Raw genomic sequence first — 72,089 nt, 5'->3', positions numbered from 1 at the left:
TGACAGCCAGCATGGGTTTACTAAGAATAGAAGTTGTCAAACTAACCTGATGTGCTTCTATGAAGAGGTGAGCAGATGCCTGGATGGAGGAGCTGCTGTGGATATTGTGCTCTTGGACTTTGTAAAGGCATTTGACACTGTCCCTCATAGACGCCCGATGGGTAAAATAAGGTCTATTGGTTTGTCAGAAATAATTTGCAATTGGATTGAGAACTGGCTGAAGGATCGTATCCAGAAAGTTGTGGTCAATGATTCTTACTCGGAATGGTCACCAGTTAGAAGTGGTGTACCCCAGGGTTCTGTGCTTGGCCCACTACTATTTGATATATTTATTAATGGTATAGTGCTGTATCTATTTTTGCAGATGACACCAAACTGTGTAGTGTAATACTGTCTATGGAGGATGTTCATGGGCTGCAGGGTGACTTGGACAAACTGAGTGTTTGGTCGTCCACTTGGCAAATGAGGTTCAATGTGGATAAATGCAAGGTTATGCACCTGGGGGCTAATAATCCACAGGCAACATATGTCCTTGGGGGAGTAAATCTGGGAGAGTCCCTTGTTGAGAAGGACCTGGGGGTACTAGTTGATTATAAATTGAATAACAGCCTGCAATGTCAATCAGTTGCCTCTAAAACTAGTAGGATCTTGTCATGTATCAAAAGTGGTATGGACTCTCATGATAGGGATGTAATATTACCACTGTACAAGGCACTGGTTCGGCCTCACCTGGAATATGCTGTCCAGTTCTGGGCACCGGTCCATAAAAAGGATGCCCTGGAGCTGGAGAGGGTTCAACGTAGAGCCATAAAAATGATAAGGGGTATGGAGGGTTTTAGTTATGAGGAAAGATTAAAACAACTAAATTTATTTATATGAATAGTCCATATAAAAAATATGGGAGTAAATTGTTTCAGATTAAATCAAATCGAAAAACAACTGTTACTGTCTGGAGAAATCAAGGTTTAATCACCAGCAACGGCAGGGCTTTTTTACTATGAGAACTGTCAATCTGTGGAATAGCCTGCCTCAGGCGCTGGTCACAGCCGGGACAGCGGAGAGCTTCAAGAAGGGTCTAGATGCCTTTTTACACCTAAATAACATTGATGGTTATGTTATATAGAATTATTTCCCCTAAATCCCTTCCTCGTGCAATCCCTTCCCTTCCTTGGTTGAACTTGATGGACAAGTGTCTTTTTTCAACCGTATAAACTATGATACTATGATGACAGAATAACTCATCTTTACCATGTAGTCCCACAGTTGAAAGGAACATTAGACATTTGTGCACATTTGAATATTTTCCCTATATGAAGACAGCACTTCTTACTTTTTTTACATAAAGGGTTAACTTTCAGTAATCAATAGTGTTTTGTTCTATGCATTCAGATACTAGTACTGTATCTGTATAGACATGTACAAAGGGTTTATCAACACAAAGACATCTCTATCTATGGATCTCTAACTAAAGGGAAGCTAGTAATTTTCCACAGCTATAGAAAAACAGACTTATTCACCAAAAAGCAGACAGTCTGACCTTTAGTATGACAAACCACTTTAGAAACTTTTTGCAATGGACTATTATGGAATCAATGGGACAGATTTATCAAGCTTTCTGAAAGTCAGAATATTTCAAGTTGCCCACGGCAACCAATCACATCTCCCCTTTAAAATATTCATGAGCACTGGTAAAATGATAGCTGAGCTGTGATTGGTTGCCATGGGCAACTAGGAAAATTCTGACTTTCAGACAGCTTGATAAATCTGCCCCAATGTATGTTAATTGGAAAATGCTTTATCATTGTTTGTGCTGAAAGTGTCTTGCAGTGAGAAATCCGAGTTTGTCAGTCAACCAGTGGAACCACCTGAGATGTCTACTCTTTCTTAGACTCTGGGCTCCTAACCTTTGGCCAGAGTACTAGCCTTCTGAGAAATAGGGACAGCTAGCCCAGGCCTTTCCTCAGTGTAGAGAGTCTCCTGTCAGGGAGGAGATTGGAGAAGTCAGCACTATGCTTTACTTGTATTGCTTTGTACCTGAATTTCTTCAGTAAAAAAGCCAACTGTTAACTGCAGACCCTGACTTTCTGGACTTATTTTCCATTGGGGTGCACCACTAGTACAGCGACAGCAAAGCAATTTATCACGGATCCAGCACCAGGGATTACAAAGGGAGGCAACAACAGGAACAACCCTGCTTGTACCGTGAACCCATCAGAGCATCATCAACTGTTAATGTTGCCCACATGCGGTTTTCCACAAGCAAGTGACTGAGGGTGCATTCGCAGTTTTTCGGAGTTTTTGAGGCCAATAGCAGGTGTGGATGATAAGGAGCACAAACTAATCATTGAGAAGGGTTACTCCTCCTCCTTTTTTAACTCCACTCTTGGTTTGGACAGCAAAAACTGCATCTGAAAAACCCTATACCAGTGATGGCGAACATTTAGGACACAGAGTGCCCAAACTACAACCAAAATCCACTTATTTACCATGAAGTGCTAACATGGCATTTTAAGTAGTAACTTATTGCTACCTGTTTTTCCACATCTTTCAATCATATCGGCCCCAGGAGGCCACCAATACAGTTGAAATAAGGAGGGCAAATTCAGACTCGTTGTAGCTGCTCTTCAGGGTCTCTCTGTTGAAGAAGAATGGTGGGTCCAGAATGAGAACCTCTAAAGATATTGCAGTTCTGTCCACACCTTTTCACTTTTCCGGCAGTTCCAAACAGTCAATGAAGTGACGCTTTAAAATAGGGCTGAGAGAGCAGCATCTCTTAAGTTGCCTGGGACTGCAGGAAGATTTGGTGGATTTGGTCCTATCTGGTGAACTCTATCCTGTAGTGATGGTCTGAGTGCCCACAGAAATGGCTCTGAGTGCCACCTCTGGCACCCGTGCCATAGGTTCACCAACACTGCAGTATATTATACTTTTTCGGTGGAGCATGGTTACCAAAATATGCAGGAGAGCATGCAGGCCTCAAAGACTTCAGAGATCAAATGGCGCCAAATGTTGATGGATCAATTGGAGGATGCAGCCCATAAGTGAGTTCAAGTCACAGCCTAATCCAGAGAAACGTTATGTATGACTATGTTTATCTTGCTAATGAAGCAATCTTGGGATGCTATCAGGGTCAAACTGGGGGCCTAGAGCCTATCAGTGAAATTGATTCTAGGGACCCACCTAATGCTATTTGTATATATTACCTGTATATTCTAAGGCCACATTTACATCAGAATTAATGATAGTAAAAACATGAATGTATTTTGAGGTGCGTTTTTCCCAATTAGTTTCCAATGAGTTTTAAAAAGCAATGCAAACACATAGGGGCAGATTTACTTACCCGGTGCATTCGCGATCCAGCGCCGCGTTCTCTGCAGTGGATTCGGGTCTGGCCGGGATGCACTAAGGTAGTTCCTCCGACGTCCACCAGGTGTCGCTGCTGCGCTGAAGACCATCGGAATGCACTGTTCACCGCCCTATCGTGGGTGAAGGTACACGTGTGTCGAGCGACACTTTTTTAAAAAAATGCGGCAGTTTTTCCTAATCTGTCGTGTTTTTTTAATGGCCACGCCCCCCACCCCAATTTCCATCACGTGCATGCCTGTGCCGATGCGCCACAATCCGATCGTGTGCGCCAAAATCCCGGGGCAATTCAGGGAAAATCGGCGCAAATTGGAAATATTCAGGTGACACGTCGGGAAAACGCGAATTGGGCCCTTAGTAAATGACCCCTGTATGTGAATTTAGCTTAAAATCATGTGCACAAGATGTGATTGAATTGTGCTTCAAATGCATTTTGGTGCATCTGGAGAATTTCCTCCAGGCACGCAGATTTGTTAAGGCCTAAATGTTTGTGTTCAGTAAGTAGTAAAGTGTTTTGTCGCTACTTACACCTAAAGGTCTATACACATCTGTATTCTCTAGATGCACCTAAAATGTAATTCTATCTAGTCAACATAGATGTAAGGTCCAGACCTATTAAACGCAATCAGTGTCTCTGCCATCTCCTGTTGTGGCCCCTCATATAATAATATAATAATCTTTATTTATATAGCGCCATAAAATTCTGTGGCGCTTTACAGATTGTGGGGAACATAGTAAAAAACAAGTAAAAATCATGTGAAACCATAGGAGTGAGGGCCATGGTCACAAGAGCTTACGGTCTATGAGGATGAGGGATTGACAAAAGAGGTATAAGAGCTTGTATAATAGTCCAGCCATTTTTATAAGGGGATGGAACAAAAATAATTTAATAAACAAAAAAATGCTGCTGCTTGAACCAGCCATCAGCCGTCATCTTATGCACAAAGTCCATAGTCAGGGAGACTACAGAGAAGCATTTTCTGGATAATAGACAGATGGCGTACCCAGAATTGGTTAATAAAGAGTTGTAGTTGCATGTAGTTAGCGAGTGTGATGGACCTGCCTAAATATATGAGTTTTAAGAGGACATTTTAAGCATTGGGGTTGGGTATTAGTCTGATAGCCTGCGATAGGGCATCTCCCCCTCATATTGTGGCTTCTCATTTCCTCCTCATATTATGTCCCCTCTCATCTCCCCACATATTGCGGGCCCCTCTTATATCCCCCTCATATTGTGGTCCCTCTCATCTCCCCCTCATATTTTGGGCCCCCTCTCATGCCCCCCATACTATGGGCCCCCAATTGTCCTCTTTTCTTTGTTTCAAATGAATTAAAAAAAAATAAACACCACACACTCGCCAGCAGCTCTCCTCTTCCTCTGTGCTGTGATGCCGGCAGATGATGACTTCATCAGCTAATAGCTCTCTGCTCTCTGTCCACTCCAGACACAGAGAGAGTTGAAGTCCCAACAAGGATGTCAGGGGTCAGTGGAGGCACCAGCTCCTGGCAAGAGGCATGGCTAAACAGTGCTGGGGCCCACCGATGGGCTAGTCTGACCCTGGATGCTATCCATTCTTGCCGATGCTAAAGACTTTTATTTTGCTAACACCTATGCCGAAGGTTATGTACTTGCCAAATTAAGAATGTTTATATTGCCAGATGGTAAAAAAAGGAAAAATGTTATGGCCAGATGAAATGCTATGTGATGTAATGACCACTGTGAGACGGAGCGTATTCTGATGTACTTTGTGTATATTGTACGGGATGACAATTTTGGAGTCTCTGTCTAGTAATTGGTTCGGTCCAGTGACTATGTGCTTTGGCGTCTTTTTGCAGCAGAGGCTGGCAAGAGGGCCACAGAAAAAGTGGAGGAGCCTTAAGCCCTTCAAGTCTTGGATATGCAAACTGACCACAGCACCTGATATTCAGTTCTTCCTCTGTGATAACCATTACTCTTCTATTGCTACCGTCTAAAAATTTCCAGCTTGATGACCACAGCAGTGATCATTGTTTATCAGTTTGAAAGCATTTTCAGTCACTGTAACCACTATTACCACATCAAGAGCCCACCAATCCGAAATTGACTAAAACTAAGCCTTTCTTCATTCCATTGGAAACATTTAAGAGCTTGCCCCATAGAGCTGGAACATATCTAACTCCATGTACATAATTGTTGCCTGTTGCACAAATCTTCTTACCAAGTCCTGACTGTGTAGGAGACGCCACAGTTGAAGCAGAGGAGAATAAAATACCATTGATCAGAGGAGAATTAAACTTACGAAATTTGTGGACAATTGAATATTTTCCTCGATATGAAGTCATCACTTTTTACTTTATTTTACATCAAAGATTAACTTGCATTAATCTATAGTGTCTTGTTATAAACATTCTGTTTATTAGTAATCTATCTGTACAGATCTGTAGAAAGATTTAATGAACATAGAGACATTTTAGACTATATCTCTGACTAAAGTGAAGCTAGTCTGACCATTAGACAGTTGACCTTCAGATATGTGTTGCTTACCACTTTAGAAACTTTCTGTTATAGAATATTATGGGGACACAATGTACAGTAGATACAGAAAGTATTCAGACCCCTTTTAATTTTTCAATCTTTGTTTCATTGCAGGCAATTGGTAAGATTTAAAAAAAAAAGTTTTTTTTGCCCTTTTAAGAAAAAAATCAGAAATGTAAATATTTTTGCAATTTCTTTTTTAACAAGGTAGGAATATAGAGAGAATTTTTTTTAAAAAAAACAGATAAAGGCAGCAAAAACAAAACAAGAAATATTAACAAAGAGAGTAAAAATAATCCAAAATAATTTCTCAAGTAAATAATTATAAGAAACTAAAAACAGAGAGTGTGGGCCCACTGAAGAATAACTTACCCCATAATGAAAGGAGATGAGGAAAGGGCCAATCTATTGAATGTTGCCTCCTCGACTGTCTTTACCCAGGAAATTCCCATGGTGGAAGACATGATGAGGAATAATGTAAATTCTCTTTTGAATGTCAACAGTTTAAGCCAGAAAGAGGTACTTACTGTGATAAACAGACCATTATTTTTAGTATTTTTAGTATTTGAAGATTCCTTGAGGACTCGTTTTGTTCCAAAGGACTGGTGCATGGCAAATGTGGTGCCAATATACAAAAAAGATCACAAAGCAATCCTAGAAACTACTGACCTGTGAGACTAACTTCTGTTGTTGGCAAAATATTTGAGAGATTTGTTAGAGATGCTATCCTGGAATATCTTGCTGTACATAACATTGTAACGCAGCTAATGCATGGGTTTGTGAGAGATCGGTCCTATCAGACCAATCTGATTGGCTTCTTTGAGGAGGTAAGTTCCAGACTGAACCTAGGGGAGGCTGTGGATGTTGTACATCTGGACTTTTCCAAGGCATTTGATACAATGCCGCATAAAGGGTTGGTACATAAAAGTAGACTGCTGAGACTAGGGGAAAATCTGTGCATTTAATTAACCCCTTCAGGCGCTGCGACGGATATATCCGCTGCAGAGCTATGATGGGTGTATGAAGAGGACTCACAGGCTGAGCCCTCTTCATACAGAGATGGGCTTTGCTGCATATTGCAGCAAAGACAAATCGCTATCTACGGTCAGTGCTTGCACTGATCGCGGGTGTTAACCTCTTCTTTGCTGCCGGCAAAGTCACCAGCGACACTTAAAACGTGGCGGCGGATGGGCGCCGCCATGTTTCCTCTGATCATCGCTCCGCTGAACGTCATCGGGGGGCGGCGATCGGTTGCCATGACAGCCTCGGGTGTTCGTCAGACCCGAGGCTGCATGGTTTATGCAGATTCATCACAATGAGCCGAGCGTGGGTATATGTCATATCTGCGGGCAGAAAGTGAAGCATGGCCAGGGAGCTAACCTTGGCACCACGGCCCTGCGCCAACACATGCAGCGTCACCATCCTGGGAGAAACGGGTGTCAGATGCGGTCCATCCTGCAGGCGCAGCAACAGCAGCAGCACCTAGTGGCACACATGCTGTTTCAGCAAGTCAAGGCTCCGGCAACTCTGTCGAAGGCAGCAGTTTTTCTTTGACATCATCTCCTGGTCCAGATGCTCCTGCTCCTCGCTATGCATGGCACCAGCAGTCGTTGAGCGAGGCGATTACAAAAAGACAACTTTATGCGTCCAGCCTTCACCAATATGTACAACAGAAGGTGGGCCAGTCCTTGACCTTATCAGTTTCTCCCAAGGTGCACGGTAGCGCGGACGTGTGGAGCTGTAATTATGGTCAGGGCCAGTATATGTCCTTTACGGCCCACTGGGTGAATATGCTTCCCGCCCAGCCACACCAACAACTTCCACAAGAGACGGCGCTTTCTCCTCCATGTTGTCAAGCTGCTGCTCCTGCGCCAGTGTCCGCCTCCTCCTCCTCCACCACCACCTCAGCCTCCACAAGTGCTGCTCCAGCATACCACATGTGCAGGGAACAGCGGTGTCACGCAGTTCTACACTTGGTTTGCCTGGGCGAACAAAGTCACGCAGGGGAGGAACTGCTCCGCGTCATGCAAGAAGAAATCAATCTGTGGCTTTCTCCGCGACAACTAAAAATCGGAACCATGGTGACAGACAATGGGAGGAACATGTTGTCCGCGCTGCACCGAGGAGGGATGGTCCATGCGCCCTGCATGGCAGACGGGTTCAATCTGGTAGTCAACAAGTTCCTGAAGTCTTACACCCATCTCTAAGACATTCTAAAAATGGCCAGGACACTGTGCACGCACTTCAGCCATTCTTACAAAGCCAAGCACACCCTCCTCGAGTTGCAGCGCCAGAACTGCCTACCCCAACATAGTCTGATATGCAATGTTTCCACCCGTTGGAATTCCAGCCCCCATATGTTAGACCGCCTGTATGAACAGAGAAAAGCCATTAATGATTTTTTGATGATGTAAGCAGACCGTGGTACTCCCCTGTGTAACTTTGATGTCAGCCACTGGCAGCTCATGCGTGACACCTGCCGTTTGTCAGGCCTTTTGAAGAGGCCACGCTATTTGTCAGTCGCCAGGACTGTGAGATGAATAACGTCATTACACTGCTTCATGTTCTAGAACTCATGCTGCAAAATCTGTCTGGTCAGGGCACTGGAGAAGTGGAGACTACATCTCATGGCCACATGAGTCCAGTGGGGGCTGAACTGGAGGAGGAGGAGGAGGACGACATTGGAGCACAAGCAGAGTCTGGTGCAATTTGTGGTTTTTCTACTCAGGTGACAGGAGAGGAGGAGCAGGAGCATCCAGAGGATGTAGAAGATGAGGCAGATGACCCAGAAGCACCGTGGCAGTATACTGTGGATATGGAGACCGGGAGTTCCTCAGAGTCACTTAGGCAAAGCAGCATGCTGCGGGCCATCTGCACAACTAGTGACAGCCGAATAGTCAACATCCGGCAGAGGGATAACTTTTGGCTCTCCACCCTCTTGGACCCTCGCTACCGATCCAAAATGGGTGACTTTTTTCCTGCTGAGAGCAAAGAACAACTGGCATACAATAGAGAAATACTGAGCACTTAGTTGGCCGCTGCCTATGTGCGCCATGGTCTGACCGGGGGATTCCTGGCAGTCGATGCTCACGTATTACTACCACGGCTGCTGTGGGGAGCTGGGGGGGGGGGGGTAGGAGCAGTAGCAGTTCCATCAGTCGCTTAAGTCTGGATTCCTTAATGAGCAATTTCCTTCACCCGCCTAGTGAGGAGGGTAGTCGCCACCAGCAGCAGCAGGACAGTAAGCAGACCCTGCACCAGGTGGTGGCCTACTTGGACAGCACTTTACCACCTGAGGTAGAGAATCCCGTGGACTACTGGGCAGCCAAACTTGATGCGTGGCCGAAACTTGCGGAGTTTGCAGTAGAGAAGATGTCCTGCCCGGCCAGTAGTGTGGCATCAGAGCGGGTGTTCAGTGCGGCGGGGGCCATCGTTACCCCCAGGAGAACCCGCTTGTCCACCCGTAATTTGGAGAGACTTACCTTTGTCAAGATGAATCAGGCTTGGATCGGCCAGGATTTCAACTCACCAATGCCTAATGCATCAGATTAGATCAGCCATGACGCCTCCTCCAAACGTTGAGAAATGAGTCGGGGTTCTAACTACCTGCTTCAGCTACTATTCTGATGCTGCCACCTGCTTGATGCCACACATCTGCTGCTAGTTGCATGATCTGCCTCCTACCATCTTTACCAGGGACTGGAATTGTCCGCCACCTCCACACTATATCATGGTGCCACTCTGCAGGCGCCTGCTGCTTCTGATGCCACCTTCACACTATATCATTGTGCCACTCTGCGGGCTCCTGCTGCTGCTGCTTCTGATGCCGCCTTCACACTATATCATTGTGCCACTCTGCGGGCTCCTGCACTGCTTCTGATGCCACCAACACACTATATCATTGTGCCACTCTGTTGCTCTTGCTGCTTCTGATGCCACCTTCACACTATATCATTGTGCCACTCTGTGGGCTCCTCCTGCTGCTACTGATGCCACCTTCACATAATATCATTGTGCCACTCTGCAGGCTCCTGCTGATTCTGATGCCACCTTCACACAATATCATTGTGCCACTCTGCAGGCTCCTGCTGCTTCTGATGCCACCTTCACAATATATAATTGTGGCACTCTGTGGGCTCCTGCTGCTACTGATGCCACCTTCACACTATATCATTGTGCCACTCTGCGGGCTCCTGGTGCTTTTGCTGCCACTAACACGCTATATCATTGTGCCACTCTGCCGCTCTTGCTGCTTCTGATGCCACCTTCACACTATATCATTGTGCCACTCAAAAGAGTGCACTCTTTGATGTTATAGTGGAATCTTGGCCTTCAGCTCAGTCCTTTCGAGCTGGCACAGACGTTAGCTTGTCAGGCTGCGTTCCCGCTTCGCTTATTTGGGGAAGTTGGCGTATGTAAGTGCACATGGAAGTGAAGAGTGAAGCGATTCTAAGAGCCGCGGCTGTCATGTGCGTATCATACTAAAACACAGCATTGTTTGAAAACCAAACCACTCTCCATATGCATATTTAAGCATGGCACAACGTTCTACAACACCCTACAGGCTCTCTTCAGCCAGGAAATTATGAATTAGATTACTCACCGGTAATTCTATTTCCGTTAGTCCACCATGACAGCCCACCTGGAGGATGCCCCTTGACCTCTGCAGGGACAGGAAGAAGAGAGGTTAAAGGTTCCCTCCCCGCATCCTCCTGCCAGTGATAACAAAATAACCATGCTTGAGGAAGATACAACCAGATTTATTAGTATGTTTAAGTCACATACACTTTCATCTGCAATACAAAAACAGAAAAGAAAATTTTCGGAAGAAATGGGTGGGAATATCTATGCCGTCATGGTGGACTAACGGAAATAGAATTACCGGTGAGTAATCTAATTCATAATTTCCGCTTCGTCCCCCATGCTGGCCCACCTGGAGATTTACCAAACAAGAAGTCTTTAGGGAGGGATTACTGCTTGTAACACCTTGCGCCCAAAAGATAAGTCCTTTGATAGATGCCAGTCTAGCCTATAATGTTTGGAAAACGTGGAGGAGGAAGACCAAGTTGCTGCCCTACAGATTTGGTCCAATGGGGCTCCTCTTCTCTCTGCCCAGGATGTGGACATGGCTCTGGTCGAGTGCGCTCTTATTCCTGGGGGAACTGGTATTCCCTGTATCTCATAGCATGACGAGATTGCCAACTTCAGCCATCTTGCAATGGTTGCCTTAGACGCCTTCCTCCCCTTGTTTTTTTCCTGGAATTGAATAAAAAGATTAGTATCAATACGCCAGGATTCAGTGGCCTGTAAATATTTTATAACAGAACGTCTTACATCCAGAGTGTTCCATTCTAGTTCTCTCGCAGAAGAAGGGTTCCCACAGAAGGAGGGCAGGATAATCTCCTGATTCCTGTGGAAGTCAGAAACCACCTTAGGGACAAAAGTTGGGTCCAGCATAATTACAATTCTATCCTCTAGAATCTTCATGTAAGGTTCCCTAATTGAAATAGCCTGTAGTTCACCTAGCCGTCTGGAGGTGGTGATAGCTATCAGGAATACAGTTTTGAATGTTAGGTTTCTAATACTAGAGGAATCAACAGGTTCAAATGGTTCTTTTACTAATGCGTTCAAAGCTAACTTTAGATCCCATGTAGATATTTTCTTAACAGTCTGGGGTCTCAGTCTAGAAGATGCTTTAATAAATCTTTTGACCCACCTGTGTTCGATGAGAGGATGGTCAAAAAAGGCACTGAGCGCTGACACCTGGACCTTCAGGGTACTAGTGGACAGCCCCAACTCCAGACCCCTTTGAAGAAACTCGAGCACCTGCAAAACATTTGGGTTAGACTGGCAAGGTGGAGTGTCTTTACAGAAAGAAGAAAATTTTTTCCATATTTTATGGTAAATTGCGAATGTGACAGGCTTCCTACTTGCCTTCAAAGTTTCAACAACCTTGGAGGAAAGTCCTTGGGATCTCAGGTAGCTGGATTCAGGATCCAGGCTGCCAGATGTAGTCTTCCTGGGTTCGGATGGTGGATTGGACCCTGGTAAAGCAAGTCCCTTGACAGAGGAAGAATGACTGGATCCTGCGCTGACATCCTTCTCAGGAGAGGATACCAGCTTTTCTTCGGCCAGTTTGGACAGATGAATATTGTCCTGGTGTTTTCCAGAAATATCTTTCTCAGGTCTCTGGCAATCAGGGGAATGGGGGGGGGGGGAGGCGTAGGCTAGTGGAATGTCCCAGGAGTGAGAGAACGCATCCAGCTGTTCCTTGCTCTCTTTTTCTAGAGAAAAATAGTGATGGCATTTGGTATTCTCCTTGGTCGCGAAAAGATCCACCTGAGGGTGACCCCATATAGAAGTTAGCTTTTGGAATACTTCTTCCTTTAAGCTCCACTCGTTCTGGAGAACTTTCTTCCTGCTGAGGAAGTCCGCTTTTAGGTTCTCCGTACCTTTCAGGTGTGTTGCCGAAATTGACAGGGCGTGGTCTTCTGCCCACGAAAATATTTGTTGGGTTAATGCACTCAGAAGTGGAGACCTGGTACCCCCTTGTCTTTTTATGTAGGAGACTGTTGTCATATTGTCCGATAGAATGAGGAGGTGGTGCTGGGACAAGAGAGGGGTATTTCTGCTGAGGGTTTCTCAAACCGCTCTTAACTCCCGATAATTTGAGGACATCCTTGCGACTTCTTTGGTCCAGACACCCTGAGAGAAGTGGTGAGGCATAACTGCTCCCCAACCTGTCTGACTTGCATCTGTTTGGATGGAGATATGAGGACTGTTTGTCCAAAAAATTCCTCTTCTCAGGTTCTCTTCTTTTAACCACGACAACAGGTCTTTCTTGACTGCAGTGGGAATCAAAATTTTCCTGTCCAGGTCCCTTTGTTCCCTGTTCCAGGATTTTAAGATCCACCCCTGGAGAGTTCTGGTGTGGGCCTGGCACCAGGCCACCGAGGATATGCAGGCTGTTAAAGATCTTCATGGCGTCTCTGATAGAGATTGTTGATTTTTTTCCTGAATCTCTTCACCTGATCCTTGATGTGACTTCCTTTTTCCTGCGGAAGGAATGACATCTGATAATTTGAATTAAAATTTACACCCAAAAATTTTCTCACTGAATCTGGTAGGAGTTCTGATTTTTGATAGTTTACTATCCATCCCAGCTTCTCTAGGGTCTCTATAGTGAGGTCTCTTGATAATAGTAAAGTCTCTCTGTCTTGGCCAATGACAAGTAAATCGTCTAGGTATGGGACTATCAGTACATCCTGTAGCCTGAGGAAAGCCACCACCTCTGCCATCACCTTCGCACCACCTCTGCCACCCCCTCCCCCCCCCCCCCCCCCCCCCGGAGACAGAACAGAGAACCTTAGGAATTTCTGTGAGAAAGGGATGTGATAGTATGCGTCCTTTAAGTCAATGGTACACATTAATGCATTTGTGTGAATGATGTGTGAGGCTGATCTTACCGACTCCATCCTGAATTTTCGGTAGATGATGAACTCGTTGAGACTTCTCAGGTTGATGATTAGTCGGTTTGTGCCGTTCGGTTTCTTCACCAAAAAGAGAGAAGAGAAAAATCCTGATTTTTCCTGGTCTTGAGGGACAGGAACAATTACACCCGATAATAAGGATGACACTTCTTGCCAAATTAAATTGTGTGATGTGGAAGAAATAGATGATGGTGGCATGTATTTTGTAGGAGGAAGTTTGCAGAATTCGATACTGTAACCGTGGTGCAATATCTCTAGGACCCAGGGATTTGAAGTGATGTCTTTCCATATCTCCCTGAACCCTAGCAATCTTCCCCCTACCATGACATAATTGTTTTTTTACCTCTATTTGTGTCTGTCGAGTTGGCGAAGAGGAAGCCTCTTCCCTTACCTCCTTTTGGGTAGCTCCATTGTCCCTTTTTTCCTTTATCTCTGTACTGCTCCTTCTGGTTTTTGAAGTCATGAAAGGGCAGCTTCTTGGGTTTAGATCTTTCAGGGAAGCCCTTCTTTTTGTCCGAAGCTCTCTCCAGTATCGTGTCCAGTTCAGGACCAAAGACAAACTCCCCTGAGAAAGGCAGGCTGCATAATTTAGCTTTCGAACGGATATCTCCATTCTACTGTTTCAGCCACAGTGCTCTCCTTGTAGAATTAGTTAATGCTCCCTCCTTAGCTGAAAACCGAATTCCCTCGGCCGCAGAGTCTGCCAGGAAGGTTGTTGCAGATTTGAGCAGCTGGAAATTCTCCAGAATGTGGGACTCTAGTTCATTTAACCAATACAGGAGGTTTCTTGCCACAGACGTGGCTGCTAAGTTAGACTTTAAATTCAGCATTGATGTTTCCCAGGCCTTCTTTAGGAGAGAATCCGATTTTCTATCCATCGGGTCCTCAAATGGAAGGTCAGTCTTCTTCACAATTTTTGTCACTTGAACATCCATTCTCAGACACGTATCCCAAATCTTGCACTCCTCAGGTTCGAACATGAGCCTTTTCCTAAAATTTTTAGAAACAATAATTCTTTTTTCTGGTTCTTGCCATGCTTAAAAAAAACAGCTCTTTTAACGTGTCATTTAGAGGAAAGACCCTCTGATGCTTTGCCTTCAAACCGCCAAACAACTCCTCTTCCTTGGATTTAGGGGGAAGGATCTCCTCTATCTCCAGAGTTTGTCTGATAGCTTTCAGGAGACTATCAAGCTCTTCTATCTGAAACCGATGTCGCGTATCTACTATTTTCTGAGACTCCGTTGTATCATCCCCCTCTACAACTGAACATGAAGGAGTTTCGGAATCATTCCCTTCCTCTGATAGGGAGGACTCCGGCTCTATTCTGGGTCGTTTACTTGGCGGAGCCCTGGACGTGGCTGCTGCTACTGAGGATATCACTTTCTCCTCAATGAACCCCTTTAACTCATCCAGGAAGGACGTTTTCTCTTCCCTCAAGAAGTTGTCAATGCATGACTTGCAAATCGTTTTTTTTATAGGAATCCGACAGAGTGAAAGCACATGTTGCATTTTTTTACTCTACTTTTTTCGGGTTTTTCAGACTTGCTCGTCTTATCCCCTTTATCCTCCTTGCCCCTAGACCCCTGGTCTTTTTCCTAAAAGGCAAGTGGAGGATAATAAGTGACCCAACACCTTCACTAAAGTAAAAGAGCTTCATCAGCCATAACAGAACCGGAGAAGCACAGCAGTAGAAAAAACATGCGGCGTATCACACAGATCCTAGACCTTAGATCAACGTGACTAGCCCGCTCATACTACCTGCTTTAAATACCTTATCGGGGAGCCCATCCCCCTTGCAGAGGCCGCACGCCGGCGTCTCCGTTCCCAGGAGTGCTTTGCGGCCCAAACAACGCAACGTCCGGTCGCGGCCGGAAGTCGTCACCAGACTTCGAGGGATGCTGGGAAGTGTAACGCGGACCAGCAACGCGGACCGGAGCCGCAGTCCACCGGGATTTAGCCGAGGACGGACTACCTGTAAGTATAGCTTCGTCCCCCCCTGGAGGAGAGAGGGCACCTCTCTTAACCTGAACTCAACAGGGACAGGAAGAACACTGGCGGGAGGATGCGGGGAGGGAACCATTAACCCAGGGCCGATTCTAGCATATTTGCTGCCTGAGGCGAATATTAAAATGCTGCCCCCCCCACTCCCTGTTAAGTAAATGCTGAAAACTTTACTAACAATTAACAACCCTACAGACAGCTCCCTGACACTGTGTGACTGACTACAGGATCTGAGAGGCATTAGTGGAATCTAGTACCTTATAGATGACAATCTCTTCCATCAGGAGGACTTTATTCCGGGTTCTCCAATCCATGACGTATCACTGCTGAATTCACGGGCAGATATCTTCAGCTCCGTGCAGCATCTCCACCCGGCGTCCCTAAAAATACCACAGTCACTTACAGTATAAAGTCTCCTGGAAAACAACACTGCGCTCCTAAATAATATATACCCCTCACAACACAACTGACCGCACGCTACCCCACATATAACACATCCCTTCATTATATAGGGATAAAATCTATATACATATAATATACTGTATCCCATATACAGCCCCTGCAGCTAAGTAATATACTGTACCCGATATACAGCCCCCCCAGCATAGTAATATACTGTATCCCATATACATCCCCCCAGCTTAGTAATATACTGTATCCCATATACATCCCCCCAGCTTAGTGATATAGTGATATATAATATATACAGCACCCCCCAGTATAAAATGATTCTGGCCCCATATAATATATACTGAATCCCCCCCAGTATAAAATAATTATAGCCCCAAATAATATCTATAGCATCCCCCCAGTATAAAATAATTATAGCCCCAAATAATATATATAGCATCCCCCCCCAGTATAAAATAATTATAGCCCCAAATAATATCTATAGCATCCCCCCCCCAGTATAAAATAATTATAGCCCCAAATAATATCTATAGCATCCCCCCAGTATAAAATAAGTATAGCCCCAAATAATATCTATAGCATCCCCCCCAGTATAAAATAATTATAGCCCCAAATAATATATATATAGCATCCCCCCCAGTATAAAATAATTATAGCCCCAAATAATATATATATAGCATCCCCCCAGTATAAAATAATTATAGCCCCAAATAATATCTATAGCATCCCCCCCCAGTATAAAATAATTATATCCCCAAATAATATCTATAGCATCCCCCCCCCAGTATAAAATAATTATAGCCCCAAATAATATCTATAGCATCCCCCCAGTATAAAATAATTATAGCCCCAAATAATATATATAGCATCCCCCCCCCAGTATAAAATAATTATAGCCCCAAATAATATATATAGCATCCCCCCCCAGTATAAAATAATTATAGCCCCAAATAATATCTATAGCATCCCCCCCCAGTATAAAATAATTATAGCCCCAAATAGTATATATAGCATCCCCCCAGTATAAAATAATTATAGCCCCAAATAATATATATAGCATCCCCCCCAGTATAAAATAATTATAGCCCCAAATAATATATATAGCATCCCCCCCCAGTATAAAATAATTATAGCCCCAAATAATATCTATAGCATCCCCCCCCAGTATAAAATAATTATAGCCCCAAATAATATCTATAGCATCCCCCCCCAGTATAAAATAATTATAGCCCCAAATAATATATATAGCATCCCCCCCAGTATAAAATAATTATAGCCCCAAATAATATATATAGCATCCCCCCCCAGTATAAAATAATTATAGCCCCAAATAATATATATAGCATCCCCCAGTATAAAATAATTATAGCCCCAAATAATATCTATAGCATCCCCCCCAGTATAAAATAATTATAGCCCCAAATAATATATATATAGCATCCCCCCCAGTATAAAATAATTATAGCCCCAAATAATATATATATAGCATCCCCCCAGTATAAAATAATTATAGCCCCAAATAATATCTATAGCATCCCCCCCCAGTATAAAATAATTATAGCCCCAAATAATATCTATAGCATCCCCCCCCAGTATAAAATAATTATAGCCCCAAATAATATCTATAGCATCCCCCCCAGTATAAAATAATTATAGCCCCAAATAATATATATAGCACCCCCCCCAGTATAAAATAATTATAGCTCCAAATCCCCAAATAAAATATACAGAACCCCCCCCCACCCCTAGTATAAAATAATTCTGGCCCCATATAATATCTATAGCAGCCCCCTAGTATTAAACAATCATATCCCCAAATAATATATATATAGCATTCCCCCCAGTATAAAATAATTACGGTATAGCCCCAAATAATATAAATATATATTGCATCCCCCCCAGTAATAAAGAAATAATTATAGCCCCAAATAAAATAGCATTCCATGATCCCCCCCCCCCCCAGTTTAAAATAATTCTGGCCCCATATGATATATATAGCCCCCCCCCCCCCGCAGTATTAATTATTAGCCACAATTAATTAAATACATGAAGAATAATAAAAATCATACTCACCTGCAGGCAGCTGCTCCCTCGCCGCGGCTCCGGTGTTCACGCGGCTCTCCTGTGAGACGCGGCTCCGCACAGTGACACAGGCGCCGCGCCATGACGTCATGGCGCCTGTGTCACTGCTTAGAACGGAGCGACGCAGCTGCCGGAAAGGCGCTGCGTCGCTCCGCATATAAATCGCGCCTGTGTCTTAAAGAGACAGGCGCGATTTATTTAGCTGGTGGGCGATTCGGGCGTTAATGGACGCCCGAATCGCCCACTTTAGAGCGGCGAATTTCGCCGCCCTTTACAGGGACCCGCATTCTGCCGCCTGAAGCGAGATTTTCATCTCGCCTCATGGCAGATGCGGCCCTGCATTAACCTCTATTCTTCCTGTCCCTGCAGAGGTCAAGGGTGTGCCGTCCTCCAGGTGGGCCGTCATGGCGGAACGAAGCGGAAATGCCTGGTTTTTTTTAACGCGATTCGTTTTGATTCGATTCAAATTTTTTCGAGACGAAACGAATTTTAACAAATTTTCCTGTCTCTAGTCAGGGCTGTAGCTGGGCCTGTCAAGAATGGACACATAGGGGCAGATTATCAAGTGTATGGAAGTCAGAACATATCTAGTTGCCCATGGCAACCAATCACAGTTCAGCTTTAATTCTACCAGTGCTCATGAATATTTTAAAGGGGAGCTATGATTGGTTGCCATGGACAACTAGATATGTTCTGACTTTCAGACACTTGATAAATCTACCCCACAGTTTTTTCTAAACCCACTACTATGCTAATTAAGCTGTGTTCTTAGGGACATTATTGGAGAGATGTACATTCATTTTTCTTACAATTGCAACCAATCATCCTTCTCCCTACAGCATGATGCTGCCACTACCATGTTTCACTGGTGGGATAGTAATTGGCAAGTGATGAGCAGTGTCTGGTTTTCTCTACACATAGCACTTAGAAGTAACAACAAATAGTAAAATCTTCATCATGTCATAGTTTAGGAGTGCCTTATGCAAATAAATGCATTTATTGCAAAATTCTCCCATCTCCCTACTACATCTCTGGAGCTCAGCCAAAGTGATTGCGGGGTTCTTCTTTATCTCTCTCTTCAAGGCTCTTCTCCCATGATTGCTTAGTTTTGCTGGACGTCCAGGGCGAGGAAGAGTTGTGGCAATCCTAAACTTCTTTTATTTAAAGATTATGGAGGCCACTGTGCTCTTAGGAACCTTGAGTGCTGCAGAAATTGTTTTGTAACCTTGGCCAGATCAGTGATTTGCAGTCATTTTGTCTCTGTGAACAAGGCCTATTAACTTTTTCCCAGAATGTGCTGGTGAATTCATTATGGCCAATAGCATTGCAGTATTCTATTCATGCCTCTTTGATGACTTTTCTTTCCTTTTTTTTGTGGTTGTGAAATAAACAGGAGAGAAGATTTTTACATGCACTAAGAGACTGACATGTGTCTTGGTTTGTGTTCAAGTCCCAGTATCGGGACAACCATGAAAGGGTTAACTTGAAAGTCACCTGTACAACTGATAAGGGCGGTTAAGCCCTAGATAAAAATCTCTAACAGTCTCTGAGCTACTTCAGTTCTTTAATCCCTTAAGGACGCAGCCATTTTGTAGGCTCAGTCTCATTTTTTGGATTCTGACATGCGTCTCTTTATATGGTTATAACTTTTGAACACTGTTACTTATCAAAACGATTCTGAGATTGTTTTTTCCCCCACATGTTGTACTTCATTTTAGTGGTAAATTTTGGCTGATAAGTTTTGCGTTTATTTACAATAAAAAGAAAAAAAAATGATGAATTTTTAGAAAAATTTGCCATTTTCGAAATTCGAAATCATGCCGTTTTCAGGCAGATAGATTTACCACCTAAATAACTTGCTGAATAACATTTCCCATATGTCTACTTTACATTTTCATAATTTTTGAAATGTCTGGATAATTTATTTTGACGTCACGCGGCTTACAAATATATTATCGATTTTCTGTATTTTCAGAATTTACTATTTTGGGGATAAATACTGTTTTAAATGAAATTTTGCATATTTAGCATTAAAACCCCCTATATAATCAACCCATTTTCAAATCTGCAGCCCTCAAACTATCAGAAACAGCTTTTAGAAAGATTGTTAACCCCTTCAGATCTTCATATTAATTGAATCAAAATGGAGGTGAAATTTAGAATGTGGCACATAACCTTTTAAAAAGCATCAGAGAAGTGAGTGTACGAGCTTGGTGGCGAGTGTGCATTGATCCGAAGTGTGAGCAGTGTCCAAAGTGGGACTTAGCTTTAAGGGACTTAAGTTTGAGGGACTTTAGCAGGTAACTGCTGTATTTTGTGTTATTTTTACTGTGAATTCTTCTTTTCTTCCGTATTTCTCATGTAATCCCCATTAGAACAATGGACTCCATAAGTGGCATTGCTACGCAGTGTACATCCTGTGCCATGTATGCTTTCCTTGAACAGCTGTTCGAGGGGGAATACTGATGTGTGGGATGTGTGAAAATTGCTCATCTGGAAGCCCAGATTCTGGATTTAAATGAGCAAGTTTCAAGGCTGCGGGCAATTGACAATATGGAGCGAAGTTTGCTGCTCCTGGAGCTGCTTCCTGGGGAAGATGGGTGTGGGGAGGGAAGTATGGAGGTGCAGAGTGAGGGGGCAGCTAGTTGGGTAACATGTAGAAGGCAGGGTAGAGGGAAGAGTTGTAGGGAGTCTAGTCCTGATCTGGTGCACCCCAATAAGTTTGCCAGGCTGGCGGATGAGGGGGATATCAGATCTGGGGTAGCAGTGCTGCAGCAAGACATGGCCTCTAGCAACCAGGGGACTGTCTGCTCCAGTAAGAAGGGTAATGGGAGCACAGCAAAGGCCAGACAGGTGCTGGTAGTGGGAGATTCGATTATCAGGGGGATAAGTACAAAATGAATAGGGATAGAGAAAACCATATAAAGTACATGTACACAAATGCCAGAAGACTCACAAACAAAATGGAGGAACTGGAACTCTTGATGTTGGAGCGGAAATATGATATAGTGGGTATCAGCGAGACATGGCTGGACAGTAGCTATGACTGGGCTGTTACTATAGATGATTATAGTCTTTTTAGAAAGGCTCGTATAAATAAAAAAGGGGGAGGGGTTTGTTTATATGTGAATTCTTGCCTCAAGCCTGTCTTGCGAGATGACATCAGTAATGCAAATGTGGAGTCCCTACGGGTGGATATAAGGGGAGGTAAAAAGAATAATAAAATATTACTAGGGGTTTGTTATAAGGCTCCAAATATAATGGAGGCAGCAGAGGAAATGCTGATAAGTGAAATGGATGCGGCTTCAAAGCATGGTGAAGTACTTATCATGGGGGACTTCAATTACCCAGATATTGACTGGGGGGCAGAAATCTGCAGGTCCTTCAAAGGCAGCAGGTTCTTGTCAGCAACAAAAGATCTGTCGCCACTAGTCCTGGAGCCAACAAGAGGGGGGCACTGCTGGACCTTATCCTTACCAACAGACCTGATAGGGTATCAAAACTACAGGTTGGGGGGAACCTGTGTAATAGTGATCATAATATCATTGATTTTGTATTACGCTTTACTAAGAGCGTTAGGGAAGGGGCAACCAACACTCTAAACTTCAGGAGGGCAAATTTTCAGCAACTAAGGGAAGACCTTAAAGGCATAGACTGGGATAATGTTCTCAAAGACAAAAGCCCCCCCCAAAAATGGGACTTTTTCTCATATATTCTGAAAAAGTCCTGTGGGAAACACATACCTTATGGGAAAAAGCATAAGAGGAACGAGAAAAAGCCAATGTGGCAAACTAGTCTTGTAAGGAAAGCAATAAGAGAGAAAGATAAGGCGTTTAAGGTGCTAAAACATAAAGGTAGTGATGAGGCATAAGCATAACAGAATTATAGAGAGAAAAATAAATCCTGTAAAAAGCAGATAAAGGCCGCAAAAATAGAGACCGAGAAATATTGCCAGGGAGAGCAAAAATAATCCCAAAATATTTTTCAAGTATATAAATGATAAACTAAAAACAGAGAGTGTGGGTTCCCTTAGAAATAACATGGGGGTCATGGTGGAAGGAGATGAGGAAAGGGCCAATCTACTGAATGTCACCTTCTCAACTGTCTTTACCCAGGAAAATCCCCTGGTGGAAGACACAATGAGGAATAATGTAAATTCTTTTTGGAATGTCAACAGTTTAACCCAAGAAGAGGTACAGCGCCGCCTTGCAAGCACCGAGATAAATAAATCACCGGGGCCAGATGGCATACACCCCCGGGTTCTGCATGAACTATGTACAGTGATACAGACCGTTATTTTTAATATTTGATTCACTGAGGACTGGTTATGTTCCACAGGACTGGCGCATAGCAAATGTGGTACCAATATACAAAAAAGGATCAAAAAGCGATCCTGGAAACTACAGACCCGTGAGTCTTGGTCCTGTCAGACTAATCTTAATTTTGGTGACCAGAGCCAGGCGGCTGCTGCTAAAGCAAATAAAATTATGGCATGTGTCAAGAGAGGAATAGATTCTCATGATAAAGACATAGTTTTGCCCTTATACAAATCCCTGGTCAGACCACACATGGAATATTGTGTACAGTTTGGGCACCAGTGTATAAAAAGGACATAGTAGAGCTGGAACGGGTGCAGAGGAGAGCAACCAGGATTATAAGGGGGAATGGGGGGTCTACAATACAATGAAAGATTACAAAATTTGGGATTATTCAGTTTAGAAAAAAGACGACTGAGGGGAGACCTCATTACAATGTACAAATACCTGAATGGACAGTACAAGCATCTCTCCAAAGATCTTTTTATACCTAGGCCTGTGACCAGGACAAGGGGGCATCCTCTATGCCTAGAGGAGAGGCGATTTTACCAACAACATAGACAGAGGTTCTTTACTGTAAGAGCAGTGAGACTATGGAACTCTCTGCCGCAGGAGGTTGTTATGGCGGACTCTATGTACATGTTCAAGAGAGGCCTGGATGCCTTTGTGGAGAGAAAAAATATCACGGGTTATGGGGAAAAAACATTTATTTAATTCTTAAAGGTTGGACTTGATGGACTTGTGTCTTTTTCCAGCCTTATATACTATGATACTATGAATGGTCAAATTTTGTCGGTTATATGTTCATTTAGGCCTAAAATTTACACATTTCCAAAAGATATAAAGAGAAAAGCCACCATCCAATTTTTTATGAAATTCCCCCCGAGTGCAGAGACCCCCCGCATGTGGCCATTACTTGTTTTATGGGCGCACAGCGAGGCGCAGATGGGTAGGAGGGACCGGCAGCTGCCAGGATTTTAGATTCCTCATTGGCCCCTTTTATAGGGTTTGAAATTTTTGCTTTTTCGTTATTGGGGCCATGTGACGGCATTTTTTTTGTGGGATGAGAGGCTTTTTCCAGTTTTACCATTTTGGGGTTGGTATCCTCTATTGTTGAAAATTTAGCAACGTTTTTTGAGGTCACGATGTATTGGCAGGACACAAACAAGGACAATGCGCCCTGACACTGAGACCCCCAATTCTGTCCCTACCTACTTACTGGGTCCCCCCTAAACGGAGGCCAATAACTGGGCGACGTTCCCTCCCTGGGTAAGGTGTGAACACGTAACAATACAGACAAACAAACACAATAAGGCGAGGTAAACAATCCGAGTCGGCAACAGCAGGAATATCAATAACCAACCCAAATAGACTAGTCAATAAACAGGCAAGTATTCAGAAACCAGAAGTCAGAAATCAGAAATGCAAGAGAGCTAGAAACACAGCAAGATAGCAGTTTGACCAGCAAGGAGTCAAAGCAACACTGGACACTTATAGGGAACTCAGCCCTGCCACAAGTGGAAGGAGCAACAATTACAGATCCACAGTGTTAACTCTTGCAAGACATGCAAGACAGACTCAGTGAGGGGAGTGGCAGACATCAGGTCAGACAGCATAAGACCTAGTTCACACTGCAGAATGATGATAAACTCAGTGTCTCCTAATCCTACCAGCACGGTTAGAGCAGACAGCAGGCGAAGACGTGACATTACCCCCCCTTTTACGAGGGGCCACTGGACCCTCATTAGGACCACCAGGTTTGGAGTGGTTTCGCTGATGATATTGCCTGAGGAGGCGCAGGGCATGCAGATCTCTGCTAGCGACCCACGTACGATCCTCAGGGCCGAACCCCTTCCAATGTACAAGTTACTGGACAGAGTTCTGAACTCTGAAGTTGAGAAAATTCTTGACTCTCGCAAACTCCAGTTCTTCCTGAATGACAATGGGAGCCGGTGGCTCAGACCTGGGCATGACAGGGAGGACGTACTTCTTCAGTAGAGATTTATGAAAGACATTATGGATACGGAGGGTACGGGGTAACTGAAGTCTGAATGCCACTGGATTTATCACTTCGGTAATAGTATGTGGACCCACATAGCGGGGAGCAAATTTCCATGATGGCACTCTAAGATGTAGGCTTTTGTTTGACAACCACACACGTTCCCCCAAGACATACTCAGGACCAGGTGACCATTTTTTGTTAGCCTGACGTTATTGGAAATCTTGGGCTTTAACCAGGTTCGAAAGAGCCCGAGCCCAGACTAAGCTTAGCCTTTGGAAGATACTTTCAGCGGACGGATTAACAGATTCAATCTCTCTTAAACCCTTAATTACAATAAAACAGCGAAACTTTGGTGGAGGAATTTACCCTATTGTTTAGGGCAAGCTCTGCGAGGGGAAGGAATTGTTTTCATTTCTCCTGAGAGTCAGAGACATAACACCTTAGAAATTGCTCCAGAGTCTGATTTAATCTCTCAGTTTGGCCATTGGTCTCCGGATGAAAGACGGAAGTGAAGGACAGAGAGACATCCAGATGATCACAGAACTCCCTCCAAAATTTGGATTCAAACTGAACACCTCGATCAGACACAATATTCTCTGGAATCTCATGAAGCCGAAGTATATAATTGATAAACAGGGAGGCCAATATCTTGGCACTGGGAAGCTTCTTCAAAGGAATCAAGTGACACATTTTAGAGAACCTATCACACTGTCAGGCTTAGAGGTTGTGGATCCTCTGAACCACTGCGGACGATGGCACAAGCCACTACTTGGGACCGGAGTCTAAGTGGCACGCGGTTTTCATCAGAGCCCGCCGCAAAGCGGGTTGGACTTGCTGCGGCGTGGTACCACCAGATCGTTCCACAGGTGTGACTTGTACGCAATGGCAGTCAAGGTACAGAATCGGCAGGCAATCTCTTAGTCGGGGACAGGCAGGAGGTCAGGATGGGCAGCACAGGATCATAGTCAGAGTAATAGCAACAGGTCAGGACTGGCGGCAAAGGAGCGTAGTCAGAAACGAAACCGGGGTCACAACAGGAAATCTCAAGCACTAGGCATCAGAAACAGCTTTCTCAAAGGCGCAAGGCACAAAGATCCGGCAAGGGTAACAGGAAGAGGAAGGGTTAAATAGTTTAAGGGGGAAAGACCAGCGCCAATTAGTGGCGCGCTGGCCCTTTAAATTTGCAGAAGCTGCTGCGCGCACGCCCTAGCTGTCGGGGACGCAAGGATTAAGCCTTTTAGCTTTTTATCTAAATACAGCAAATTTTTGTGGTCTGTTATAACTGTAATTTGATGTCTAGCCCCCTCAAGGAAGTGCCTCCACTCCTCAAATGCCCACTTTATGGCCAGGAGTTCACGATTACCAACATCGTAGTTGCGCTCAGTAGGGGAGAACTTCCTTGAGAAAAATGCTACAGGATGAAGGTTAGTAAGGGATTCAGGACCCTGAGACAAAACGGCCCCAACCCCAAACTCAGATGCGTCAACCTCTACAATAAAAGGTCGATCCAAATCAGGCAGGATCAAAACAGGAGCATTCATGAAACTTTTTTTTAATTGCATGAATGCAAACTCAGCATCTGGAGTCTAATGGGTTACATCAGCACCTTTCCTAGTGAGAACTGTCAACTGCTTGGCCAAAACAGAAAATTTTTTAGTAAATTAGCAAAACCCAAAAATCGTTGTAGGGATTTCAAGCTTGTGGGTTGTTCCCAATTTTCAATAGCCGTGACTTTGGCAGGATCCATACAAAAAAACTCAGGAGTAATAATATAACTCAGAAAGGATATTTTTTGGACTCCAAACAAACACTTAGACAGTTTAGCGAACAACTGATTCTGGCGAAGTCTAGACAATACATTTCTGACATGTTGTACATGAGTGGCCCAGTCTGGAGAGAAGATCAAAATATCATCTAAATAAACCACAACATATTGACCCAGAAGATCACAAAAGATATCATTTACAAATTGTTGAAAGATAGCAGGTGCATTACACAACCCAAAAGGCATAACTAGGTACTCAAAATGTCCCTCTGGGGTATTAAACGCCGTCTTCCATTCATCTCCTTCCCTGATACGAATCAGAAAACCAATGGGCACCCACTATCTGATTGAATAAGTCAGGGATCAATGGGTATTGATTCTTTACAGTAATGTTATTAACCCTTTCAGGGCCTGGCCCTTTTTTGTTTTTTCATTTTCATTTTTTACTCCCCATGATCAAAAATCCATAACTTTTTTATTTTTCCATGTACAGAGCTGTGTGACAGCTTATTTTCTGCGTAACAAATTGCACTTCATAGAGATGGTATTGAATATTCCATGCCGTGTACTAGGAAGCGGGAAAAAAATTCCAAATGCAGTGAAATTGGTAAAAAAACACATTTGTGCCGTCTTCTTGTGGGCTTGGATCTTACGGATTTCACTGTGCACCCCAAATGACATGTCTACTTTATTCTTTGGGTCTGTGCGATTACGGGGATACCAAATTTATATAGGTTTTATAATGTTTTCATACATTTGAAAAATTAAAACCTCCTGTACAAAAATTTTTTTTGCGATTTTGCCATCTTCTGGCGCTAATAACTTTTTTATACTTTGGTGTACAGAGCTGTGGGTGGTGTCGTTTTTTGCGGATTTTGATGACGTTTACAATGTTATCAATTTTAGGACTGTGCGGCCTTGTGATCACTTTTTATAGAATTTTTTAATTTTTTTAAATGACAAAAAAAGTGCCATTTTCGACTTTGGGCGAGATTTTCCGTTATGGGATTAAACGCAGTGAAAAACCGTTATCATATTTTGATAGATAGGGCATTTTTGGACGCGGCGATACCTAATGTGTTTATGATTTTTACTGTTTATTTATATTTATATCAGTTCTAGGGAAAGGGGGGTGATTTGAGGGTTTTTTATTATAATTTTTTTTTTAAACTTTTTTTTATTTTTAGTATTTTTCAGACTCCCTAGGGTACTTTAACCCTAGGGTGTCTGCACGATCCTATCATATACTGCCATACTACAGTGTATTTTACTACTCATAGCACATTGTAATGCATGGGTTAACCCGAAGGTTACGGTCACGAAGACCTGAGGTTACCATGGCGATGGATCGCCGCTCCCCGATGACGTCACGGGGAGCGGCAATCCACGAAAAAATGGCGGCGCCCGTGCGCCGCAATCTTTTTGAAGCCGCCGGCAAAGCTGCGATCAGCGGGAAAACACCGCTGGCACCGATCGCGGGTGTTACCGGTAAGCCTTTGCTGCAATATGCAGCAAAGACTTACCGGCTAAGGAGAGGGCTCAGCGCGTGAGCCCTCTCCATGCACCCGCGGCCGACCCGTGACGTGCTATTACGTCACGGGTCGTGAACGGGTTAAGTTCACGATAGTCAATGCAAGGTCAGACAAAAAAGAATCCTGCCCCCATAGGAGAGTTGGACGGGCGGATATGTCCCTTTTGTAAACTGTCCCGGATGTACTCCCGTATGGCCTCACGCTCTGGGGAAGATAAATTGAATATCCTCCCTTTGGGTGAAGACACACATGGCGTTTTTGGGCCGTTTTTGGGCCGTTTTTACTAAGTGCGTTTTCAGATCGTTAAAAACGCATGCGTTAAAAAACGCATCCATTTTTTTAAAACGCATCCGTTTTTTGAAAATGCATGTGTTTTTGTCCGTTTTTCATTGCGCAATTTCGGAAAAACTGACAAAAACGCATGCGTTTCAAAAAACGCATGCGTTTTAAAAAAACGGATGCGTTTTTTAACGCATGCGTTTTTAACGATCTGAAAACGCACTTAGTAAAAACGGCCCAAAAACGGCCCAAAAACGCCATGTGTGTCTTCACCCTTTGGGGTACTTGACTCTGGGCAGGATATCAATTCCACAGTCATAAGGCCTATGCGGGGGTAAGGACTCAGCAGAACCTATATCAAAAGCATCAGAAAAGTCTGAAATGTACTCTGGCAGAATGACATCTTCAGACTGAATTTCAGTAACAAGCAGAGAACACTTATGACCCCACTTAGTCAATTCACCAGAGGTCCAGTCAAAGACTGGGTTGTGTAGAGCTAACCATGAAAGACCCAAGATGATATCAGCAGATACATTTTTAAACACAAAAAATTGCAACAACTCAGTGTGAATGGAGCCAACCTGCAAGGAAATTTGGGGAGTTTTAGAGTCAATCTTACCTTCCTTTAACGGAGAGGAATCAGCACCAGTAACCTGGAAAGGAGCATCCAGTTTTATCAACACCGAGGGCCATAACAAAATTTAAATTAACAAAATTTGCTGCAGCCCCTGAATCCACAGGGGCTGCCGGAAACAGATCTCTCATTGACTCAGAGGGTTATAGGTAACAAAATGAGACTGTCACGTCTGCGCCTGCTGTCTGTTCTAACCGTGCTGGTAGGATTAGGAGACACTGAGTTTATCATCATTCTGCAGTGTGAACTAGGTCCTCTGCTGTCTGACCTGATGTCTGCCACTTCCCTCACTGAGTCTGTCTTGCAAGAGTTAACACTGTGATCTGTAATTGTTGCTCCTTCCACCTATGGCAGGGCTGAGTTCCCTACAAGTGTCCAGTGTTGCTGTGACTCCTTGCTGGTCAAACTGCTATCTTGCTGTGTTTCTAGCTCTCTTGTATTTCTGATTTCTTACTTCTGGTTTCTGAATTCTTGCCTGTTTATTGACTAGTCTATTTGGATTTTGATTTGGTTATTGATATTCCCGCTGTTGCCGACTCGGATTGTTTACCTCACCTTATTGTGTTTGTTTGTCTGTATTGTTACGTGTTCACACCTTACCCAGGGAGGGAACGTCGTCCAGTTATTGGCCTCCTTTGAGGGGGGTCCCAATAAGTAGGTAGGGACAGATTGGGGGTCTAGCGCTGGTGACCAGAGTTCCAAGAGTAGAAACAGAGCGAATTCTTTTTACGCTGTTCCTTGCGGTCACGGGGAGAAATGGTGCCCACTTGCATGGGTTCTTCTGCATTCCCCCGTGATTCTTTAGAAGGATTGAAAGAGAAAGAAGGCAGAGAAGTAGGAACACGGAAAGCAGACACACGCTCACGTTCCCTAAAGCGCCTGTCTACTCTGACTGTCAGAGACATTGCCTGTTCTAGAGTTAGATTCGGGATGTCCCACCAGTAGATCTTTAAGGGCATCAGACAGGCCCAATCTGAATTGGTACCTAAGGGCACGATCACCCCAACCCGTTGGGATGGCCCACCTTCTGAATTCGGAACAATAGTCCTCAACTGCACGTTTACCCTCAGTCAACTGTTCCTCACATAACTGGATTTGTCTGGTTCCTCATATAGAGATCCTAAGGCTGAAAAGAAAAGATCCACAGAGGTCAATTAAGGTGTATCAGAGGCTAACGAAAATGCCCACTGTTGGGGACTACCTCGCAGAAGTGAAATGATAATGCCCACCTTTTGAACTTCATTTCCTGAAGACTGGGGCCTAAGACGAAAATACAAATTACAACTCTCCCTGAAGGAGAAATAAAGCTTCCTATCACCACTAAAGAGATCAGACAGCTTGACTTTAGCTTCACACACTGACAAACCTGAGGTAGCAGGGGGGCGCTGTTCCTGCAACTGAACCCGCTCAGCAAGGTTCTGTATCATCTGAACTAAGCCATGTATCTGGTTGCTAATAGCCTCCATAATACTGGCCCCGTGATATAATATTGGGCTGGTCAACATGTAATGGCAGGACACAAACAAGGACAGTGAGCCCTGACACTGAGACCCCCAATCTGTCCCTACCTACTTATTGGGTCCTCCCTAAACAGAGGGCCAATAACTGGGCGATGTTCCTTCCCAGGGTAAAGTGTGAACACGTAACAATACAGACAAGCAAACACAATAAGGTGAGGTAAACAATCCGAGTCGGCAACAGCAGGAATATCAATTTCACAAACCAAATAGACTGGTCAATAAACAGGCAAGAATTCAGAAACCAGAAGTCAAAAATCAGAAATACAAGAGAGCTAGAAACACAGCAAGATAGCAGTTTGACCAGCAAGGAGTCAAAGCAACACTGGAGGGCGCGTTCACACGTTGCGCTTTCGTCGCGTTCATAACGCGACGCAAGCGCACAGGGGGCGGAGTTTGGGGCGATCGCATATGCGTTTCCCGGGAAACGCATGCGATTGATAACCCGATCGCATGCGTTTCTCTGGAAACGCATATGCGATCGCCCCAAACTCCGCCCCCTGTGCGCTTGCGTCGCATTATGAACGCGACGAAAGCGCAACGTGTGAACGCGCCCGGACACTTAGGGTGCGGTCACACGTCGCGTTTAACGCATGCGTTTAAAAACGCATTGCAATAGCTGGAGAGTGATTTGTCTAATTAAACAGCTGCTAACACCTGTGTTTACAAAACGCAACCGTTAACGCATTGTTAACGCATGCGTTAACATCGCGGTTAACACATGCGGTTGTTAACACATTGTTAACACATGCGTTAACATCGTGGTTAACGCATGCGTTTTGTAAACACAAGTGTTAAGAGGTGTTTAATTAGGCAAATCACTCTTCAGCTATTCCAATGCGTTTTTAAACGCATGCGTTAAACGCAACGTGTGACCGCACCCTTAGGGTGAAGACACACATGGCGTTTTTGGGCCGTTTTTACTAAGTGCGTTTTCAGATCGTTAAAAACGCATGCGTTAAAAAACGCATCAGTTTTTAAAAACGCATCGTCGTCTTCCAAGTGGCATAACATTTTTACTTTTTTGGCTACAGAGCTGGTTCATGGCTTGTTTTTTGCAAGACATGTTTTACTTTGTAACAGTGTCATTCTGGAGTACATATGTATTGTTGATAATTTTTTATTGCATTTTTAGTGGGATTCAATAGGTAAAAATCATAATTTTTGGCGGGTCTTTAAAGTTTTATTTTACAGCGTTCATCGTATGGGTTCAATAGTTATTTAATTTTATTCTGCGGATTGTTACGGACGCGGTGATCCTATATATGTGGGGTTTGTGTTATGATATCGACTTTTTTGAGCGTTATATGTCTCTTTATATGTTTTGGGGTTTATGGGCATTAGTGATTTATAAACTTATTTTTTATTGAAAAAAAATTTTTTTTTTGTTCTACCATGGGACATGAACAAGCAATCATCTAATTGCTTGTTCATGATAATACCCTGCAATACTTATGTATTACAGAGTATTAGCAGTGTCAGACTATGAACATGCATAAGCGTTACAGACACCATCTTAAAGGCACTGCCTTCAGGCATCTCTGGGGTCCTGATCGGACCCCAGAGATGCCATAGCAATGATCGGCACCCCCGAAAACGGCGGGGGGCGCCGCTCTTGGGGGAAGACCCCCGGTAGACATGTTAAAAGCCGCTGTCGCGTTGACCGCGGCATTTAACGGGTTAAACAGCCGCGATCGGAGCCCACTCCGGTGTTAGCCGGGGATATCAACGGTAGATTACCGCTGACATCCCGCGACCTCCGATGCTGGCTCGGCTCATGTGCAGAGCTGAACCGGCATCGTCTCTGACAGTAGCTGTACTGCGCTGAGCGCTATTCACAGGACTTAGCGCAGTACAGCTACGGTGCAGAGTGCTAAGGGGTTAAACCTCATGATTCTTGTCTGCTCTGACATGCACTGTGAAGTCTTATAAAGACAGGTGTGTGTCTTTCCTATTCAAGTCCAATCAATTTAATTAAGCACACCTGGACTCCAATGAAGGAGTAGAACCATCTCTAGGAAAATTAAAAGGAAATGGACAGCATGTGAATACTTATGTCCATGTGAAATTTAAATTTTTCTTTCTTTAACCCCTTAACGCTCTGCGCCGTAGCTCTACGGCGCAGAGGTATAAGGGATGTATGAAGAGGGCTCACGGGCTGAGTCCTCTTCATACAGAGGTGGGGGTTTTTGCATTTTGCAAGCACCGACCGCAGCTATTAACCCTCTCATTTAAAAGACGGCGGCTCACGGGCGCCGCCATCTTTTTTCCGACCGCCGCGCCCCCGAACGTCATCGGGGGGCGGCGATCGGTTACCTTGGTAGCCTCGGGTCTTCTTTTGACACGAGGCTACATGGCTTATGCAGGTTCGTTACAATGAGCCAGTGGCTCATTGTAATGTATGACCTGCAAAAATGCCATATATTGCAATACTGTTGTATTGCAGTATATGATAGGAGCGATCTGACCATCTAGGGTTAATGTACCCTAGATGGTCTAAAAAATAGTGAAAAAAAAAAAAGTTTAAAAAAAGTTTAAAAAAAAAAAAATTAATAAAATATTAAGGCCGCGGTCACACGATGTGCCTGACGCATGCGTTGCAAGGCGCACGTTTGGCGCGTGCGTTTGACGCATGCTTCAAGAGCGCATGCATTACTGTGACGCATGCGTCTTTCTTGCGTTTGCATTGCCAACCACCAATTGCAAACCATGGACACCTGTGTAGCAATATATAAGTGCAAACGCAGGTCCGTTTTTTTGTGGTGTTGGTGTTTGATGGTGGTGTCTAATGATGGAGCAATATACTGGGCCGAGCAGAGATATTATCATGGGATGTGGTGCTGTTATTGTTGGACTTGCAGCGCGTCGTCGCAGTCTTCGCAAATTGGTATTTTTCTTTCACTTTTACAGTTTGTTTATTATTTTTTCTTGAACTGCTTTTGAAGTTATGTTTTAATCTTCTTTTAAAGGAACAAAGTCAGCGGCATTTGAGACGACGATTATGGGTTCATCCTTTGTTGCAAGGACGGGATAGCCACGGACAGTTTGTTCAATTGTTTGTTGAATTACGCAGGTATATATATATATATCTTTAAAATGTTTCTTACATTATCCTGGTTTAGTAAATTCCCGTATATCTGTGGACCAGCGTCTAAGCTATGTTCCGTATTTGTCAACAAAATGGACAACCATATTGACTCAAGTCTAAGGTGTGGGTGGGAAATGCATTGGTCACAGCACCACTTCAGAATATAGCCAACAAGGCAACAGAAGTATACAGGCAGGTCAATCCTTTTTTTAATGATGTTACATTATATACTGACCCCTTTGGCAGCCCCGATGCTCTGCGTGGCTCCATGAGGTTGACGTGGCTGATCTTCTTTCTTCCACACGGCTCCTCCTATTTTTTTGGACTTCTGTATTCAGTTGCATAGATGCAGGCAGGCACATACTATGATGCCGCTGATTAATAAGTCATATTTTGCAACAGCTGGCAGATAACTATGCCGCCTGTTACAGAACACCAAAGACAGAGGAGTGGACACGGGCAATACAGAAGAGTACCCGTGCACACATTGTTGATCCATGTTTTTAATTGCGGCTGTTGTTGGGAAAGTATCCTTTTTGTTAATTAATTGTAAACAACATGTTTGTGTGTGTTATTTGTTTGTCCCCCCGTTTTTTTTTTTTTCCAAAAATTTCTTTAAAAATCTGGTTTATTTTACTAATTGTATAGGTTTTATGTATGTGTGCATTTTATTAAGTACTTTATAGTTAAATATTTATAAAAAAAGTTATCTCTTCTTTGTCTCATAGGTATCCTAATAAATTTCAGGAATATTGCCGTTTAAGTATAGAGCAATATGACTTTTTGATTGGCCTTATTAAGCAGCAAATAACATTCCAATCAACTGTGATGAGGCAAGCAATATCTCCTGAACAACGTCTACTTGTAACGTTAAGGTTTGTTTTTTTAAATTATTTAAACTGTAAAAAAGAAATTATTACACCAAAGTGATATCTTTGTTTCTTTCTTTCAATAAAGGTTCCTGGCCACAGGGGAGAGCTATCACTCCATGCAGCATCAGTTTCTCATTGGGAAAAGTACATTGTGCAAGATCATTCCACATACTTGCGCGGTGATATGGGCTGCTTTGCAGCCTCGCTGCATGCCTTTTCCCACCCAAAACTATTTTCAAGCCATCTCGAAAGGTTTTGAGGAAAAGACGGATTTCCCAAATTGTCTTGGAGCAATTGATGGGAAGCATATCAGAGTGATACAACCACCTCATTCAGGGACTCTTTTTTTCAATTATAAAAAATATTTTTCAATTGTCTTACTTGCCATTGCGGACAGTGACAGTAATTTTATTGCCATAGAAACTGGTTCGTATGGCAGCACAAATGATTTGAGAATACTCGAAACCAGTGCAATGGCAAGACAGCTTCTTCAAAACCATATTAATATTCCTCCGGCCAAAGCACTTACTGGGAGCTCCACAATTCTCCCCCATGTCTTTGTGGCCGACGAGGCATTTGGTCTCCGCAATCACTTATTGAGACCATACTGTAAGCGGGGTTTGACAAATATGAAACGGATTTATAATGCCCGTTTATCACGAGCCCGCAAGACTGTGGAGTGCGCTTTTGGCATATTAAGTGGGCAATGGCGGTTACTTAAAACTGCTATATGCCTAAGTGTCGAAAATGTTGACACAGTTGTGAAGGCATGCTGTGTTCTGCATAATTTCAGTCGAATTGGTATGTCTCCACATGCACTGCTTGACGTGGGCAATGATGTCAACATTGCAAACACAATAGACCATTGCAATTGCCGTGCTTTATCAGGATGGCGCACAAGAGATGAATTTCTCAAATATTTTAATAGTGAGCACGGGGCAGTTGCTTGGCAGTATGATGCCATTTAATTTTTTTTTATATTTTTCATTTACTGTATCTGCATTTCATTATATTGATGGTTGTAATAAAATCTAATTTTTCTTTATTTTTGGCTTATGTGGTTTAACAATGTTCAATGATTCTAAAAACAACTCTATTATTATTTTTTTTTATTTTATAATGCACTGAAACATTAACCTCTAACTTTTTTTTTTTTTTTTTAATCCAAAAGGATATATTTGTAAAACCAAATTTTGAAATATAAAAAAAAAAGGTGTTTAAGATTTCAAACACAATATGATCCATTGGATCTCTTTGAAAATTTAAAGTAAATTTGACAAAAAACAAAAAAGGTTAAACATCATTGCATAAAATTGGATTATGCTTAAACCCAGCAAGTAAGGCCGTGTTCACACGTTCCGGTATCTGTCCTTTCATAATGCAACAGTAGCGCATAGGGGACGGTCCTTTCCCTTTGTAAAAATTCATTTTGAGGTACACTTCTGCAAATGACATATTGATCACATGCATTTGCATGGAAAGGCTTGTAAGTATTGACAAAGGTCCGCCCCCTGTGCACCAGCATTTCATTATGACTGGACCGATAAAGCCGCTGACACATGTTCTGCTTGGAGCCAGTTTTTAATGCAACACAAGCCCAGGGTGTCCGCACTGTGACAAATGGCATATGTGCTTACAGGGATATGCATGTGACAAATAGACACATTGCATGTGTCTCTATATAAATGCATATGTGCATGGGCAGAGGCTAACCACATTTTCACTTGGGTTGCATTATAAACGGACTGGTTGAGCAACATCTGCCTGTATTGTAATGGCTTGACTATAGAAACTGTAAACTTGGATAACAGTTAAACGGAAACTGTAACAATAAAGACTGCTAATTGCGTCGTGTAAGGTCATGGGGTTGATTTGGACTATGTGTTGGTGAAAAGGAAAATGTTGAGGCTGGCAATGCAGTTACTGTCTGCAACTCTTCATGTAGCCTTTGCTGTCTCCATGGGCTAGAATCAGAAAGCAGCATTCGAAGATAGGGACTATTTGGATCCTCGGAATATGATGTGCTTGGCAATGCATGAGTTTGTGGAGTTTCTATTTGGGTACATGTTTGTTTTTTTGGAGGTGATGCTACAAGACTAGTAGTTGGACTAGTTTCAAATGGTTGTGTGGTTGTTGTTTTTGGACACAATAAGTCTTTTAAATTGTTGACCAAAACATCAATACTAGGCAAAATATCACAATTGTCAAACAGTTCCACCACAGTCATGACATAAGCAATAAATAAATTGCGTTTCCCAGCAGGGAAGCGTCTGCATTGGCCCGCTACTACAACACCCAACCCATCATACATGTCTTGTGACCCTGCACGACGAATCATGTTTACCGCCTCATGTTCAATAGCACTTATTGGATCTGACTGCACACGTGCTGCCCTTCTTCAAGTTTGCCTGGTGTTGATGGGTGGTGGTTCTGGTGGAGAGTCGTCAATTTCCACGTTTGTTTGAGAATCTGTACCATGTGCATCTTCAACCAAAGATGTGTGGCTCTGCTCCATTGTTTGGTCATCAGTATCGAGATGTTCGTGTGCTTGTCCTCTTGTTTTTTTTGGAATGTTTCCTTGAGTCCTAAGATTTTTTTTTTTTTTTTTAATAGAAAGTAAATTTAGTATAATTGTATGGTAAAAGTTCATAATAAGATGCAGTAATTTCATTGTACATTCAAAAATGAAACAAATTAAATTAATATTATAATTAAATTTATACTTGAGATGATCAATCCAAAAAATGCTAGAGTGCTTGTATTGAATAACAAACAACATTGAAGTCAAATGGATACACGAGCTTTTAGAATTGAATAAACACATTGAAAGAACCGTAATGAAGAACACATTGCAGATGTTACCTACATCTGCTAACTTATCCAAAGTCATGCAAAGTTATGCATGTGTGTATACCATAAAATTATCAGATGTTTGTAACATTGGCAATGTGTTGTATTCTGTGTTTTTTCACTGTGTTCTTCAATTCAATGATCCTGTGTTCAATAATTTAATTGTATTCATATCTTTGCTTCTCTGTGTTTACATAATAAACTGATAAATCTCAAGCTGGGGAAATACTCGTCCAAGCACTGAGCCATTCACAGTATTGCAATACTTGAAAGACCATCAAGCTTTGCATTGTATCTTTTTTTTTCTTTTCTTTACAGAAATTTACTTAACCTTTTTCAATACATGAATACAAAATGATCTTATTTTAAAAATAAACTTACGGCCGAAGAGTACGAGTTGGTAAGAGAAAAAGTAATTCCTCAAAATGTTGATATGGCCTTTTGTGAGACGGGGAGGAGCCACTCTTTTCATTTATTGCAACTTCTCGTCTGAAGCGATCCCTACATGACCGCCACCTCGTGCGAACCTGCTCTTCTATTTTAAATGATAATTATTTTGTGTTATTATATTTAATTTATTAATAAAAAAAAAAATAATACATAAATTTGTTTCACTTACCCATTTTCCACTGATCACGTGGTTCCATCTCCTCCCAATCACTGGTTAATTCCTTGCATATTTGAATCCATGCATGACTTCTTTTGCTTTTGCTGGCATAATGTTTGTGTTGTAAGTCCCATAGCATTGGTCTTTCCTTTACCTATGTATGAGCACACAATTTTTTTTTTTTTTTCAATGCAAATTGTTTTAATGTTGTAAATAAAAACTATACATTTTAAATTTGTAAATGTGGATTTATGTCAAACATCTTTTTGCTTTTCATTGTGATATTTTGAATGTTTCTTTTATGGCCATTTTTTAAAAATTAAATTTTTTACAAACTTTGTACTATTTAAAAAACGTTGTAATTGTATTAGAGCATTTTGTTAAATTTTGTATTTTGAAAGTTCAAACTTAAAAATCAAATTTGATTAAAAATTTAAAAAAAATATATGTGGATGAAAATATAAGCCGTGACCAGTAGTTTAAACCAAAAAAACTGTGTTAATCAATTGTCTCAAGTGTAAGCCCAGGGTGTAGTATACAGCCAGCCACATACAGTATACAGGCAGCCCCCATGTAGTATACAGCCTGGCCACCCTATTTTTTAAACAAGACATAACTCAAAAATTTATATTCACTCTCTGTTGAGCCCAATCCACGCCACGGCTCCCGGCGGATTATTCTCTCTATTGTGCCGTAGCACAATACAATGCAGCCCTGTTGACACTGATGACTTCATCAGTGGCAACAGCGCTGCATCATAGTGTGCAACGGCCTTCAGATTGCATGGACGCAACTATGCCAGCTACAGAAGAGAGAAGATAGAGAATGAAGCACAGGGAGACGCAATGGGGATCATAAGCCGCAATCAACATTGTGGACAATGGATGTTTTTTTATCATAATATTTTAAATAAAGACTATTGGATAAGCAAAGATGAGCTATTTTTGATTTATTGTGCATGTTAAAAGTAGGCATATACACAAGCATATACAGTATATAGCCTTCTCTCACCATGGAGTATGTAGCTACATGCACACTGCCTTAGGACGTGTTGACACATTCAGCTAACCATCCGTTAATAACGCTACGCTAGTGCACAGGGGGCGGTCCAAGTTCAAAATAGACATGCATTTCTGTGGAAAACAATGTGACCAATAGTTCAATTTCTTGATTAACAATGGAGATTTTTTCGAAATTTGGGGCCAAAGCACACCCTGTGTGCAAGCGTTTCACTATGAACGGGCGGAGAGTGGAATGTGTATCCATGGCCATATGCTACATTTAATAAAAATTAAGATGGGCGTATATACGGCCATTAAATGTTCAACATACATTCAAATGGCATCAAGTCTTCCAACGGTAGCAGTGCTGTGCAGCACACGTTGTGCTTCGTACCCCGTCAAAAGATTTGACATGTGCGATATTTATGCTGCAAATGACACTTTGAAACATATATACCTATAGAGAGGGTCAGGGCTGAGCAGCACTCACCACCTCCTCCTCCTCTCCCCCGCAATGTGCACAACATGTTATGGAGTGTGAGGGCGCATTCAGACAATGCATTGTGTAGTGCGGTGGGTTGCGTTTTGAACGCATTCCAATGACTTGAGCATCAATCACATGCTAAGGATACATTGTGGCAGATTTACTTAACCGGCCCATTTGCGATCCAGGGGGGCATTCTCTGCGCTGGATTCTGGTCCGGCAGGGATTTATTAAGGTAGTTCCGCCGCCGTCCACCAGGTGGCACTGCTGCACTGAAAAGCATCGTAATGCTCTTCAATACACCAAGGCCGGCTGAGTGAAGGTAAGCGCAAGCTCCAAAAATGATTTTCTGTTTTTAAATGCAGCTGTTTTTCCAAATACGTCGGGTTTTCATTCATCCACGCCCCTCGATTTCCATTGCGCGCATGCAAGCGCAAATGCACCACAATCCGATCGCGTGCGCAAAAAAACCCGTGGCAATACAGGGAAAATCTGAACAGATCTTATAAATTCTGGTAAGACGTTGGGAAAACACAAATTGTGCCCTTAGTAAATGAACCACATTGTGTCAAAAAAGAACAACACAACATAACACAAGGCATCATCTGAATGCACACGTGTATATACACTGCCAGGCCGCCGTGTTATAAAGCAAATTTTAAATGTTAAAAACACATTTGTTTAAAAATTTAGTAAAGAAAAAAGGAATCTCCACAGCAAAGTCACATAAAAGGATTTTAAAGGACAATGCATACAGCATTTACCCCAGCCCCACCACCAAAAAAAAATAAAATAAAATAAAAGGTGCAAAAGGGAATTAAAGCAAGAATGAGAGACACAGAAAATGTAAAAAAAACTTACAAGAGAAATGACATGTGAGGCATCAAGATCCGAGCGAACACCAGATGCCATACTGGCAAGTGCACCCTGACACAAATACCACAAGAAATGAAATGCCAACTTTGCAAAAATGTAAACAGCGGGAAAAACATCATGAAAAAGCAGACAGAACCGGTACTGAACGTCAGGCGCATCCGTCAAACGCACACAGAGCTAAACAACGTTCACTGACACGCCAGACGCATGCGTCCAGCAACAATATGAAAAACGCAACTGGACGCAAAAACACATGCGCTAAGCGCATAGAAACACAAGGACGAAACGGAAAGAAAGAAAAGCCAATGATAACCATAGAAAAAAAAAAGGATGCGTCCGTCAAAAAGACGTAGGACGCATGCGTCAGGCGCATCGTGTGACCGCGGCCTAAAAGTTCAAATCACCCCCCTTTCCCTAGAACGGATATAAAGCATAATAAACAGTAAAAATCACAAACATATTAGGTATCGCCGCGTCCCAAAATGCCCGATATATCAAAATATAAAAACGGTTACGGGCGGCGGTGACCTCCGAGGCGGGAAATGGCGCCCAAATGTCCGAAATGCGACTTTTACACCTTTTTACATAACATAAAAAATGAAATAAAAAATGATCAAAATGGTAGCAATGAAAACGTCGCCTCATTACGCAAAAAATGACCCCTCACACATCTCCGTGCGCCAAAGTATGAAAAAGTTATTAGCGTCAGAATATAGCAAAAAAAATTTTTTCTTTTTTGTACTCATTTGTTTAATTTTTGAAAATGTATTAAAACACAATAAAACCTATATAAATTTGGTATCACCGCGATCGCACCGAACCAAAGAATAAAGTAGGTGTGTTATTTGGAGCGAAGAGTGAAAGTCGTAAAAACTGAGCCCACAAGAACGTGACGTGCGTTTTTTTTCCAATTTTTCCACATTTGGAATTTTTTTTCAGCTTCGCAGTACACGGCATGTTAAAATAAATAACATCACGAGAAAGTAAAATTTGTTACGCACAAAATAAGCCCTCACACAGGTCTGTACACGTAAAAATGAAAAAGTTATGGATTTTTGAAGTTGGAGAGCGAGAAATGAGCCGAAAAACCCTGCGTCCTTAGGGGTTAATAAATTAGCATTTTGGTTTTTTGCTGTCAAGTTGGGTTTCAGAGTGTACATAAATGAGCAAAAATACCTTTTTGATCTTACCATTTGACTGCTATGAAACAAATTGCGAAAAATGTAAAGAGGTCTAAATATTTTCTATACCCGGTGTAAGTTTAAAGGAGAATGCTTTGTCATTGTTTGTTCTGAAATAGAAGATATAGAAGGAGAACAGATCCTAATGTCTTGCAATTAGGGAACAGAGTTTGAAGGAGAAGACTGCCAGTTTACCTGAACAAAAACAGAAAGAAGCTGAGACAGAGACCCTGGACTCCTAGTCTTTGGCCAGGGTACCGGACTTCTGAGAAAGAGGGACAGATAGTGCTGAGTACAGTAGATCACTCCTTCTGTCAGGGTGGAAATTGGAGAAGTTAGTCCTATGCTTTGCTAGTGTTTGTACCTGAATTTCTTCTCTAAAGAAGCTGACTGCTGTGCACTTCAGACCCTTTCTCTCTGAATTTATTTCCCAATGGGGTGCATCACGCATTAATATCCCTTCAGAAGAGCTGCAACATGGCATTGAAACCACCCCTAATACATGCACTACACATCATCATGTCCCAGAAAGTTTTGTAACTGGTCCCACACTAAAAAAATCATTATCTATGGAAATGGTAGCAATGTCTTTCCTCTAGGCACCTCCTCTTGGTCACAAACATAGGTATCTTTGGAAAGATGCCTGTACTTCCCATTCAGATATCTTTACATTGAAATTAGGTCACCTCTTATCGTGCAGAGCTTTTTTTTTTAATACTAATCACTGTGGCATCTTACTGGTATCTTCAACCCACTCCAAAAATGTGCAATTAATGACGATGTTCTGCTAACCCAAATACATAGATTTTCCTTAGTCCCAGTGGTATAATTTTATATACATACCTTTTATGCGGTACTGTATCAAATGCCTTGGAAAAATAATTAGCCCTTTCTTAACCACAGCCTCCACTTTTCACAAATATTATCTTACACGATGTGGATAACTTTAAAGATCTTAATAGTAATAGTATTCTAACCTTTGTAATACTACTGATTATAGTAAGCAAATTTGAGGATGTGCCGTTTAAGACTTTCCTCTATCCCAGCCTTCTCATTTTATTAACTAATACTTTATGCGATACAGTATCAAATGAGACATGTATGCTGATATGCTATGCTTAGTTCAGCAGGACAGCCAGGGACATAATGATGCTCCCGAGTACGCATTTGATTGCTCGATTCTGCCTTTATAGGAACTAGCAGTCTGCTTGTCAGCCTGTAAGTGCAATACATGGTTATTGCAATGCATTAGTATAAACAAGTCATGAAATGACACTTGTTCAAATCACATTAAAAAGACAAAACAAGTAATATTTTGGTAAGTCTTACTACCCAAATTAGTTTGTTTGAAAAATAGAACAATTTTGAAAATTGCAAATTTTTAAAACATTTTGCCAAATTATCTCTTTTTCATAAATAAATGTAAAGCATATTGTCATGTTTCACGAGGGGCGTACCGTCTGAGAGTCTCTTTGGGAAGAGACTGTGGACCCTCTGGACCACCCCGGGAGTTGATATGGGACCCGCGGTGGCAGCCAAGGTAATAAATGCAGGAAACAGTCACAACCTGAGATGACAACAGGACCGCAGAGGAGCACTGGTAATGCTGCTATGGAGTGAGGACACTGCTTGGCTGGGACCTTGGAAGGCACGGCAGAAGCACAGAAAGGCAGGAGGTCAACACTGGGCTGGAACCCTGGATGGTATAGCAGGAGCACAGTCGTACGGGAATGGACCACAGGATATGGACCACAGGGTATACACAGGAATGGGACCTCAGGAAACACATAGGAACGGGACCTCGGGAAACACACAGGAGGCTTTCACTTCAGTTGGGAAGACTTGAAGATCCAGCAGGATGTGAAGGGAGCCGCCAGGTTATTTAGGAAACCCAGTAGTGACCAGCGCCAAATGAAAGGATGCTGGCCCTTTAAGTTCGGAGTCACCGCATGCGCACCCTAGGAGCGGGAGCGCGTGGCCTGGAAGGCAGGAGACTGTGGCCTGCACGGTGAAGACCAGGAGCCAGGAAAGGTAAGTCCGGGGAAGGGGCAGAGACACGGAGGGGAGCGCGGGTGACACCTGTGACACATATCAACTAAATTTTCCCACTAACTTGAAGTACAATGTGTGGGAGAGTGGGAGAGTCTCTTGAGGCTAAAGTCACCGGACTCCCTGGACCACAGCGGGGAATTATGGTACTAGCCACAACCCGGGAGCAGAGTCTAAGTGGACCCCTGGTCTTCGACAGAGCCCGCCGCAAAGCGGGATGGTCTTGCTGTGGTGGGGAGCCACTAGGTCGCTCCACGGGTGCGACTAAGACTGCAGTGGAAGCCAAGGTAGGGACACAAGGAAGGCAGGACTCCGGGATGGCCACCAGGAATGGCAGGGAATGCTGGAATGCTGGGAGCCGCCGGACTATGTAGCAGAGCGGGGAATGCCAGCGCCAATTAGGAGGACGCTGGCCCTTTAAATCCAGAAGTCGCCGGGCGTGCGCGCCCTAATGGCGTGGCCTATTGAAATGATTGAAACATTGTTACAAATAATTCATACCAATATTTCAATAAAAAAAAAGACAACAGAAATAAAGTATAAATCCAACACTATTTTAGATTTAATCGCTTAACGCCCCTTGTACTGAACCGGAGCCAAGACAACATCGGGGGTCACAGGGTGTCAGGGGTAATCTACCACTGAGATCCCCGGGTAACATCCATTTAACTTGCCTTTGGGGGGGTCTTTTCCCCACGATCAGCACCCTCGAGCCGTTTTCAGGGGGTGACGATCAGTACCCTGGGGCTGCCTGCTGGCACTGCCTGAAATATGGTGTCTATGACGTCATCTTAAAGGCACAGTGCCAGTCTATGCATGTGCATAGGCTGACACTGCTGATACCCTGCAATACATCAGTATTGAAGGATATTATGAACAAGCAATCAGATGATTGCTTGTTCATGTCCTATGGTGGAAATAGTAAAAAAATTTAAAAAAAGGTTTTTCAATAAATAATAAAGTAATAAAGCAATAAAAATGTCCATAAGCCCATAACATCATAAGAGACATTTAGCACTTAAAAAAAAAAGTCTAAATCCTAATAAAAACCCCACGTATATAGTATCACTGCGTCCCTAACAACCCGTAGAATAAGATTAAATTATTATTGAACTCGTACGATGAACGCTGTAAAAAAACTTAAAAAACGCCAAAAATTATGATTTTTACTTATTTTATCCCACAAAAAATGCAATAAAAAATTATCAACAAAATATATGTATTCCAGAATGATACTGTTGCAAAGCACAGCATGTCCCACAAAAAACAAGCTATCAACCAGCCAAAAAAGTAAAAATGTTATGCCACTTGGAAGACGGCACTGCAAAAATGATTAGGGTTTTATTTGGCAAATTTTGTAAAACATAAGAAAAAATATTCAAGTCTGGTATCACCGTAATCGATATGACCCATGGAATAAAGATAACATGATTATTAGGCTATATGGTGAACACGAAAAAAATAAAAGTAAAAAATCCAGTACAGCAGAGATCGCAGTAACGCCTCACCACGCGTCGTAGACGCGTGGTGAGGCGCCATTACCCCCCAAAATAATTGCCATGCGTAAAGTTACGCTTGGCAATTATTCCATGTAGCGCGCAGACTGAGCGGCCCGGCGCGCGCTGCAAAGGAGGGGAATGTTAGTAGCGCGATCACAGCGCAGGCGGGACCGCTCAGCAGGATGCAGCAATCTTTGGGATCTGTGAGCGTCGGCCCCGGGGGAGACATGTGAGCCGCGAAGCCGCTGCTCCTCGTCCTGCTCCAGATCTCAATGCCCGCAGTAGAGACCAGCAGTTATGTGATTGTGAGCCGCGGTACACTGCACTCTATGTGTATGTGAGTGAGTGCTTTGTTGTGCCAGTGCAGGGCCCACTTAAGGTGGGGGGAGGTGTGTGACAGGGATATAATAATGATACAGAGAGCTGTTCGGATGGGCCTCAGCCTCAGCATTATCAGCGTTCGGAGAAGCAGCTACTCAGACAGAAACAGACAGGAAGCAAAGCCCACTCCTGTTTGATGTATGGTGACCCTGTGACCTAGCTGAGGAGGATAGCATGGTAGGAGTCAAGCCCTGTGTGTGCAATTAACCCTTTCAGTCTTGACTCTGACAGAGTCAGTTGTGTTTTTTATGCCCACTTTCTGCCCCCTGCAATGTTACCTGGGTGCCACCTGTTCCACCACTCCCTTCCTCTTGACCTCCTATCTCTTTCCCATGTACAACCACCTAACTATATTTGCCAGATCACCTTACCTCCAAATTATGTCCCTGCTGCCATTCTATCAATGCTTCCTTACATTAACCCTGACGGTGCATTCACACAAGGCACATTTATTAAAGTGTCTGCGACCGTTTTCTCTCTGACTTTGCACTGAAAAGAAGGTGCAAACTGCTTGTACATGTATTTATGAAGTGTCTGCGACAGTATTGTGTCAAGGCAGCTGTGTCTGCTGCACAGCAAAATCCTGCACAAAACAGGGTGTTCTGGTGCAGAGTCGGACCGTGCTCCATATTTTTTACTGCGTCTTGACCGAATTATGTCAAAGGTGCATAAAAAAAGTTGTTGACACTTCCCGAGCAGTGCAGGGGACGTCAGAATCATGAAGAACGTGCCCCAGTTTTGATGAATCTGCCGCACTTGTGATGAAACTGCACATAGTACAGGCTTCTCTACTTTTGATAAATGTGGCCCACAGTGTTTGGACGTATGGGTAAGAACGCATGTGTTTCTAATGTTACCATGTGTTTGGATGCTTTCAAACCGTATTCTTTCATTGTTAGAAATGTATGCAAATGTGAAAGTGTTAACACAGCTGTTTATGTGTCCAGCAATGAATAAAAAGGCTTTCAAAGCAGCCAAACACATGATAACATGTAAAACACATAGTGGGGTTAGGAGAGGGGGTAAAAGTGGGGCCATAGGACACGTTATCTGCCACAAAATTTGGGAGCTATAGCAAAGGGGCCCACTGAGGTTCTGTTGCCCAGGGTCCTACTCAAACCTAGAGCCGGCCCTGTGCCAGTGTGTGTGTGTGCTGTGTTGTGCCAGTGTGTGTGTACGCGCGGTGTTGTGCCAGTGTTTGTGTGCGCGCTGTGTTGTGCCAGTGTGTGTGTGCGCGCTGTGTTGTGCCAGTGTGTGTGTGCACGCTGTGTTGTGCCAGTGTGTGTGTGTGCGCTGTGTTGTGCTAGTGTGTGTGTGTGTGCGCTGTGTTGTGCCAGTGTGTATGTGCGCGCTGTGTTGTGCCAGTGTGTGTGTGCGCGCTGTGTTGTGCCAGTGTGTGTGTGCGCGCTGTGTTGTGCCAGTGTGTGTGTGCGCGCTGTGTTGTGCCAGTGTGTGTGTGTGCGCGCTGTGTTGTGCCAGTGTGTGTGTGTGCACGCTGTGTTGTGCCAGTGTGTGTGTGCGCGCTGTGTTGTGCCAGTGTGTGTGTGCGCGCTGTGTTGTGCCAGTGTGTGTGTGCGCGCTGTGTTGTGCAGTGTGTGTGTGCGCACTGTGTTGTGCCAGTGTGTGTGTGCGCGCTGTGTTGTGCCAGTGTGTGTGTGCGCGGTGTTGTGCCAGTGTTTGTGTGCGCGCTGTGTTGTGCCAGTGTGTGTGTGCGCGCTGTGTTGTGCCAGTGTGTGTGTGCGCGCTGTGTTGTGCCAGTGTATGTGTACGCGCTGTGTTGTGCCAGTGTGTATGTGCGCGCTGTGTTGTGCCAGTGTGTGTGTGCGCGCTGTGTTGTGCCAGTGTGTGTGTGCGCGCTGTGTTGTGCCAGTGTGTGTGTGCGCGCTGTGTTGTGCCAGTGTGTGTGTGTGCGCGCTGTGTTGTGCCAGTGTGTGTGTGTGCACGCTGTGTTGTGCCAGTGTGTGTGCGTGCGCTGTGTTGTGCCAGTGTGTGTGTGCTCGCTGTGTTGTGCCAGTGTGTGTGTGCGCGCTGTGTTGTGCAGTGTGTGTGTGCGCACTGTGTTGTGCCAGTGTGTGTGTGCGCGCTGTGTTGTGCCAGTGTGTGTGTGCGCGCTGTGTTGTGCCAGTGTGTGTGAGCGCGCTGTGTTGTGCCAGTGTGTGTGTGCGCGCTGTGTTGTGCCAGTGTGTGTGCGCGCGCTGTGTTGTGCCAGTGTGTGTGCGCGCTGTGTTGTGCCAGTGTGTGTGTGTGCACGCTGTGTTGTGCCAGTGTGTGTGTGCGCGCTGTGTTGTGCCAGTGTGTGTGTGCGCGCTGTGTTGTGCCAGTGTGTGTGTGCGCGCTGTGTTGTGCAGTGTGTGTGTGCGCACTGTGTTGTGCCAGTGTGTGTGTGCGCGCTGTGTTGTGCTGTGCCAGTGTGTGTGTGCAGTGAGCAGACATATGATTCTTTTTGTATAAATAGCGTCTATTAAGATTATAAACACCAATGAGATGTGTATATGTATTACCAAAATTTTCATACTCCTCATCGGCTAAAAATACTCCTCAAAAATGGTAAGAGGAGTATTATTACCCTTCAGTAAAAATGTTAGTGCGACCTCTGCAGTACAGAATTGATGCTTTTCTACTCCTGACCTCAAAAGAAAGTTCCTAAATTTTAAACAATTGGGGATACCAACTCCAAAATGGTAACACTGGAAAAAGCATCTTGTCCAACAAAAAAAAAATGCCATCACATGACCCCAATAACGAAAAAGCGAAAAATTTATAGCCTACAAAATGGGCCAATGAGGAAAGTAAAATCCTGGCAGCTGCAGGTCACTCCTTCCCTTCTGCGCCTCGCTGTGCACCCATAAAAGTAAAGGCCACATGTGGGAGGGTCTCTGTAGAAATTTCATAATGATTTTAAGATGGGTTTTCTCTTTTTAGCTTTTGGAAATGTGGAAATTTTAGGGCTAAATGAAGGTATAATGAAATTATCCAGACATTTCAAAAATTATGAAAATGTAAAGTAGACATATGACAAATGTTATTCAGCAACTTATTCAGGTAGTAAATCTATTTGATTGAAAACGCGATGATTTAGAATTTTGAAAATGGCAAATTTTTAAAACAATTCATCATTTTTTCGTTTTCTTTTTTTGTAAATAAACACAAAACTTAGCAGCCAAAATTTACCAAAAAAATGAAGTAGCTTTTGATAAGTAACAGTGTTCAAAAGTTATAACCATATGAAGCGCCAAAATACAAAAAATGGGGCTGAGCCTTAAGCTGTAAAATGGCTGCGTCCTTAAGAGGTTAAAGAAGTATTTGTTTTCAAGCACAGATCGTCAATTATTTTAACTACAGGGCAGAGCAATTTCAATATTTCTGCAGACGAAATTTCTCTACATCAATGTGTAAAGTGATATGTACCACAAAGCAGTAATGATGTGAAGAGTTCTATTTGCAGCAGTGATTCAATGGGCTCATGAAAAAAAATGCTGACACTTCTTGGAGATATTTTCCCGTAAAAGGTTGAAGTCCTTAAGCAGCAAAAAAAAAAAAAAAAAAAAAAAAAACACTATTGTCCATCATCTTTAAACCATATTGATTTCTGGCAAGGATTTAAAAGGCTGTTTACTTATTTCCCATCATTTCTGTCAGAGAGTAACAGTTCTCTTCCCACTGAATATACCCATCATCATCCTCTTGGTGATTAAGGTCAGACAAAATGTCAAACTCCTAATGCTAAGTGCTTTTGCATTAAAAATTAATACCAAATCACCAAATAAAAATCCAAACAAGAAGTCAAACATGTAAACAGTATAAACAGCAGTAGCAGTGACCATTATGGAAAGTAGATTTAATATGTATATAAAAGATGAAAGCAAACCAGGGTGCACATGAAACAGTCTTTCTGCACTTAAACCTTGCCATTGCATGTCATTTTTACAACAGACTTCATTCATTGGTTGCATCATACTATAAATGGAAGTCTTATTGTTTGTATTACTTGCCACAAACTGCTTGGAGAAAGATAAAATGGTTAATACATTTATATTGGAGACCGTTTTATTATGTACACTATGCAAATAGATTTTCTACATAAACAAGAGACCGCTTGTCATATAACTGCTGTGTATGGTATAGAGCTGTGATGGGGTTGTGAATAGGACTCCTTTTGCTCTGAAATCATAACTATTCTTTTCCTATTTTTTGTAGACATTTATTCTGAATATTTAAGTGATGCAAAATAAATAGGAACTCTATAAATATAGATAAGTTATTTGCAGGACCATTATTGAGAATTCAAGTGCCTTCACCTGAAGTGGTGCTCCCATTATTCCATACACATCTATTACGTAACTTTGTTTAACCCCTTAAGGACGCAGCCATTTTACAGCTTAAGGCTCAGCCCCATTTTTTGGATTCTGACTTGCGTCACTTTAACTGTTGAACACTGTTACTTATCAAAGCGATTCTGAGATAGCTTTTCCCCCCACATGTTGTACTTCATTTTAGTGGTAAATGTTGGCTGATAAGTTTTGCGTTTATTTTCCAAAAAAAGAAAAAATGATAAATTTTTTGAAAAATTTCACTTTTTTAAAATTCTAAATCATTACATTTTCAGGTAGATAGATTTACCACTGAAATAAGTTGCTGAAAACATTTCCCATAGGTCTATTTTCATCATTTTTGAAATTTACTCTTTTGCGGATGAATACTGTTTTGAATGAAATTTTACATATTTAGCATCAAACCCCCTATTTAATCAATCCATTTTCAAATCTGCACCCCTCAAACTATCAGAAACATCTTTTAGAAAGATTGTTAACCCCTTGAGATCTTCATAGTAATTAAATCAAAATGGAGGTGAAATTTAGAATGGTCAAATTGTGCCAGGTATACGTTCATTTTAGCCCTAAAATTTACACATTTTCAAAAGATGAAAAGAGAAAACCCACCATACAATGCATTGCATTTCCCACCTTCGGCTTATACTCGAGTCAATAGTTTTTCCTAGTTTTTTGGTGGTAAAATTAGGGGTCTCGGCTTATACAAGAGTATATATGGTACATTACTGAGCATACACACTGTACATACATACAGGGGGTATGGACAGTAATGTATGTACAGGGCATATGGACAGTATGTATGTACAGTGTATATGTACAGTGTATATGGTCAGTTATGTATGTACAGTGTTCATGGTCAGTAGTATATGCTGTATACATATGTAGATGTATTGTATTGTGAGGAATTATGTGTAATAGATGTGTAAAATTGTTATTGTACAAGTATGTGGGGCTAGATGTACAATGTATGCGTAGGTGAGTATGTATGTTATGTATATATATATATATATATATATATATATATATATATATATATATATATATGTGTGTGTGTGTGTGTGTGTGTGTGTGTGTGTGTATTTAACCCCTTAATGACTTGGCCCTTTTTTGTTAGTGTACTCCCCACCTTTGAAAATCTTTAAAGTTTTTATTTTCAATATACAGATCTGTTTGAGGGTTTTCTGTGTAAAATAAATCTACTTCCTAGTGACTGTATATAATATCCCATGCAGTATCCTGGGAAGTGGGAAAAAATTTCTGTGTGGTGTAATATGTGACAAAGGCATTTGCACCATTTTCTTGGGGGTTAGTTTTTTTACATTTTCTTGTGGGTTCTTTCAGTCTGCAAAAACACATAGATACCAAGTTTATACAGGTTTTTTTGTGTTTTGATACATTTAAAAAAATTAAAGTCTTCTGTATGGAATAAAAATCTTCATTTTACCATCTCCTAACGTGAATAACTTTCATACTTGCTTTGTATGTTGCTATGTGAGGTGTCCTCTTTTGGGGAAAAAATTCCTGTTTGCTTTGCTGTACGACCATTTGATTACTATTTATTGAGCCCCCTCCATACTTCCGTAACAGACGTGTAACATGGTAGTATGTTACACCTGTCTCCCTCGTACGATAAAAATGTCCTTTATTTAATTATTGGATAGTAGTAGTAATGGTGCTGGTCACATCTAGGCAGGAAGCACAATAACCCGAAGGGTTATGTAGGAAGGGGCCAGCAATTAATTAGGGATTGCCAGCACCAATCAGCAGAGTACTGGCCCTTTAAGACTCAAAAAAAACCCTGGGCCCAGCCACAGGAAACACTGCAGGAATGCGGAAAGGTAGGCTGGCCTGCTGCAAAATAGTTGGGGAACAGCGGAGTGCATGGGTGGGCTAGCGACCCAGCACAAGGGTCGCAGACAGGGCCAGTTTTAAACAAAGTGGGGTGAAACTAAAAGTAGGGCCCCAGAAAAAAACTATTTTATGACCAGTCACAGTAAGTAAGAGACTCCCTTTAGTATGGTAAAACAATCTGTAATATAAGTGATTTTTTATAGCCGATAGATAGATGATAGGGAGGTTGATAGGCCGCACGTGGATCTTTGGTCAGCGCTACAGCCTTGAAGCACGGTGGCTCAGTGGTTAGCACTACAGCTTTGCAGCGCTGAGGACCTGGTTTCAAGTTCCATCCAAGTCAACATCTGCAAAGAGTTTTCTCTGTGTTTGTGTGGCTTTCCTCTGGGTCCTCCAGTTTTCTCCCTCATTCCAAAACAAACTGATATATATATATATATATGTATATATATATATATATATATATATATATATATATATATATATATATACCAATCAAGGTAAACTCAGGGCGGTTCTCATTGGAAGAAACAGATGGCAGGTTTTTTAAGTAGGTTGAACACAATACTCCAGTAGACAACAATTCAACTAGCTGAGTGGCTCAGCAGACAAGGACACAGAACCAGGCATCAGAACATTGATTTGAATCCTGATAGATACATAGACTGGCGAAAGATGATAAGCATGCAACCAAGGGGTATTAACCCTTGCCAGGAATTTCTGTATATTTTGTTGCGTTATTGGTCAAAGCAATTTTTGGAGAAGACATGTGTGGGGTTGCTTCTCTGCCAAGGGAATCGGCTCTCTGACAGTCTTGCCTAAAAACACATCCATGAATAAAGAATGGTACCGGATGTTCTCCAAGAGCAACTTCTCCCAACCGTCCAAAAGCAGTTTGGTGATCAACAATGCCTTTTCCATCATGATGGAGCACCTTGCCATAAATCAAAGGTGATAACTAAATGGCTTAGGGAACAAAACAGAGATTTTGGGTCCATGGCCCGGAAACTCACAGATCTTAATTCCATTGAGAACTTGTGGTCAATCATCAAGAGACGGGTGAGAATGGAGGCAGAGGCAAAGGCAAACTTCAGCTTGGAGAAAGCTTCTTCATCCGCCAGAGGCCAGAACTTAGGATCAGTGTTTTTCTTGGTCAGCATCACAATAGGAGACACGAGGGAGGAAAAGTGCGGAATGAAACCCAAGAATCTCTGGATAGCACAAAGTCTTAATGGGCGGGGCCACTGAAGTACCACAGACAACTTGGCAGGATCCATCTATAGTCCCTTGTAAGAGATGATGTATCTGAGGAAAGGAAGACTTGGTGAAATTGGCACTTCTCAAGCTAGACATATAGGCAATTGGCCTATATTATTGTAAGTCTCTGAAAATTTTGTTGACAAACTCCTGGAACACAGCTGGTGCATTAGAGAGTCTAAACTGGATCACAAGGTACTCGAAGTGCCCATCACGAGTATTGAAGGTGATCTTCCATTCATCCCCTTCATGCATGAGGATGATATCATATGCCCCCTGCAAGTCCAACTTGGTGAAAATCTTTCGATCGAAAAATTCTGTGATCAGAGGTAATAGGTAGCGGTTCTTCACTGTAACTTTATTAAGACCATGATAGTCAATGCATGGGTGGAGACAGACATCTTTCTTATCCACAAAGAACCCGGCACCGGCATGGGAGGAGAACTGGCGTACAAACTCTTTCTGTAGATTCTCCTTCACATACACCAACATAACCGCAGTTTCAGGCACAGATAGTGGATATATTCGACCCCCTGGAAGAGACGTGCCCGGCATCCAGTCTATAGAGCAGTCATAGGGCTGGTGTGGCGGAAAAGTCTCTGCTGGCTTCTCTGAGAAGACATCTACAAAGTTCATGTTTGGAGTGGGGAGACCCACAAATGGCTTGATGGACACCAGTGAAGCCATGGTGGATACTGGATAAACAGTGGGACTGGTTTTCCTGTCCCCAGTGAAGAACCTCCCCGGTATGCCAGTTGAGCACAGGAGCATAACGTTGTAACCATGGGGACACAGGAGGATGGAGGACGTGGACCGAGGTAGCAGGTAGAAAATCAGTCTCTTTGTGGAAAGCCCCAATTTGCAGGCACAGGGGCTCGGTGCGGTACAGGACCGGATCGCAGAGGATCGGCCCTCTGATGGATAAAATGACCAGCGCCTTCTCTAGATGAACCACAGGAAAGTGATGCTGGGAGACGTGGGCAGCATCCACCAAGTTTCCTGTAGAGCAGTAATCCAAGAAGGCTAAAGCTTGTTCCAAAGCTCAGTAGAACTGGGATATTCAGAAGCTTTGTTTCTCACCTAGGTCCTGCTTGCATTTCCTGAACGCTGAGGATGGACTGGACAAGTCTCAAATAAGTGCTCTGGGCTGGCACCATAGAGGCAGAGTTTCTGTTTTCTTCATCTGGAATGCTTTTGAGGTGACAGATGCGGTCTATCCACTGGCATGCGCTCCTCTGCAGCAGGCACGGAGGGCAGCAGATGTAATCTTTGGAACAAGGAGCCAAGCAGGACAGTCGACGGGTCCTGGTCTACGCTTGTTTAAGACGCTGTTCCTCCAAGCACTCTGAGAACTGGATATTAATCCAAGTGGCCAGGAAGATGAAACCACTCAGAGAAAAAATAAGGCTTTGTGCAGGGTGTCTTTAATCTGTCCTTTTTTAAAGGTGACAACCAAGGCCGCTTCATTCCAGGTTAGCTCAGAAGCTAGGGTGCGTTACTTAACCGCATAGTGACCGTCAGAAAAGTCCCCTTGGCGCAAGTTCAGCAGCCCATGCCAGGGCTTTCCCGTAAAGGAGACTGATCATGATCGCCACCTTGGAGCATTGTGTGGCAAACTGTTAAGGCATTAATTCAATGTGCAGGGAGCACTACGTGATGAAACCCCGGCGCAAAATGGCCTCTCCGTCATACTAGGACTGCAAGGATAATCGCAGACTAGGTTCTGCAGTAGGTTTAGTTGCTGCAGTAGCGGGAGGAGACGCTGGAACTGGACATTTCTGCTCTGTAGCCAACAATTGCTGCAAGACGGTGGTGAGATGTCCAAGTTGCTGGCCCTGCACAGCAATTTTCTGGGACTACTGGTCTGCAATGGTGGTAAGATCAGCCAGTTCATGTAGCGGAAAATGGTGAAGAAAACGCATTTGCAGCGTTTTCTTGTGGGCTTGGATTATATTGCTTTCACTGTTCGCCCAAAATGACATGTTTATTTTGTTCTTTAGGTCGGTGTGATCATGTGGATAAAAAGTTTGAATAGGTTTTATAATGTTTTCATACATTTACAAAAAGTAAAACATCCTTCACAAAAAAAATTTTGGGGATTTTTCCATCTTCTACCCCTAATAACTTTTTTATACTTTAGTGTACAGAGCTGAAGGTGGTGTCATTTTTTTGTGAATTTTGATGACTTTTTCAATACTACCATTTTTTAGGACGGTACAGACTTTTGATCACTTTTTATTGATTTTTAAATTTTTTTCAAAAGTGCCATTTTCAACTTTGGGCACCATTTTCCATTACAGGGTTAAATGCAGTGAAAAAACATTATTATATTTTGATAGATCTGGCATTTTCGGATGCGACTATAACTAATGTGTTTATTTTTACTGTTTATTTAGATCTATATCAGTTCTAGGGAAAGGGGGGCGATTTGAATTTTTTTTTTAACTTTTTTATTTTTCCTTTTTTGCAGACCCCCTAGGCTGTCATGATGACCGATCGTCGCCCATGTGCCTCCATCTTTTTGAGGCCGCAGGTAGCTATGCCGGCAGGGATCGACGGGATAACACCTGCGATATAGCAATATGCAACAAAGACTTTTCGGCTATGGAGAGGGCTCAGCCCATGAGCCCTCTCCATGCATCTGCACCATTACAGGGGTTAATTGGGAAGGAGGGTCCCATTGAGAACCCATTTATGGGGCCCTGCTTCTCCTATGTACACGACTGGCTGTGAATTTTTTTATTTTTTTTTAATTTGTTTCTTTTTTTAGAAATTGTGATCTGTATTCTGAAAATGGCGACCAAGAGAAGGCAGAAATACTAAATAGTTTTTTTAGCGCCGTTTATACAATAGAGAAAAGAACTTATGATGTGGGTGGTGCCAGTGTGGGTGATACATACTAGACTGGCTTAATGCAGACATGATCCATTCTAAGCTCAATAAAATCCATTGGGGATATTTATCATAAATAGCGCAGCATATGAGAGGCCCGCGGTTGCATAAAAAAATCACAGTATATATGCTTATTGAAAAGATATGGGTCTTGGTACTTGGTATGCATATTGCCATATTTGTAACCATCAGTGATTTGGATTGTTGGACTGTTGTATTTATTCGAAAACTTACCTGTATAAAGATATGAGTATATTTTGTTGTACTGTGGGAAAATTTTTGTTTTATGACTATTTGTTAAAAAAAAGAGTTCAAAGCTTACAAAAGAACACATTTTTACAAAGTTTTGTTTTTTTTAATTTTTTTTCATAAATATCACTCAAATGTTTCAAATAAAATGAAGTTCAATGTGTCACAAAAAAAACTTTCGAAAGGTCAAAATAGGTTTGGTCCTTAAGGGGTTAACAGGCCATAAAAGGCCATAAAAGGTCATATATAACTTCTCCTGTTAAGAGTGAAAGAAAAGCTTTTAGTGGTATCTAGCCCTGTGTGATAGCAGGAGCCAGGCAGGGGCTCCTTAAAACTATATAGACTAGGCCACTAGGCGAAAGGAGAGGACAAACAGCTGGCGCTTATTCTGCCGCTGTTCATACTCTGTTCAGAGCCTTCCTCCCCCTCCATGTGAATGCAGGATATTACTGCAGGACAGGTCAGAGAAGAAGGGGGAGCAGGGTGATGTGTACTACTATACATACTGTATATACCTACTACTACACATATATACTACACTGTATACATACATACTACTATACATACTATATATAAATACTATATATACTTTTATACTGTATATACCTAAGTATAAGTCAAGGCACCTAATTTTAGCACAAGAAAAATGGGAAAACCTATTGACTGGAGTATAAGTCTAGGTAGGGAAATATAGCCATAATTCATTAATAAAATATCCACAGAAGAGCCCTCATTAATGTAATGTCCACAGCGGAGACCCCCTTGAATTTAATCTCCACAGCAGAGTGCCCCTTTAATTAAATGTCTGCTGCAGAACCCCCTTTTTATGTAATGTCCACTGCACGGCCCCCCTTTAATGTAATGTCCACAGCAGAGTCCCCCCTTAATGAAATGCCCACTGCAGAGCACTCCTTTAATGAAATGTCCTATGCAGAGCCCCCCTTTAATAGAAGGTCCACTGCAGATCCCCCTTTAATGAAACATTCCCTGCAGAGCCCACTTTGCTGTAATATCCCCTGCAGAGTCCGCTTTAATGGAATGTCCCTAGCAGAGCCCCTTTTAATGTATTGTACCACGCATAGCTCCCCCCTTTGATGAAATGTCTTGTCCACAGCGGAGACCCCTTTAATGTAAGGTCCCCTGCAGAGTCCCCCTGTAATGGAATGTCCCCTGCAGCGCCCCCCTTTAATGTAATATCAATAGCAGGGCCTGCTAGCACACAACTATGACGTCACCTAGCCACAACACTGCGTGACGTCATGATTACTCCGCCGAGGCTGAAAAGAAGACAAAGTTGCGAGGAGAAGCCGAAGGTGAGGACATGTTTTTTTTACCTGCAAATTCACTGGCCCCAGCCCAGGACCGACTGTTCCTGGGTTGCAGCCAGACAGTATTTTATGGAGGGGGGCAGCGCTACCCAAAGATGCCACACGCCTCCATTAAGCCGCAGCCCTGCCGCCCGAGGCAACTTTCTCAAGTCGCCTCATGGGTCGTGGGACCCTGCCTGCCTCAGGATCTGGTCACAGCAGGGACAGCAGAGAGCTTCAAGAAGAGCTAAATGCCTTTTTACATCTAAATAACATTGATGGTTATGTTATATAGAATAGTTTCCCCTAAATCCCTTCCTTAGTTGAACTTGATGGACATGTGTCTTTTTTCAACCATGTGAACTATGAAATGGATTCAAACAACGTGTGGGATTTAAAAACGGAATGGTGTCGCAAGGTCAAACACTCACATGCATCAGGAATAAGCAAGAGAACCCCGGCGCACCTCAGCGCAGAATCGACGGATGTAGGAACTAGGTCAACCCGGCAGACCCGAATCCTCGTCAGGACAATGCACCGCGGGATCGCGACAGGACTGGATAAGTAAATCTGCCCCACTGTTTGTAGTGCATTGTTTGATGCAGTTTTTAAGGCTCTAAACAATAAATCCCATAGCCATTATACAGATATTTTTAAGGTTTTACACAAACTGTATTAATCTGTTCAGACATAATCATATACAGCTAGTTTTATTCATTTGTTTCATTTCTCCTATTGAGAGGAAGTTAGCAATAATATTCTCTGCAGGTATCCATGCTTAAATTATCTAATTAGAACTGCACATAACAGTAGAGGGAAATATACTTACATACTTAAATATACTTACATTGTTTTTAATTAAGTATTTTCCCCAGTTAATGCACACTTACACCATGTTTCATAATCTTTACTTGGGTTATCACACATTAGATATGGATGATTTCTTTGGAGTTTACATTTTATATTTTGGTCACTTATTTTTAGTACATAATTTTGTTTTTAAATTTCCAAATAGACCTCAAAGTAATTTTAACCCCTTAAGGACGCAGGGTTTTTCGGCTCATTTCTCGCTCTCCAACTTCAAAAATCCATAACTTTTTCATTTTTACGTGTACAGACTGTGTGAGGGCTTATTTTGTGCGTAACAAATTTTATTTTCCCGTAATGTTATTTATTTTAACATGCCGCGTACTGCGAAGCTGAAAAAAAATGTGGAAAAATGGAAAAATTGCAAAAAAAAACGTCACGTTCTTGTGGGCTCAGTTTTTTCGACTTTGACTGTGCACTCAAAATAACACCTAAGCTTTATTCTTTGGTTCGGTGCGATCGCGGTGATACCAAATTTATATGGGTTTTATTGTGTTTTAATACATTTTCAAAAATTAAACGAATGTGTACAAAAAAGAAAAAACATTTTTTGCTATCTTCTGACGCTAATAACTTTTTCATACTTTGGTGCACGTAGATGTGTGAGGGGTCATTTTTTGCGAAATGAGGCGACGTTTTCATTGCTACCATTTTGAGGTCTGTGCGACATTTTGATCATTTTTTTATTTAATTTTTTATGTTATGTAAAAAGGTGTAAAAGACGCATTTCGGACATTTGGGCGCCATTTCCCATCTCGGAGGTCACCGCCGCCCGTAACCGTTTTTATATTTTGATAGATCGGGCATTTTGGGACGCGGCGATGCCTAATATGTTTGTGATTTTTACTGTTTATTATGTTTTATATCCGTTCTAGAAAAAGGGGGGTGATTTGAACTTTTAATATTTTATAAATTTTTTTTATTTTTTAAACTTTTTTTTTCTTTTTTTTTCACTATTTTTTAGACCATCTAGGGTACATTATCCCTAGATGATCAGATCGCTCCTACCATATACTGCAATACTTCTGTATTGCAATATATGGCATTTTTGCAGCACCTTCTTTTAAACGCCGCCGGCGAATTTGCCGGCGGCAATGACATGGTTAATAGCCGCGATCGGTGCAAGCACCGACCGCGGTTATTAGTGGTGGGGGTTTTCTGCAGAATGCAAAAACCCCCACCTTTGTATGAAGAGGACTCAGCCCGTGAGCCCTCTTCATACATCCCTTATACCTCTGCGCCGTAGAGCTACGGCGCAGAGCGTTAAGGGGTTAAAAATGTACACTACTGTAATAAGGTAATTCTGACTATAGTATAGGACATTTTTAATGATTCTGTTCTCTTTCATATTTTAAAATGTGTGTGCCTAGATTCACTTTTACATATTTAATTATAGAGAACACAGCTCTTTATCCTTTGATTAAAATAAATAATTATTAATGATGAGTGAACCTGGACTGTCAAAAATTGTGTCTATACTGAATTTTGTAGGTTCGGCATCGCAAACCCCAAAGCAGAACAGCCACCAACGTTCATGCTAAGGAATTGAGTTCGGGGAGTGCCAAGCGGATCAACCAGCTTTCAGCCAAGCTATTGCTATACTTGTATATGATATGCCAATATGTGTCTCCATTTCTATGTACAAAAAAGTCCAGTCAATGGACCTCACTGAAACCCTTTGTCTTAAAATGTAACTTTTATTATGAAGTACTGTTAAACACCTTCCTATCAAAAAATAGGGGGAGATGAGAGAAATAACAATTTGAGGGGGGAGATGAGCGGCCACAATAGAAGCTGGTAGAGGCTCTGATAGCTTTTAATAGGTCCTACCTAATGCTGAACCATACATTGATGTTACATCCATGAATGTTCATCAAATTACCTTTTAGGTGCATCTGGAGAATCTTCTGAATTCCCACTCCTCCCGTAATAATGGAAGCATTTAAGTATAAACATTTTGTTACTTGTGTTAAAAGCACATTATTACTTAACAAACACAAGCATTTAGGGCTAAACTCATCTGCGTTTTGGGAGGAGATTCTCCAGATATACCTAAAATGGATTTTAAAACATAATTTAATCGCATCATGTGCACAAGGTCTTAGGCTGCATTCACATTATGTGTTTGCAATGCGCTTTAAAACCAGTTGCAAAAACATGGGGAATAACACCCCTCAAAATACATTTGCCTGTTGCATTTGTTGTGCCTTTCAATAATACAGGTGGTCCCCGACTTAAGAACACCTAATTACAAACGTCCTCTAGATGTTGCTAATTTTGCCTTTAGTCTTAGGCTACAACAAACAGCTATAACAGTTATAATAATAATAATAATCTTTATTTATATAGCGCCATCAAATTCCCTAGCGCTTTACAAATCATAGGGGACATATACAACTATATTACATTACAAAGAACAAACAGTCATATGGAACAATAGGAGTGAGGGCCCTGCTCACAAGAGCTTACAGACTATGAGGATGAGGGGGTGACACAAGAGGTTGTATAATGGTCCAGCCATTCTTTATAAGGGAATAATATAAAATAATTTAATAAATAATTTACTAAACAACGATGTTGCTGCTTGAACCAGCCATCAGCTGCCATCTTATTTACAGGGTCCTAGGTGAAAAAGACTGCAGAGAAGCCTGGAGCTTGGTATATATCAGCTATTTGCCAGATAACAGATGGGAGATAGGACATAGGATGGATTAGTAAAGGGAGAGTTGACATTTTATGCAGTTAGCGAATGTGATAGGCTTGCCTAAAGAGATGGGTTTTAAGAGCACGTTTGAAGCTTTGGAGGGTGGGTATTAGTCTCAGAGTCTGCGGAAGGGCATTCCAGAGAATTGGTGCAACTCGGGAGAAGTCCTGGATACGTGCATGGGAGGTTCGAATTAAGGTAGAGATTAATCTAATGTCACTGGCAGATCGAAGAGCACGGGAAGGGCGATAGACTGAGATGAGAGAAGAGAGATAGGGAGGTGCAGCATTATTCAGAGCTTTGTGGATGAGAGTCATTATTTTAAAGTGAATACGGAAGGAGACAGGTAGCCAGTGCAGTGATTGGCACAAACTGGAGGCATCCGTGTAGCGTTTGGCCTGAAAGACGAGCCTGGCTGCTGCATTAAGAATAGATTGAAGAGGAGAGAGTTTAGAGAGTGGAAGACCGATTAGTAGGGAGTTACAGTAGTCTAGTCGAGAGTGAATAAGTGCAACAATTAGCATTTTAGAAGTTTCAAATGTCAGAAACGTCCGGATTCTGGAGATGTTTCTGAGATGCATACGGCAAGAGCGAACAAGAGATTGAATATATGGTAAAAAGGAGAGGTCAGAGTCCAGTACAACCCCAAGACAGCGGGCCTGCTGCCTCGGTGCTATAGTGATCCCACAGACCGAGATGGAGAGGTCAGGGTTGGTTTGGTTAGTAGATGTTGGAAAGACAAGAAGTTCAGTCTTAGAAAGATTAAGTTTCAAGAAGAGAGAGGACATGATGTTAGAGACAGCAGAAAGACATTCACTAGTGTTCTGGATTAAGGCAGGGGTGATGTTACGTGCAGAAGTATACAGCTGGGTGTCATCAGCATAAAGATGATACTGGAAACAAAATCTGCTGATGGTTTGTCCAATGGGGGCAGTATAGAGAGAGAAGAGAAGAGGACCTAGGACTGATCCCTGAGGAACCCCCAACACAGAGGAAGATGAGAAGAGAAAGATCCAGAAAAGGAGACACTGAAAGTGCGGTCAGAGAGATAGGAAGAAAACCAAGAGAGTGCAGTGTCCTTAAGGCCAATGGAGTGAAGCAGCCTAAGGAGGAGCTGGTGGTCCACAGTATCGAACGCTGCCGATAGATCCAGAAGAATGAGGAGGGAATAGTCACCTTTGGATTTTGCAGTGAGGAGATCATTGGAGACTTTAGAAAGAGCAGTTTCAGTGGAATACAGATACAGCGGAAACCAGATTGTAGGGGGTCAAGGAGGGAGTTAGTCGAGAATACACCAAGCGTTCCAGGAGTTTGGAGATGAAAGGGAGGTTAGAAACTGGTCGGTAGTTAGCAGCACTGGATGGGTCCAGTGAAGGTTTCTTTAGTAAAGGGGTAACAATAGCATGCTTGAAAGAAGAGGGGACGACACCAGAAGAGAGAGAGAGATTGAAAATTTTAGTTAGGTGAGAAGTGACTGCTGGGGAGAGAGACTGTACCAGATGTGAGGGGATGGGGTCACTGATGCAGGTATGAAGCTTTATTGTTAATCTTTTTTCTGATGAGAATCCAACATTTTTAAAATCCGATTGTCACAGAGACCAATAAATATTTAGCTGGGGTTGCAATTATAAAATATATAGTTCCGACTTACATACAAATTCAACTTAAGAACAAACCTGCATGACCTATCTTGTATGTAACCTGGGGACTGCCTGTATACAGGTAATATTTCCACGTGGTTAGGCCCCCAGAATATATTTCACTGGTGGGCCCCAGGCCCCCCAGTCTGACCCCAATTACAGGAGTGATAACAATACTACCAAAATCCTGTATGCTTCCCCACATATAAGGCAACACATGTGGTAAAAATTGTGCAAAAATATACGGTCCCCCTGGCCAGTATAAGTAATACCATGGAGTCATATAACACCAAAATAAGACATGGCAAAACGGCAAGAAGAAAGTGCAAGTGCAAACAGCAATTTACTGTAGTTCAAAGAACAATCATACAATTAATGTGTGCAAGTATACGTCTCCAATGATTCCATAGACATACTGGCTATCTCTAAGTGTTTTAGAGAGCTGGATGAGGACATTGTAGATACGTTTTCATGGATTGGAATAGAGAAAGTGTATAAACCAAAGATGGGAGGAGATTTAAAAAAGAAGATCTTAAAAAGAGAAACCTTTTGGATGCTAATTCTGGATACCAGAATTCTGAATGGTCTTTATTATAACCAACATTTAATTCTATGTCAACAACAATAACTATACATTTATTCCACTTTGTTGCACATCTCTATTTAGGTGTTACTACAGAGACTAGAAGTATTTTCTCATTATTGCTTTATTAGAGGACCAGGAGAAAAAATGTGAGAATTAAAGGAGTCCCTGAGGTAATTCTTTATGAGGACTTGCAGTGCTATGCAATGGATTTATTTCCGGACTTGTTAACTACAGAAAGGGCAAACCAAGTGCGCATTGAACGCATACACAGGGCCCTGAGACCAGTGCCCAAGCAAGACGACCCGCCGCGAGATATATGCGGTTCGCTAAGCTATGTGGATACAGCCACCATCTTGCGAGCAGCCAGGGAGAAGGGCGAGTACACCTACAAAGGAGATAAAATCAGCTTCTTTCAAGATCTGTCCTCCTCCACTCTCAATAAGCGAAAGCACTTGCGACTGCTTACAGATTATTTAAAGAACAAAAAGATTTTATTCCACTAGCTATATCCTTTTGGTCTCACCTTTCAATTCAGAGGGAAAAGATGAACCATTAGAACACCAGAAGATATTCCGCAAGCATAGGACATATTGGACATCAGTCCACTGCAAATCCAATCCTGGCAAGTGGTTCTGGAAAACTTACTAGAATTACCACCTCTACCACAACATCAGCAATGGTCCGTAGTGGGTTCCACAAATTGTCTAGACCCAGAAAGTAACCAGGCAATTGCTATGCCATGAATATGGCCTTTTGCCCAATGCGAGACAGAAGCCCACAAGACCCAGGGACACTAAGTATAACTAAACACGTTATATGATATTGATGTTATTACTGTTTGTCTACTATGAGATAGATCTGAAATGTTATATTTCAATAACCACTTAAGTGGTCTTAGAATTCTGTTTTAGTTTCTCTTTTGCATCTGCAATCCACAGGCTTCAACATTGTACAACAAATCTGTCACTTTGCTGTATCACCTATCCGGATAACAGTATCATTACCTCGATCAGGTAAAGTGACTGCACTGCCCCCCACATCCATCGTAGAGATGGTATACCAGCAGGGTGTGAGAGTCATGAGAGCTGGAATAATTTCTCACAGAAATATGAAGATTTAAATAATCAGCAATGTGTATCTCAGCAATACGCCACAAACGTGGCAGTTCTCCCTTATCGTATGATCAAAAAGTTAACTGATTGTACTAGTTCTACCAGTTATATGGTTAAGTTCTCGTCCCCAGCAGATATCGCAGGTTTAACTATAGCGAAAAGTACAGGGCTAGTAATCCTATTCACAATGTCCATGATTAATGGCGTTATATAAAGTCTCTTCCTTTAAAGTTGAAGGTTTAAATGTGCCACAAAAAAGGTTGCAAATTATCACGCCGACTAAAAAAATGAACACGGATTTATGCTTTATTCAGGAATCACATTTTAAAGTAGGGAATATCCCTGCTATATCTACCAATTACTACAACCAATGGTTTCAAGCTAGCAGAGGTGTTACCATAGCAATTAGCAAGAAGGTTCCGTTTCAACATATCTCCTCATACCAATATCCAGAAGGTCGATTTTTATTTGTTTTAGGGAAAATTGGGGCAATCAAAGTCACCTTAGCTAATTTATATGCGCCAAATAAACGACTTGGATCAGAGAGACGCTAGAATTATTGAACACCTTTGCAGAGGGAGTTTGGATAGTGGGTGGAGACATCAACATAGCACTAAATACAATAATAGATTCTTCCACATCTAAATCTGTTCACTCCAAAAGAACGCTAACAAGTGTCACCAGGGCGTTAAGGAATCACTCTCTAACAGACACGTGGAGGATGTTGCATCCCCTTGTAAAAGACTACACTTTTTACTCCACAGTTCACCATTCCTTTCAGCGTCTAGATTACATATTTATATCCAATAACTTCATTGAGGCTATTAAAAAAGCAGAAATAGGTTCAATTACAGTCTCAGACCAAGCACAGGTATGGGTATCTCTTTGTTTCCAAACTATGCCGCCACCATCAGGTACATGAAGATTAAATGAGTCTCTTTTGGACTCAAAGGAAAAAAATTAATTTATTAATGGTAAACTATCCTCCTTCACCAGAAACCTCTCAACAGACACATCCATACCTCTTAATTGGCAAGCACACAAGGTTTTCATTAACCCCTTAACGACTTGGCCTTTTTTAGTTTTTCACTTCCATTTTTCACTCCCCACCTTCAAAATCTATAACTTTTTTATTTTTCCACATAAAGAGCTGTGTTATGGCTTATTTTCTGCGTAACAAATTGCACTTCGTAGTGACAGGATTTAATATTCCATGGCGTGCACTGGGAAGCGGGAAAAAAATTCCAAATGCAGTGAAAATGGTGAAAAAACACATTTGCAACGTTTTCTTGTGGGCTTGGATTTTACAGCTTTCACTGTGCGCCCCAAATGACATGTCTACTTTATTCTTTGGGTTGCTACGATTACGTGGATACCAAATTTGTATAGGTTTTATAATGTTTTCATACATTTAAAAAAAATTAAAACCTCCTGTACAAATTTTTTTTTTTTATTTTGCCATCTTCTGGCGGCAATAACTTTTTCATACTTTGGTGTACGGAGCTGTGGGTGGTGTCATTTTTTGCGACTTTTGATGGCGTTTTCATTGCTATCATTTTTAGGACTGTGCGACCTTTTGATCACTTTTTATTAATTTTTTTATATGAGGCGCCATTACCCCCCAAAATAATTGCCATGCGTAAAGTTACGCTTGGCAATTATTCTCTGTAGCGCGCAGGCTGAGCGGAGAGCCGGAGAGACCTGGAGTGAGAGCACCAGCCCCGGAGGAGACATGTGGGCCGCAAAGCTGCTGCTCCCCGTCCTGCTCCAACTCTCCCTGCCCACAGCTGCCTACGTTTGTGATCGACGCAGTGCCGGGTGAGTGTGTGCAGTGTTCTGTGTGAGTGTAGTGTGTTCAGTGTTGTGAGTGTAGCGTTGTGTGTGTGATGTGTGAGTGGTGAGTGTGTGCAGTGTGAGTGTGCAGTGTTCTGTGAGTGTAGTGTGTGCAGTGTTCTGTGTGAGTGAGTGTGCAGTGTTCTGTGTGAGTGAGTGTGCAGTGTTCTGTGAGTGTAGTGTGTGCAGTGTTCTGTGTGAGTGAGTGTGTGGTGTTCTGTGCTGTGAGCGGTGAGGAGGGAGTTAGTCGAGAATACACCAAGCGTTCCAGGAGTTTGGAGATGAAAGGGAGGTTAGAAACTGGTCGGTAGTTAGCAGCACTGGATGGGTCCAGTGAAGGTTTCTTTAGTAAAGGGGTAACAATAGCATGCTTGAAAGAAGAGGGGACGACACCAGAAGAGAGAGAGAGATTGAAAATTTTAGTTAGGTGAGAAGTGACTGCTGGGGAGAGAGACTGTACCAGATGTGAGGGGATGGGGTCACTGATGCAGGTATGAAGCTTTATTGTTAATCTTTTTTCTGATGAGAATCCAACATTTTTAAAATCCGATTGTCACAGAGACCAATAAATATTTAGCTGGGGTTGCAATTATAAAATATATAGTTCCGACTTACATACAAATTCAACTTAAGAACAAACCTGCATGACCTATCTTGTATGTAACCTGGGGACTGCCTGTATACAGGTAATATTTCCACGTGGTTAGGCCCCCAGAATATATTTCACTGGTGGGCCCCAGGCCCCCCAGTCTGACCCCAATTACAGGAGTGATAACAATACTACCAAAATCCTGTATGCTTCCCCACATATAAGGCAACACATGTGGTAAAAATTGTGCAAAAATATACGGTCCCCCTGGCCAGTATAAGTAATACCATGGAGTCATATAACACCAAAATAAGACATGGCAAAACGGCAAGAAGAAAGTGCAAGTGCAAACAGCAATTTACTGTAGTTCAAAGAACAATCATACAATTAATGTGTGCAAGTATACGTCTCCAATGATTCCATAGACATACTGGCTATCTCTAAGTGTTTTAGAGAGCTGGATGAGGACATTGTAGATACGTTTTCATGGATTGGAATAGAGAAAGTGTATAAACCAAAGATGGGAGGAGATTTAAAAAAGAAGATCTTAAAAAGAGAAACCTTTTGGATGCTAATTCTGGATACCAGAATTCTGAATGGTCTTTATTATAACCAACATTTAATTCTATGTCAACAACAATAACTATACATTTATTCCACTTTGTTGCACATCTCTATTTAGGTGTTACTACAGAGACTAGAAGTATTTTCTCATTATTGCTTTATTAGAGGACCAGGAGAAAAAATGTGAGAATTAAAGGAGTCCCTGAGGTAATTCTTTATGAGGACTTGCAGTGCTATGCAATGGATTTATTTCCGGACTTGTTAACTACAGAAAGGGCAAACCAAGTGCGCATTGAACGCATACACAGGGCCCTGAGACCAGTGCCCAAGCAAGACGACCCGCCGCGAGATATATGCGGTTCGCTAAGCTATGTGGATACAGCCACCATCTTGCGAGCAGCCAGGGAGAAGGGCGAGTACACCTACAAAGGAGATAAAATCAGCTTCTTTCAAGATCTGTCCTCCTCCACTCTCAATAAGCGAAAGCACTTGCGACTGCTTACAGATTATTTAAAGAACAAAAAGATTTTATTCCACTAGCTATATCCTTTTGGTCTCACCTTTCAATTCAGAGGGAAAAGATGAACCATTAGAACACCAGAAGATATTCCGCAAGCATAGGACATATTGGACATCAGTCCACTGCAAATCCAATCCTGGCAAGTGGTTCTGGAAAACTTACTAGAATTACCACCTCTACCACAACATCAGCAATGGTCCGTAGTGGGTTCCACAAATTGTCTAGACCTAGAAAGTAACCAGGCAATTGCTATGCCATGAATATGGCCTTTTGCCCAATGCGAGACAGAAGCCCACAAGACCCAGGGACACTAAGTATAACTAAACACGTTATATGATATTGATGTTATTACTGTTTGTCTACTATGAGATAGATCTGAAATGTTATATTTCAATAACCACTTAAGTGGTCTTAGAATTCTGTTTTAGTTTCTCTTTTGCATCTGCAATCCACAGGCTTCAACATTGTACAACAAATCTGTCACTTTGCTGTATCACCTATCCGGATAACAGTATCATTACCTCGATCAGGTAAAGTGACTGCACTGCCCCCCACATCCATCGTAGAGATGGTATACCAGCAGGGTGTGAGAGTCATGAGAGCTGGAATAATTTCTCACAGAAATATGAAGATTTAAATAATCAGCAATGTGTATCACAGCAATACGCCACAAACGTGGCAGTTCTCCCTTATCGTATGATCAAAAAGTTAACTGATTGTACTAGTTCTACCAGTTATATGGTTAAGTTCTCGTCCCCAGCAGATATCGCAGGTTTAACTATAGCGAAAAGTACAGGGCTAGTAATCCTATTCACAATGTCCATGATTAATGGCGTTATATAAAGTCTCTTCCTTTAAAGTTGAAGGTTTAAATGTGCCACAAAAAAGGTTGCAAATTATCACGCCGACTAAAAAAATGAACACGGATTTATGCTTTATTCAGGAATCACATTTTAAAGTAGGGAATATCCCTGCTATATCTACCAATTACTACAACCAATGGTTTCAAGCTAGCAGAGGTGTTACCATAGCAATTAGCAAGAAGGTTCCGTTTCAACATATCTCCTCATACCAATATCCAGAAGGTCGATTTTTATTTGTTTTAGGGAAAATTGGGGCAATCAAAGTCACCTTAGCTAATTTATATGCGCCAAATAAACGACTTGGATCAGAGAGACGCTAGAATTATTGAACACCTTTGCAGAGGGAGTTTGGATAGTGGGTGGAGACATCAACATAGCACTAAATACAATAATAGATTCTTCCACATCTAAATCTGTTCACTCCAAAAGAACGCTAACAAGTGTCACCAGGGCGTTAAGGAATCACTCTCTAACAGACACGTGGAGGATGTTGCATCCCCTTGTAAAAGACTACACTTTTTACTCCACAGTTCACCATTCCTTTCAGCGTCTAGATTACATATTTATATCCAATAACTTCATTGAGGCTATTAAAAAAGCAGAAATAGGTTCAATTACAGTCTCAGACCAAGCACAGGTATGGGTATCTCTTTGTTTCCAAACTATGCCGCCACCATCAGGTACATGAAGATTAAATGAGTCTCTTTTGGACTCAAAGGAAAAAAATTAATTTATTAATGGTAAACTATCCTCCTTCACCAGAAACCTCTCAACAGACACATCCATACCTCTTAATTGGCAAGCACACAAGGTTTTCATTAACCCCTTAACGACTTGGCCTTTTTTAGTTTTTCACTTCCATTTTTCACTCCCCACCTTCAAAATCTATAACTTTTTTATTTTTCCACATAAAGAGCTGTGTTATGGCTTATTTTCTGCGTAACAAATTGCACTTCGTAGTGACAGGATTTAATATTCCATGGCGTGCACTGGGAAGCGGGAAAAAAATTCCAAATGCAGTGAAAATGGTGAAAAAACACATTTGCAACGTTTTCTTGTGGGCTTGGATTTTACAGCTTTCACTGTGCGCCCCAAATGACATGTCTACTTTATTCTTTGGGTTGCTACGATTACGTGGATACCAAATTTGTATAGGTTTTATAATGTTTTCATACATTTAAAAAAAATTAAAACCTCCTGTACAAATTTTTTTTTTTTATTTTGCCATCTTCTGGCGGCAATAACTTTTTCATACTTTGGTGTACGGAGCTGTGGGTGGTGTCATTTTTTGCGACTTTTGATGGCGTTTTCATTGCTATCATTTTTAGGACTGTGCGACCTTTTGATCACTTTTTATTAATTTTTTTATATGAGGCGCCATTACCCCCCAAAATAATTGCCATGCGTAAAGTTACGCTTGGCAATTATTCTCTGTAGCGCGCAGGCTGAGCGGAGAGCCGGAGAGACCTGGAGTGAGAGCACCAGCCCCGGAGGAGACATGTGGGCCGCAAAGCTGCTGCTCCCCGTCCTGCTCCAACTCTCCCTGCCCACAGCTGCCTACGTTTGTGATCGACGCAGTGCCGGGTGAGTGTGTGCAGTGTTCTGTGTGAGTGTAGTGTGTTCAGTGTTGTGAGTGTAGCGTTGTGTGTGTGATGTGTGAGTGGTGAGTGTGTGCAGTGTGAGTGTGCAGTGTTCTGTGAGTGTAGTGTGTGCAGTGTTCTGTGTGAGTGAGTGTGCAGTGTTCTGTGTGAGTGAGTGTGCAGTGTTCTGTGAGTGTAGTGTGTGCAGTGTTCTGTGTGAGTGAGTGTGTGGTGTGCTGTGCTGTGAGCGGTGAGGAGGGAGTTAGTCGAGAATACACCAAGCGTTCCAGGAGTTTGGAGATGAAAGGGAGGTTAGAAACTGGTCGGTAGTTAGCAGCACTGGATGGGTCCAGTGAAGGTTTCTTTAGTAAAGGGGTAACAATAGCATGCTTGAAAGAAGAGGGGACGACACCAGAAGAGAGAGAGAGATTGAAAATTTTAGTTAGGTGAGAAGTGACTGCTGGGGAGAGAGACTGTACCAGATGTGAGGGGATGGGGTCACTGATGCAGGTATGAAGCTTTATTGTTAATCTTTTTTCTGATGAGAATCCAACATTTTTAAAATCCGATTGTCACAGAGACCAATAAATATTTAGCTGGGGTTGCAATTATAAAATATATAGTTCCGACTTACATACAAATTCAACTTAAGAACAAACCTGCATGACCTATCTTGTATGTAACCTGGGGACTGCCTGTATACAGGTAATATTTCCACGTGGTTAGGCCCCCAGAATATATTTCACTGGTGGGCCCCAGGCCCCCCAGTCTGACCCCAATTACAGGAGTGATAACAATACTACCAAAATCCTGTATGCTTCCCCACATATAAGGCAACACATGTGGTAAAAATTGTGCAAAAATATACGGTCCCCCTGGCCAGTATAAGTAATACCATGGAGTCATATAACACCAAAATAAGACATGGCAAAACGGCAAGAAGAAAGTGCAAGTGCAAACAGCAATTTACTGTAGTTCAAAGAACAATCATACAATTAATGTGTGCAAGTATACGTCTCCAATGATTCCATAGACATACTGGCTATCTCTAAGTGTTTTAGAGAGCTGGATGAGGACATTGTAGATACGTTTTCATGGATTGGAATAGAGAAAGTGTATAAACCAAAGATGGGAGGAGATTTAAAAAAGAAGATCTTAAAAAGAGAAACCTTTTGGATGCTAATTCTGGATACCAGAATTCTGAATGGTCTTTATTATAACCAACATTTAATTCTATGTCAACAACAATAACTATACATTTATTCCACTTTGTTGCACATCTCTATTTAGGTGTTACTACAGAGACTAGAAGTATTTTCTCATTATTGCTTTATTAGAGGACCAGGAGAAAAAATGTGAGAATTAAAGGAGTCCCTGAGGTAATTCTTTATGAGGACTTGCAGTGCTATGCAATGGATTTATTTCCGGACTTGTTAACTACAGAAAGGGCAAACCAAGTGCGCATTGAACGCATACACAGGGCCCTGAGACCAGTGCCCAAGCAAGACGACCCGCCGCGAGATATATGCGGTTCGCTAAGCTATGTGGATACAGCCACCATCTTGCGAGCAGCCAGGGAGAAGGGCGAGTACACCGACAAAGGAGATAAAATCAGCTTCTTTCAAGATCTGTCCTCCTCCACTCTCAATAAGCGAAAGCACTTGCGACTGCTTACAGATTATTTAAAGAACAAAAAGATTTTATTCCACTAGCTATATCCTTTTGGTCTCACCTTTCAATTCAGAGGGAAAAGATGAACCATTAGAACACCAGAAGATATTCCGCAAGCATAGGACATATTGGACATCAGTCCACTGCAAATCCAATCCTGGCAAGTGGTTCTGGAAAACTTACTAGAATTACCACCTCTACCACAACATCAGCAATGGTCCGTAGTGGGTTCCACAAATTGTCTAGACCCAGAAAGTAACCAGGCAATTGCTATGCCATGAATATGGCCTTTTGCCCAATGCGAGACAGAAGCCCACAAGACCCAGGGACACTAAGTATAACTAAACACGTTATATGATATTGATGTTATTACTGTTTGTCTACTATGAGATAGATCTGAAATGTTATATTTCAATAACCACTTAAGTGGTCTTAGAATTCTGTTTTAGTTTCTCTTTTGCATCTGCAATCCACAGGCTTCAACATTGTACAACAAATCTGTCACTTTGCTGTATCACCTATCCGGATAACAGTATCATTACCTCGATCAGGTAAAGTGACTGCACTGCCCCCCACATCCATCGTAGAGATGGTATACCAGCAGGGTGTGAGAGTCATGAGAGCTGGAATAATTTCTCACAGAAATATGAAGATTTAAATAATCAGCAATGTGTATCTCAGCAATACGCCACAAACGTGGCAGTTCTCCCTTATCGTATGATCAAAAAGTTAACTGATTGTACTAGTTCTACCAGTTATATGGTTAAGTTCTCGTCCCCAGCAGATATCGCAGGTTTAACTATAGCGAAAAGTACAGGGCTAGTAATCCTATTCACAATGTCCATGATTAATGGCGTTATATAAAGTCTCTTCCTTTA

At 42.3% G+C, this 72,089-nt stretch overlaps 1 long non-coding RNA gene across 1 annotated transcript; it reads right to left on the bottom strand.

Moving 5' to 3' along the window:
* Positions 1 to 35,329: 35,329 nt before the first annotated feature.
* On the bottom strand, positions 35,330 to 37,372 carry LOC140128946 (uncharacterized). Its single transcript, XR_011855203.1, has 3 exons — positions 37,337 to 37,372; positions 37,099 to 37,252; positions 35,330 to 36,452 (listed from the first exon to the last, which is right to left on the bottom strand). It is a non-coding gene; the product is annotated as an uncharacterized lncRNA (long non-coding RNA).
* Between the last annotated feature and the right edge of the window lie 34,717 nt (positions 37,373 to 72,089).

This window comes from Engystomops pustulosus, chromosome 4, assembly GCF_040894005.1.
Source record: "Engystomops pustulosus chromosome 4, aEngPut4.maternal, whole genome shotgun sequence".
NCBI lineage: Eukaryota > Metazoa > Chordata > Amphibia > Anura > Leptodactylidae > Engystomops > Engystomops pustulosus.
The sequence above is the reverse complement of the archived record's forward strand: the minus strand, read 5'-3'. Positions and strand labels throughout refer to the sequence as shown.